Genomic DNA, 72,089 nt, shown 5'->3' on the forward strand with positions numbered 1-72,089 from the left:
AGTAAAGAGTATTGGGGAGCACCTATCATCACTGCAGGAGAAGGGGTTGGCTTGGCAACAGTGGGTAAATAGAATCATAAATTCATTGCTGCAGCGAGCTTAGAGCTGCACTTACTTATTAACTCTTTCAGTACCTGGAGGGGTTTATACTGTGGGTGAAGGGGTTGGTTCGGAATGGTTGGGAAACGGAACCTACTTCTGCTACCGCCACAATAAATCTAAGAGTCGCACCTACTGTAGATAGTGCCTCTTTCAGTCTAAACGCAGCAGTCTGCTATGATATTCATATTTTAGAAGTTATATGCTGCGGTAATATCAAATGAAATGTATAACATGCCATGCATGGTGGATTACCATTGTCTATGTATATAAGGCTGATATCAGAACACAACAACACGCCACCATATTATTTTGTGGGATTGTTCGGCATATATATTGCTGCAGAGATTTGTTTTAAACCCACTATCCCGTGGCCTCCCTGTACCTAATGTATTTTTAATGGTGTTAATCTGGACTTCTTTCTTAATGATATTTATTAAAAGTTATGTTTTAACACATGTTGTGGGGTAGACATAGGACTGTGTTTTTGGACTAAGAGGGATGGGAAGGTGCAAAGCAATAGGTCAATTCTTTTCTATATTCGTGTCATGAGAAACACTGGGCTTTCTTCCATTTCTCCTTCCTGGGCCTTAAACAAGCCTCATCCGCAGGGGACCACATGGACAACAGACACTCCAGATGGTCTAGGTTCCCCATAACTCCAGTACATCAGGGGGAAACTCATTATCACAGGTTGGAGCTCCCCTACTGATTTCTTGCACTGTGAGCTCCAATGGATTCCCAGGGGTTCAATTTATCATGTCTGTTCAGCTTCTGGCAAACTTACTGTAAGCCCTTCAGGACCCTACTCTTTGCTATTTAAAGAAAAACAAAACCCTAAAATGAATGTGGCTAAAAATGGCCTATTTTATATAGTGAACTTATTGCCCGAGGCTAAAGTTTGAGCTTGTCAATAGCAGCAATGATCCAGGACTTCAAACTTGTCACAGGGGGTCACCATCTTGGAAAGTGTCTGTGACACTCACATGCTCAGTGGGCTCTGATTGGCTGTTGAGAAGCTAAGCTTAGGGCTCGTCACTAATTATCCAGCAGAAAATGAGCTTCCCTGGCTGTAATATAAGATGATGCTACAGGTTTGCTGATTATTCAATTCTGATGCTAATTGCACTGGTTTCTGTGCTGCCATGTAGTAATTATGTGTATTAATGACTAATCAGCCTTATATTGTGACATTTCTATTCTATGTGTACTGTATATTGTGAGTGGCTCCCTAAGCTCAGTAAGTGACAGCAGCACAGAGCATGTGAATCAGTGAATCAGCAGAAAAGAAGATGGGGAGCTACTGGGGCATCTTTGGAGACACAGATCTTTTCTGCTAAAGGGCTGTGGTTGCCTTGGGCTGGTACAGAACCACAAAACATAAAGTACAACATTTCTACCTACTTCTTTAGTTAGGCTTTAGTTCTCCTTTAACAGGAAGTAGAGTAAAAACATGGACAAAATGAAACCACAACAATTAAAACAAACCTCAGTTTACAATAACTGATAATAAAAGATCCTTATCCATTTGCTTTGCTTGCTGTTGCTTTATTATTATTAATATTATTATTAACACTTATTTATAAAGTGCCAACCTATGGCGTAGAGCTATATACATTGAACATACTGATTTACAAAAACAACCAATAATTGATACAAGAGGTAAAGACAGCCCTGTCCTAAAGAGCTTACAATCTAAAGATGTATTCTGCAACCAGCCTCTTAGTAAGCCAAACATCTGGGCTGTGATGTTCTTCTGATCATTTTCATTTAACATTAAAGGGATTCTGTCATGATTTTTATGATGTAGTTTTTTATTTCTAAATGACACTGTTTACACTGCAAATAATTAGTGATGGGCGAATTCGCAAAACGGCTCCGGCGTTTAGTTTTTGACGCCGGTGCCCGTTTTTTTTTTTTTTTACGCAGGCAAATTTTCGCAGGCACTTTGCAAATTTATTTGCTGGCGGCGAATTGCGCAAATTCGCCGCAAATTTGCCCCTGGCGAATAAATTCGCCCATCACTACAAATAATTGACTGTACAATATAAAATGTCATTCCTGAAGCAGCAAGTGTATTTAGTTGTAATATTGGTGTGTAGGTGCATCTCAGCTCATTTTGCCTGGTCATGTGATTTCAGAAAGAGCCAGCACGTTAGGATGGAACTGCTTTCTGGCAGCCTGTTGTTTCTCCTACTCAATGTAACTGAATGTGTCTCAGTGGGACCTGGATTTTACTAGTGAGTGTTGTTCTTAGATCTACCAGGCAGCTGTTATCTTGTGTTAGGGAGCTGCTATCTGGTTACCTTCCCATTGTTCTGTTGTTAGGCTGCTGGGGGAAGGGAGGGGGTGATATCAGTCCAACTTGCAGTACAGCAGTAAAGAGTGACTGAAGTTTATCAGAGCACAAGTCACATGACTGGGGGCAGCTGGGAAACTGACAATATGTCTGATTTCAAAATTAAATAAAAAAAAATCTGTTTGCTCTTTTTAAAAACGGATTTCAGTGCAGAATTCTGCTGGAGCAGCACTATTAACTGAAAATAAAACATGTTTTCCCATGACAGTATCCCTTTAAAGCAGTGATCCCTAACCAGTAGCTCGCGAGCAACATGTTGCTCTCCAACCACTTGGATGTTGCTCCCAGTGGCCTCAAAGCAGGAGCTTATTTTTGAATTCCAGGCTTGGAGGCAAGTTTTGGTTGTATAAAAAACAGGTGTACTGCCAAATAGAACCTCAATGTAGGTTGACAATCCAAATAGGGGCTACCAAATGGCCAATTACAGCACTCATGTGGCACCCCAAGAACATTTTTCATGCTAGTGTTGCTCCCCGACTCCTTTTACTTCTGAATGTTGCTCACAGGTTCAAAAGGTTGGGGATCCCTGCTTTAAAGGGTTCTGGGGGTTGTTTTTTTTATATCCCTGGTGTAGGGGAGCCATCTGCCAATAATGATCCAATCTCAGTCCTGGAAAATGACCTGTGATATTGCATTAAAAAATAACCCAAATAGGTTCTCTTTAGATCCGCTTGTTATCATGCTGTGATGTTTTATGATCATACGTGTGACAGACTCTATACTCCCCATCAACTAAGGCTGCTCTTGCTAAAACCCTAACTTTAAATAATAGCCCAAAAATGATATATACAATGGATACACAAAGCTAATTACTGCCTCCCTGCACTGGCTGCACCCACTAATTGGCATAACACTGATTAATGTACTAACGCAGTATAAGAAATAGTCTCACATTGGTATCACACAGCAACAACATGACTTGCCATTTGCACAATAAGGAGTAAACAGTGTGACTTTAACTACAAATGATATAATCCAGGATTTCCATTGGTCTTTTCATGTGTCACTTCTTTTATTGTTTCTGGCACTGATACTTGCCATTTTCACCAGAGAGGTAGAAACGGTATTTTAAACTGGAGTCTGACTTGGCAACATCCAACAGAACCAGCTTTTTCTCACAGATCCATCTATTGTTGAGATATTTTTTCACATATTGTTGTCTCCCGCTGCTGATTTTAACACAATTATCTCCCCAGCACCTGAAAATGAATATAGATGAGAAGATCAGTTGGGTTCTGAATGTGATAGAGAAGCACCTACATGTGCCACGGGGCAGACAAGAGAGGGGGAACCAGGCTGTGGCGCTGCCATTGTACTAAAGGAAATCAGGGACTTCAGTCAATGTCTATAGATCGAAGGAACAGAAATCTAGGGCATAATAGTCAGTATTGGGGTGTCATTTGTCCCAAATACATTATGGGGCACATTTACTAAGGGTCGAGGTGGTTTTTCAAATTTCAAAAACTTCGAATTTCGAAGTAATTTTTATACACTTCGACCATCGAATAGGCCAAATTCGACTTTGACTTCAATTCGAAGTGAAAAACTTCGAGTTCAAAAATCGAAGTACTGTCTCTTTAAAAAAAGTTTACACTTCGACACTACACCATCTTAAACCTGCCAAAGTCCTGTTTAGCCTATGGGGGAGAAGTCAAAGGATTTTTGGTAAAATCGGACGATCGTACGATTAAATTGTTCGAATCGAATGATTCGAACGGTTTAAACGTATGATTGTGCGATTTTAAAAATTCTTTGACTTTGAATGTCTAACTGCCCTATTCGATGGTCGAATTTTGATTTTTTTGTACTTCGAAATTCGACCCTTAGTAAATGTGCCCCTATGTATACAAAAAATATCCCTAGTACACAGAATGAATATCTCACATGGTCCATAATTATTTGTGGCCAAATACACAGATAAAAAAAAATATACAATATACTTATTTCTATTAAAGAAAAAAAACAAAATCAGTTTTGTGCACAAAATATCTCCATTCTTTAGACTTTAACAAGCAATCTGTCTCACAAATGTATGTGACAGACACACTTATGTGTAAAGTTACTTACAGAATGAGTTATATAAAAAATACACAATGGTGTAACTAACTAGTGCAAGCCAAGCTAGATTTGAATGACAAAATAGATGTTTGTGACAGAAACAACAAAAAGAAAACTCAGTTTCACAAAACAGTTAATATATACATTCTGTGAAATAAGACTGTCAGTCATGTCACTGAATCAATAAGAACAAAGCCTATTGCCCCATAACAAACACAATGAAAAGTTGCCAGCTTTTTTTTTTTTTTATCCCACCTATTATTATTTTGCAGCCTAAACGCATCATTATAATTGGTCTAATATTCCATTCCAAACAAACAGGTGGAGGATCAACAGTTACTTGGCCCTGATCCCCAGAACAAACAGCATCCTGGGTAATGATCAGTCTCACCTATTCCCTAACTCTGTTTGGCACTAACATCAGATCATAATCTTTCCCATCTGAAATCTCATGATGACACCACTGGAGTTACCTCTGCCCCTCCCCCAAGATAAACTCAAATAGATAAATTAGATTTTTACATTTGTTTTTTTTGTTTTTATTTTATTTTTTTAGGGTTAACCTCTCCAAGCCTTAATGAAAATCCACCTATGCCCCCACAGCTGAACTTAAAAGTCAGAGCAGATAAAGTCAGATGGAGTCTTTTGTTAATGCCTTTATATCCAACAGTCAATATACTTCAATGAACAAAACAAAAGTTTTTCTGTCCATATCAGCTTTTATCTTGGCGCATTCAATGGGGCACATTTACTTAGGTCTGATTTTTTGCTTTGGAAATCTTGGCCATACTTCACGCAAATATGTCAGACGTTATGTTGCTATGACTGTGACTATTCATTACAATGCGTATATTCGTATCAGCAAACAAACACTGGCGTTTATTCACTAGCGAAAATTTGTCAGTGCGAAAGTTTATTAGTGAATTTTCTCTAGCGCACTTTCTTCCAATTAAATCTTCATTTTAAATATGGCGAGTACATATAGGCTTTTTCTGCTAGTGAATTGTACTCTGCGCCTTTTAGTAAATTGGTGAATTCGATGAATTCGATGCCATTGGCGATTTTTTTGCCCAAAAATCATAATTCACTCTTAGAAAATGTGCTCCAATGTCGTGTCAGATGCAAATCAGTCGAGTTATATTTTGAAGAAATTGTTGTATTTGTTATACTCAAGCTTATGATAATCTTTGCCACAGTATAAACCGCCCGTAAGGGCTTTAAGAGACAAAAGTTTGTGAAGTTTTCCTTTCATTTCTGATTATAACAAATAGGATCCCAAAGTGAAACAAATCAGACAGTGTAAAGATAAATGTAGAACAAATATGCCCAAACCTTACTCTGGAAATTCATTTGAATTTTTCCATGTAAATCTGTTGTTCCAAACAATTTCATTCCCAACCCAGTAGTCTCCCTCTTTGCTGGATAAGAACTCCTGAAAAATAACATACAAATATCAAAATTAAGGTTAATAGATGTTACCAATACTTGGAGTAAGGTTCTTAGTGGGGTCCCTCAGGGCTCAGTATTGGGGCCACTTTTATTTAACTTGTTCATTAATGACTTAGGGGAGGGTATTGTAAGTAATGTATCAGTGTTTGCAGATGACACAAAACTATCAGCCCAATTAATTCCATCCAGGATGTGACACTTGCAACAGGATCTTGACTAACTGGCAATCTGGGCAGCTAAGTGGCAAATGAGATTCAATGTTGATAAATGTAAAGTCCTGCACCTGGGATGTAACAATATCCACTTATAATACACAAAAGCCATGAATATCTTGTAAATTATATCCTTATAAACGGTGAGTTCTGATGTCATCAGTTATAAACGGTGAGTTCTGATGTCATTTCTGTCACATGACTCACTGAAATGTGTGTATTATAATAAATAAAGTACCCCCAGTTGTAAAATATGAGGATATTAGAAGTTACCTTGGAGTTCCATGACCTGTATAAAAACACTCGGCCTTCGGCCTCGTGTTTTTATATGGTCATGAAACTCCTCGGTAACTTATAATATCCTTATATTTTACAATAGGGGGTACTTTATTCACTATATACCCTTAATGGGACTGCACTAGGCAAATCCATAATGGAGACGGAGCTTGGAGTCCTTGTAGATAATAAACTTGTCTGTAGCAAGTAATGCCAGTCAGCAGCATCAAGGGCAAATAAGCTCTTGACTTGTATTAAATGGGGCAGAGAGTCACGGGAGGAGGGGGTCCCACTGTATAGAGCACTGGTAAGGCCCCATCTAGAATATGCCCTACAGTTTTGTCTCCATCACTCAAACAGGACATTATTGTATTAGAGAGGGGACAGAGAAGGGCAACTAAGCTGGTAAAGGGAAAATCTTAGCTATGAGGAAAGACTGGCCAAATTGGGGATGTTCACTCTGGAGAAGAGGCGCTTAAGGGGTGATATGATAACTATGTATAAATATATAAGGGGATCATATAATAATCTCTCTAATGATTTATTTACCAGTAGGTCTTTCCAGCTGACACAAGATCACCCATTCCGATTAGAAGAAAAGAGGTTCCAGCTAAATATTGGGAAGGGGTTTGTTACAGTGAGAGCTGTGAAGATGTGGAATTGTCTCCCTGAATCAGTGGTACAGGCTGATACATTAGATAGGTACAAGGAAGGGTCGGATGCTTTATTCACCAGTAGCTCCTCCCAGCAGACAGGAGGGAGCCAATGAGATTAGAGGAGGGAAAGGGGTGTTACAGGGAGAGCTGGGAAGTGAATCAGTGGTACAGGCTGATACATTAGATAGGTACAAGGAAGGGTCGGATGCTTTATTCACCAGTAGCTCCTCCCAGCAGACAGGAGGCAGCCAATGAGATTAGAGGAGGGAAAGGGGTGTTACAGGGAGAGCTGGGAAGTGAATCAGGGGTACAGGCTGATACATTAGATAGGTACAAGGAAGGGTCGGATGCTTTATTCACCAGTAGCTCCTCCCAGCAGACAGGAGGGAGCCAATGAGATTAGAGGAGGGAAAGGGGTGTTACAGGGAGAGCTGGGAAGTGAACCAGGGGTACAGGCTGATACATTAGATAGGTATAAGAAGGGGTTGGATGGTGTTTAGCAAATGAGGGAATACAGGGATATGGGAGAGAGCTCATAGTACAAGTTGATCCAGGGACTGGTCCCATTGCCATTTTGGAGTCAGGAAGGAATTTTTCCCCCTCTGAGGCAAATTGGAGAGACTTCAGATGGGTTTTTTGCCTTCCTCTGGATCAACTGACAGTTAGGTAGGTTAAAAAAAGTTCAAAGGCTGAACTTGATGGACGTGTGTCTTTTTTCAACCTTACTTACTATGTTACAATGTTAACTGCCACTGCTACTGGGAAACTGATTTGTAGGGGGTTGAACTCTAGACAAAGGAGCCTAAACCATAAAAAACACATATCTGCTTCTAGGTAATAGCAGTAAGTAGCCCAGGCAGGTAAGTTAGCAGGAAAGTAGGTGTTTGCCCTCTTTTAGTTTTTATATTGGTTATTGGTGGTTTTTGTATGTTCTCCTGAAACTTTAATGTATACACTCATTTATTGTACAATGCTGCAAAATATGTTGGTGTATTATTATTATTATTATTAATAATAATAATAATAATAAAGATAATAATAATAATAATACATGAGATGAGCTGAATGGGTAGTGACTGTTGGCATGGAGAGTAGTAGTAACATGTTGCTAAATTTCAATGTTGACTGAATTCCATTGGTTGTTTGGCTGTATCTGTGACCTCTCATGGGCATAAAGTAGAGGTACGACAAGCCCAGTTTGCGCCAACTAGGTTTCCTTCCCCTTTAATGGTACCCACACTGGATTTCATTTAGCCGTGGGCACTTTGTTTCTGTGGCCAAACAACTGCATTGGGATAGTGGTACCAAAACGAATTTGTAAATACCTGCAGTTCATTGTCATTGTCTCTGAGGATCAGGAGAGTTGACATTTCCTTCTGACAGTTTAATTTGCTCGTCTCCCAATTTTCTTTCTTTTCAGAGAAGAACAAACATCTCATTCCAAAGCGAATCCATTGTGAGGGGCAATACGCTGTAAGACACAGAAATATCAGTGAACTTTCCTAGAATGAGTTTGAATCTTTACCAATTATACCAGCAGATTATTATTTAGTACAACAATAAAACAGGCTGAGATTTCCAATAAGCCACTTGTTGTTTCTCATCTCATTTGATAATCCCATCAACGCTGCTTATCCCTCCTTGCACTGGGGGGCTGAGAGGTACCAAATAAATATTTCATGTAGGGGGTGCGGATTTTGTCCTTTTATTCTTCATAAGTAGTGATGAGCGAATCCTCATTCACAAAACTCATTGAACGAGCGACAAATTATTACACACATTATTATTACATTTTTTCTCACTACAAATGCATTAAAGTCAGTGTGCGTTTTTTCTTATGTCGACAATTTCACTGTACAATATAAAATGTCATTCCTGAAGCAGCAAGTGTATTTAGTTGTAATATTGGTGTGTAGGTGCATCTCAGCTCATTTTGCCTGGTCATGTGATTTCAGAAAGAGCCTGCACTTTAGGATGGAAATGCTTTCTGGCAGGCTGTTGTTTCTCCTACTCAATGTAACTGAATGGGTCTCAGTGGGACCTGGATTTTACTATTGAGTGCTGTTCTTAGATCTACCAGGCAGCTGTTATCTTGTGTTAGGGAGCTGCTATCTGGTTACCTTCCCATTGTTCTTTTGTTTGGCTGCTGTGGGGGAAAGGGAGGGGGTGATATCAGTCCAACTTGCAGTACAGCAGTAAAGACTGATTGAAGTTTATCAGAGCACAAGTCACATGACTGGGGGCAGCTGGGAAACTGACAATATGTCCAACCCCATGTCAGATTTCAAAATTGAATATAAAAAATTCTGTTTGATCTTTTGAGAAATGGATTTCAGTGCAGAATTCTGCTGGAATTCCACTATTAAGTGATGTTTTTTAAAAAAGCATGTTTTCCCATGACAGTATCCCTTTAAAGATTAACATTGAAGTGACATCACCCCCTTCCTCCAAGCCAAAAACCACACTCATGTATGTATCACTGGGTGTACCTACCTGTGACATGTACATAGGTGAGCTTTGTTTTTGGCTTATATGTTTTTTATTTTACCAATTACACAATAATTCCCCTGACCCATTGGTCACTTACTATCTCCTTTTGCAGGGGCCCCATGCAGAGGAACTTTCAGCCCCCCTCCAAGGAACGTTCTGTGCATAAGTTAACTCCTAGGTGCTGAATTAAATGATTTAACCTGACTGACATTCAGTTAAGAGAGACACTCCTAATAAAGATGATTTAGACTGACTAAACTTCTGGTAGAATAAGACGTAATGATCCTATGTAGGAACAGGTAACAGGAGAAGTCATCAAGGAAGTCCCTGTGGTCCACACAATATATCCCTACCTATGTCCAGTATTATGTCAATGGCCTTAAAAATGTGGATGACCACACCCACATTTTGTGGCCACACCCCCTAATTACCATGCTCGTTTTACAAAATTTGTCAGCTTATGGAAGTTTGAAGATAAAGATGATGAGAACTCCGTATCCACTCGTAGATTAAAAGTAATGAACTTTATTTCATCTTGTTAAAACCATCAAATATCCTGACGCGTTTCATATCAAACGATACCTAGTGATAGGCAATGCACTCGAATTTAAATTCATTACCGGACATGACATCATTAATTACAATGTTACAAACTGGGTAATTAACCCCAATGCTACTAGCCATGAGTCCTAACAAGCGAAATTCGCTAAATGACATACACATTGTTCATTTAATTACATTTAAAAATGGGAATTCTAAAATTCATTCACACACATATATATATATATATATATAACAAGGCAGTTTGGCTTAACCATTTTTATACATAATAAAGACCTTCATAAGTTATGTTCTCTTTAGTATAAAACTAGGGATGCACTGAATCCACTATTTTGGATTCGGGCGAACCCCCGAATCCTTGGCGAAGGATTCAGCCGAATACCGAACCGAATCCGAACCCTAATTTGCATATGTAAATTAGGGGTGGGAAGGGGAAAACATTTTTAACTTCCTTGTTTTGTGACAAAAAGTCACCCAATTTCCCTCTCCGCCCCTAATTTGCATATGTAAATTAGGGTTCAGATTCGGTTCGGCCAGGCAGAAGGATTCGGCCGAATCCGAATCCTGCTGAAAAAGGCCGAATCCTGGTCGAATCCCGAACCTAAACCTGGATTCGGTGCATCCCTATATAAAACCAATCTTGCTTTGGGATAAGAATAATTCAGGATGAGGATTTAATTTGTTGTAAATATAAATATATCAAGACAAGGCATCAGTATCTCTCCTGCGCTTCATTATGGTGAATAAAGTCACGGTCAGTGAGACCAGATGTAAGTCATGTGACATTATGTAGAATATGTTTAATTATTAGATCGTTCATTTTCTACTCATTTTCATTAAATAAATAAATATATAATTAAACCAATGACAACTCTCCACCAACGTGTGAGATAAAATGTAATTGATGAATATATAAAACTGAATTGTACACACATTAGAGCCAACCCACATGTTCATTTTGACTTAAATGGTAGGAGGACAAGGGGATAGGGAAGGGGCAAAAAGAATGTGGATGAAATAAAGTTCATTACTTTTAATCTACGAGTGGATACAAAGTGCTCGTTATCTTTATCTTCTGATTACAGCTCATCTCTAGCTACGGGTTTGGGGTGATGCACCCGAGCCATTCGTCTTATCTGGTGAGTCCCCTCTGTTACACAACGTTTGTAAACCCAAGTGCGTTTGGACACCCGGGTCATCATGAAATCCAGGTGAGCGATTGATATTAGATGCCAAGTGCTGTAGAATGAACCACTTTGTTAGACTTAATACTGTGTAGCAAGGCTTTATTTAGAGACAGAGTGCATTAGCAGCAGTCCCTTATTAAAAGGAACCAAATTGAGCATGTTCTATATTATTTTATATTATTTTGAGGTTATGAAAGTTTGAACATATTTCTGTTTTTTTCCCCAGTGATTACAGTTTTGCTAATGAAGGTGAACTGCCCTTTAAACTGTGAGTCTAAATTCTCCCAAGAGACCTGTTTATCTAAATTGTTACAATTACTTATTTGCTTATCTCAAAATTGTTACAAAAGCCAATTAAGTTAGAAACTTTGTATCTTTTTCTGGCTGTTCAGTGCGAAGAAAGTCTGGACTTTTTAATACAAATTCGGGACTGCGGGTTGAGCTGTGAAAAGCAGGACTGTCCCACTGAAAACGGGACAGTTGGGAGTTAGACAGTTAGAGAGGACTGGTGCGTCGCATGCGTGGCGTGTCAGCATTCGATTGGGTGACACATGTTATTTTAGGTCCCCTCAGATCCTGGCAGCATTGGTGGGGCCCCTCAGGACTCGGGCCCCCCTGAATTGCAGGGTTTGCGGGGACCTTATTTATGCCACTGTCACTGGGGCCACTAACAGTGAGTATCATGGGATGGTGGAAGCCCTGATTCATATACAGAATTGCTGGGAACAGTAAGGGCTGTACAGTTTTGTGGCAAATGTTTCAGTTTCACCAGTAGCACATTGTCTAGAATTTTGTCACACAATCTAATTCATTGTCATTTCTTGTTGTGTCAAGAAATAAAACAGATGTTAGAATTCCACCCTATTTCCTTTACAGTTTGTCAGTGGATGTGGCCACTCTTTGCTTTGAGGAACAGGTGAATCACAGTGGGAAGGGGGGTAAAGTATATGCTGGAGTTATTGTGCCATGAAAAGCTTTGGGTTTCTGTGCGGTGAAATGATGGGGCCCTTGTGCCAAGAACATTGTCACTATACCATGAAATACTGGGGCCACAGAGAGAGGCGCAGGACTATCCCATGTTGGGGCTGGTGCAGTAACTTAACCCTTTATGTCTTATTCTGGAAGTCACTGTAAATGTGCAGACAGTAGAAATCATGAATGGAACTTTATCTCATGAGTTACATGTGGTCTTTACTTTAGCTGTGGCCGTCCAAATTTGCTGTGGTCTAGTAAATGCATGGCAAGACGAATCATTACTCCACATTCCAACCGTAAAAGGGATACTGTCATGGGAAATTTTTTTTTTTTTTCAAAATGAATCAGTTAATAGTGCTGATCCAGCAGAATTCTGCACTGAAATCCATTTCTCAAAAGAGCAAACAGATTTTTTTATATTCAATTTTGAAATCTGACATTGGGCTAGACATATTGTCAGTTTCCCAGCTGCCCCCGGTCATGTGACTTGTGCTCTGATAAACTTCAGTCACTCTTTACTGCTGTACTGCAAGTTGGAGTGATATCACCCCCTCCCTTTCCCCCCAGCAGCCAAACAAAAGAACAAAGGGAAGGTAACCAGATAGCAGCTCCCTAACACAAGATAACAGCTGCCTGGTAGATCTAAGAACAGCACTCAATAGTAAAAACCCATGTCCCACTGAGACACATTCAGTTACATTGAGAAGGAAAAACAGCAGCCTGCCAGAAAGCATTTCTCTCCTAAAGTGCAGGCACAAGTCACATAACCAGGGGCAGCTGGGAAATTGACTAAATGTCTAGCCCCATGTCAGATTTCAAAATTGAATATAAAAAAATCAGTTTGTTCTTTTGAGAAATGGATTTCTGCTGGAGTAGCACTATTAACTGATGTGTTTTGAAAAAAACATGTTTTCCCATGACAGTATCCCTTTAAACCTTTGAGTCACCATTTACTCAGGGTACTAAACTGCAGCTGTTGTTTAATAATAACAAATAGGAATTCCACTCAAGTATAAAGAGCTCTATCTAACCTTTTGTAGGTAGAGTACTAGACAGTGAAAAAACCTATTGCCGCAGGTCAGACAAGATCCAAAATTTCAATGTAAACTGTAGCACACCCCAACTTCAGAATCAGTACGTTAAAGGTGCTTTAATGGCTCCAGTAGTAGATACATACAAGGCAACATTTCGGAAATGCTCCACCTTGAGCTGTAGGTCTGGGGAATGTCACCCAGACCCCATGTAATACTGATGAGATTATAAACATAGTGGTCTTACATTGGGAAGTTCTTTATTTTTCACTTGTGCTACAATGTACTTTGAAACTTTAAACAGACAGCAATTGGCCAAATCCAAACCTTACAGAAAGTGTGAATTACGATTAATTCAGTACCCCGAGATACAAATAAAACCTACCCATATTGGCATTTTGGAGCTGCATTTCTGTTTCCTTGAGGTTCTTTTCCGTTTTTTCTTTTTCCTCCATTGTTTTGTGATACAGTTCTTGTATCCGGAGCAAGTTCTCTCTGGTATCCTTTTGGGTTCCATTACAGAACTGCAGGGATCTATTCAGGTTCTTCAGCTCCTGCACCAGTTGCTTGAACTCAGTTTGTAAGTTGGAGAGTCGCATGTGGGTGAGTGTTAGTTTCTCCTCCTTACTCTGAATTTCCCAGGAGAGGCTGCTGTTCAGTTCCATGTGAGATGTGGATAATTCCTCTAACTCTCTGGAGACCTGAAGATCTGGAGAAGACAAGTAGAGCTGAAAGCCCCATAGGCTGAAGCCACCACAATCCATTTGCTTTAGGGGAATCAGCCGCACTCCCACTAACCCTCCCTACACTATTGACACTGTCATCTCTACATGTGGGGTCATCAAAACAATAGGGTTAATTTATAAAGACTGGGGAATTGAATGCTCAGGACCTGGGGTTTTCCAGATAACGGATCTTTCAGTAATTTGGATCTTCATACATTAAGGGGGCTGATTCACTAAGGGTCGAATATCGAGGGTTAATTAACCCTCGATATTCGACTAGGAATTAAAATCCTTCGACTTCGAATATCGAAGTCGAAGGATTTAGCGCAAATAATGCGATCGTACGATCGAAGGATTATTCCTTCGATCGAACGATTAAATCCTTCGAATCGAACAATTCGAAGGATTTAAATCCAACGATCGAAGGAATATCCTTCGATCAAAAAAACTTAGGAAAGCCTATGAGGACCTTCCCCATAGGCTAACATTGACTTCGGTAGCTTTTAGATGGCGAACTAGGGGGTCGAAGTTTTTTTTAAAGAGACAGTACTTCGACTATCGAATGGTCGAATAGTCGAACGATTTTTAGTTCGAATCCTTCGATTCAAAGTCGTAGTCGAAGGTCGAAGTAGCCCATTCGATGGTCAAAGTAGCCCAAAAAATACTTCGAAATTCGAAGTTTTTTCACTTCGAATCCTTCACTCGAATTTAGTGAATCGGCCCCTAAGTCTACTAGAAAATCATCTAAACATTAAATAAAGCCAATAGGCTGGTTTTGCTTCCAATAAGGATTAATTATATCCTTATATTAAGCTACTGTTTTATTATTACACAGAAATTTTAAAAATGTGGATTATTTCGATAAAATGAAGCCTATGGGTGATGGCCTTTCCGTAATTCTGAGCTTTCTGGATAATGGATCCTATACCTGTATATTTTTGTGGTTGAAATATTCACATTTTTGTTCCGCTGTGTTTGGGCTTAGAATTTATACTGCTGTCTGGTTCCACACAAACTAAATAATGCTGACCAACTGAATAGTTGCTTAGAATAGGTCCATAAATAATATGCTAAAAATTATTTAGAAGCTGAACTTTCCCTGTAATGTAGAACTTGATATAATCTTCACATTTTTACATATACGCGTATTAAAAGAAAGGGTTAAAAAGAACCTCACTGTTAAAAATTGTTTAACTTCCTTGTTTGTGTAATGAAAAGTCACATGAGCTATTTGATTCGAATTCAATTCGGACATGCTCTTGGATTTAGCTGAATCCAAATCCTGCTGAAAAAGGCACAATCCTGGCTGAATCCTGAACGGAATCCTGAACTGAATCCTGAATTCAGTGTATTGCTAAAACCTAGAGATGAAGATTTTTTCGATATGAGCTGTGTGTCGAGTATAAATCTTTGTTTCATTTTATTTTTAATGTACAGGTATGGGATCCATTATCAGGAAACCCGTTATCCAGAATGTTCCAAATTATGGAAAGGCCGTCTCCCATAGACTCCATTATAATCAAATAATCCAAATAATTAAAACTGATTTCCTTTTTCTGTGTAATAATAAAACAGTCGCTTGTACTTGATCCCAACTAAGATATAATTAATCCTTATTGAGGCAAAACCAGCCTATTGGCTTTATTTCATGTTTATATGATTTTCTAGTAGACTTAAGGTATGAAGATCCGAATTACAGAAAGATCCATTATCTGGAAAACCCCAGGTCCCGAGCATTCTGGATAACAGGTCCCTTACCTGTATTCTGTAATTAGTTTTTCCTGATTATAATCAGAGAAGGAGAAGACAGAGGAGTAAAACATATATTGCCTAATGAGTAAATATAATCTGTATGCCATGTTGTCTGTATAAATTCTTGTTTTTTTCTTATTATTTATGCAAATATATATGAAATTGTAACAGATTCTGAAATTGTAACAGATAAATAAAACGTATAAATTGGACATGGATATGATGTATCCTTACATTAAGGGGCATATTTATCACGGATCGAATTTCGAATTGAAAAAACTTCAAAATTTGAATTCAAAAAGACCAACCGAAATTAAGTTGAAGGGTTTTTTTTTTGGGTCGAATATGTCTGTTTTAGATTGAATAGGTCTGCGTTCGATCGAATTTGATTCAAAGTTTTTCCCAAAAAAAACTTTGATTGACCAATTGACTCCAAATAGATTCTAGAAGGTCCCCCATCGGCTAAAACAGCAATTCAGCAGGTTTTAGATGACACATTTTTAAAGAGACAGTACATGATAAATTTGGAATTGAATTTGGACTATTCCCTAGTAGAAGTACACAAAAAATAGCTCGAAATTCTAATTTTTTTCATTAAAAAATTCACTTTGACCTTTTATTAAATCTGCCCCTAGGTGGTGCTGCTTTGGGGTGAGATAAAAGGAGGTTACATGCACTTTATTGTGTTCTTGATGTCAAATAAAGGTTTTTTAGCTTTTAATGTAGCTCTACCATAAACATTTTTGTATGATCTTGCCATCCAAGCTTGATATACATATGAAATGAGTGTCACATTGGCTTATTTCTGTCTCTTTATTAGAGGGATACTGCAGAGGGAAAACATGTTTTTTTTTCAAAACACATTAAAATTCTACACTGAGATCTGCTTTTCAAAAGAGCAAACTTTTTTTAAAATTTTTTGAAAATTTTGAAATCTGACATGGGGCTAGACATATTGTCAGTTTCCCAGCTGCCCCCAGTCATGTGACTTGTGCTCTGATAAACTTCAGTCACTCTTTACTGCTGTACTGCAAGTTGGACTGATATCACCCCCTCCCTTCCCCCCCCCAGCAGCCAAACAACAGAACAATAGGAAGGTAACCAGATAGCAGCTCCCTAACACAAGATAACAGCTGCCTGGTAGATTTAAGAACAACACTCAATAGTAAAATCCAGGTCCCACTGAGACACATTCAGTTACATTGAGTAGGAGAAACAACAGGCTGCCAGAAAGCAGTTCCATCCTAAAGTGCAGGCTCTTTCTGAAATCACATGACCAGGCAAAATGACCTGAGATGCACCTACACACCAATATTACAACTAAATACACTTGCTGCTTCAGGAATGACATTTTATATTGTACAGTGAATTATTTGCAGTGTAAATAGTGTCATTTAGAAATAAAAACTACACCATAAAACTCATGTCAGAATCCCTTTATTTGGCCAATGACGTTCAGAACTCACATTTGATGACAATTCCAACCAAAGCAGAGAAAGATCCGAGGCAGAGGAGGAGGAGCAGGAGTAGGAATTTATACTCTTGTTTCTGGAGTCCTGTGCATGAAATTGAGAGAAATAATTAATACTAATCATGGTTATTGCAATTATGACAACACTGAGATCCCTTTCCTCTAGTAGCTATACTAACTATTACAAGGGACACTCTCGTTTACCCAGCAGCCAATAGTGATCTGTAACTTGTACCTGGGGTAATATTAATCTCTTTCTTTATTGTCCTTCTCTTCCAGGGCAGTTAGAAGACATTGTCATTGTTCTAAAGGCTAAAGTGTAAAGTAGTTCAGAGATGAGGAAAACTGACACTGTCCTTTTAACTTTGGGACTCGTATGTTTTGATGAGAAGAACAAAAGATTGGCACCGTAGCATCTAAATGGGTTGCTAATCGGCCCATATACTACTGGGAGTAGGGATTACATAGAGCAGTTGTCTCACACGAGTGGTTTATATATTCCCTACCAGACTGCTGAATAATGAACTTTCAGGACTATCATTTCTCACTAGTTTCATTGTCTGTGTCCATAAATCAGTAACCACAATATTTAACATTTTACCTCCAGGGGGTTGAGCTCGGCCTCTGTTGTCTGGGGCTGAAGTTTCCACTTTCATTACTGGGACATTTAGACTTTTTACATTCTCATATGTGGCCCCTGGATCCTCCTCTTCATCACTTTTGAAGACTTTTAAAGTAAGAGATGAATAAATATTATTTACAGGAATGTTGGATTTATGTTGGATACAATACTTATCTATTTGGCTAATATTCAGGTGAGTGTAACCCACTCTCAGGTATGGCCCACAATTATACCAATGGGAATAATCCTGCACCCCTGAAATCACACTGAATAAACACTGATAGGATGTAGCCTAAACCAATGGTTATTATTCCAAAGTCAGGTAACATTTCAGCAATAACAACTAATATAACATTTGTTGAAAGGGATATGCCTTAAAGGAGAACAAAGTCTGTTAGAACTTTGGGTGCCAAATGTTAAACACCCCCAAGTGATTGTATTGACTTACCTGAAAACCCGGGCTGGTGCTCCTATCAGCACAAAACTGCACTGGCCTGGGGTTATACCAGTGAGCACCATTCACTAGCGTAGCTCATTTTCGTTAATTCGCTGATTCGCTAACGGACGCTGGCGTAAATTCGCTAGTGTTACTTCGCACCCTTACGCCTGGCGAATTTGCGCAGTGGACGTAACTACGCAAATTCACGAATTTTTCTGAACGCTACCTTTTACGCCAGACTTCCTTCACCACCTCAGACCAGGCGAAGCGCAATACAGTTGATAGGGATTGCTTCAAAAAAAGTTTTTGGCGTTTTTTCTTTTTTTATGGGTGATAGGCTGAAAAAGATCAAAAAACATTTCCTGACTCATGGCACCTTAACTATACAGTGGGCACATGTGTAGGGCAAAATAAACATTTTATTTGCTGTTTTGAAGGTTTCCCAGGCTTGTGTAGTAATGATACATATTCCTCCATTGTAACTTCATTTGGCGCCGTATGCAAATTAACCATCGCTATCGTAACTTCGCTTTGCCTGGCGAATTAACGATAGTGCAACTTCACAACCTTTTGTTTCCCCTGAGCGCAACTTCGGATTTTATTGAATTTGCGTAGTGCTGGCGAAAATACGCCTGGCGAAGTGCGGCGAAGCGGATGCTGGCGCAACTACAAATCTTAGTGAATTTGCCCCATAGTAGGGTGCTATATAGAGATCAGGGGCTATTTGTTGCACATACTGATATATTTGGATAAGATTCATTTGGATAATGATGTTGCATATTCTCATATTCCCAAACACCATTTGAAATGTATTTTCATAACAGTGTAATGAGTGGAAAAACAAATCTTTCCAAGAATATTATAGAAGAATATGAGCAGATAGAGTCCAAGCAGAATCTTCACATCTATGTTATCATTCCTCCCACCAATGAGTAACACAGAGCATTACACAAGGGACGACAAATACCCCATTAATGGAGGGGTTACATAATGTCTGCCATTAGGATAACTCTGCTACAACACAAGAAACAGATCCACATTGACAGTGATTTGTCACTTCTATAATCATTGGAATTAAGGATTTATTTTGGCAACTTCTCGTCCCACACCAATGGCCCAATCTGTTCCCTTTGCCAAAGATTGAGAGTTCCAAAGGGGCAAGTTCTGGTATCAGCGCAATTACCACAATATAAAATATAATGCAAACTCTACCATACTTGTATAATTAATTCCTCTGAAGCTGCTGGGGCTGTTGGTAGGTAGATAGGCCCCATACTAATACATTAGCAGGTTACAACTCTAAGGGATCCAAGTTCTTTCCCAATAGGTGATTGGTCCTGCCAACAAGACAAATGGCTCTGATCCAACCCGGCCACTCCCCAATATTATTCAATAACTCTACTCATAAACCACCCATGTCCTCCTCCAACCCCTATCATGGAATTGCTGGATGATATAATATTAAGTACAGGGCCTGCTATACACATACATATAAGAGGAACACTTACCTTCTCTCATGTGTACTTGGGTATAATTAACCTTTTCATGCAAAAGCATTCAGTTACTAATGACTTTCAGACCCTCCCCCAGTGTTCTCAAGTCACCCCATTGGCCCAATAGTTCATGCCTCATTAATTTGATTCCCAACTACACTAAGTATGTGGCGGGATATCAGGAAGGTTGTTGCTAAATAGGGAACAATGGATTTCCCGTTCAAGTCTGAAACTGCAAACTGTGCCAATTTCACGTTCATCGAAATGAGGGAAAATAAGTATTTACTCATCCCCATTAGTATTTCCATAGGAGAATATGACAAATGATGGTTTAGTGGCCCTTTAGTTCATAATATGAGATTTAGCTGCTACTTTATCTGCTGATATTTGGGGCCCTATCAGCTGTTACAGTAACAGTTACTCCCATTCCCCAGTTATGCAGTGAGTATCTATGGGAAGTGTTTCATTCTCACACCCCCGCGCCTGGGATTTCTGTGTATTGTGGAGGTGGCAGGAGCCAGCCGATTGGTCGGCACTAACCCCGGGTTCATAAAGGGGGTTTCTTACTTATTCCATTCACTCACCCCCCCCTCACACAGTCACATGTAGATTTCATTTCTGGAATATATATAATATATCATATAATAATACTTATATAATTACAACCCAGAGACACTGCAGCTGCTGAAAGTTCTTATACGGGTGTTTCAAATTGCACTTTATATAATGCAGGAGTGGTCTGAGACAATTTGCAATTGGTCTTATTTTTGTGTGTAACAGCTGTGTGACAGCCCCACATGTACATAACAAGACAGACGCAAGAACGTATCATCTGTGGCACCCCCACACTGGTACTTCTGGGTCCTCTCCAGTCTATTATCTGCAGTATCCCCCCCCCTCTATCAGCCCCCCAGTAACTGTCACCCCCCCCCCCAGCATCTATCAGCCCCTCACCTGATTCCTTCAGGGATGAGTTGACAAACTGCAGGTCAGCGTAAGTGACGGCTTCATTCATTCCTGAGCAGTGAGTGTGAGTGTCAGCTCCTAGTGATGTGAGTGTGTTACACTGAGTGATGTGAGTGTGTTACACTGAGTGATGTGAGTGTCAGCTCCTAGTAATGTGAATGTCAGCTCCTAGTGATGTGAATGTCAGCTCCTAGTGATGTGAGTGTGAGTGTCAGCTCCTAGTGATGTGAGTGTCAGCTCCTAGTGATGTGAGTGTCAGCTCCTAGTGATGTGAGTGTCAGCTCCTAGTGATGTGAGTGTCAGCTCCTAGTAATGTGAATGTCAGCTCCTAGTGATGTGAATGTCAGCTCCTAGTGATGTGAGTGTGAGTGTCAGCTCCTAGTGATGTGAGTGTCAGCTCCTAGTGATGTGAGTGTCAGCTCCTAGTGATGTGAGTGTCAGCTCCTAGTGATGTGAGTGTCAGCTCCTAGTGATGTGAGTGTCAGCTCCTAGTGATGTGAGTGTGTTACACATAAGAGAAGAGGAAGGAATTAATTAAGTCATGTGATGTTCAGAGAAAGAGGAAACCCCTGACAGATGGAGTCAGTGAGGCAGAACCCCCCACCCCCCAAAACAACTCACTCGTAACATTGTGACTAATCATCATCATTATTTATATAGCGCCGACAAGATACGCAGTGCTTTACCTTAGTTATAACAAACAAGGAATAAATGGTGGATAACAAACAAGGGTTACAGATACAATAGGATTAGAGGGGTCTACAGATTGAAGTTTACAAACTAAAGGTTAGGGTACAATTGAGACTTAAGGATTTTAGAAACAATTTTGTGATTTATGATACAGCAATGATTAATTAAGGTACATCGAATAGGCCTCTTTAAACAGGTGAGTCTTTAAGGAGCGCTTGAAAGTTTGGAAAGAAGGAGAAAGTCTGAGCTTGTGGCAGAGAGTTCCAGAGAAAAGCAGAAGCCTGAGAGAAGTCTTGTAGATGAGAATGGGCAGAAGTGATGAGAGAGAAGTTTTGTAGATCAGAATGGGTAGAAGTATAGAGAGAAGTCTTGTAGGTGAGAATGGGCAGAAGTGATCAGAGGAGAAGTGAGGGAAGATCAGAAGCAGAGAGAAGGTTTCGTGAAGGAGAGTATTTGGAGATTAGAGATGAAATATAGGGAGGGGTTTCATTATTAAGGGCCTTGAATGTGAGTGTAAGTAATTTGAATTTGATTCTAGAAGAGATTGGGAGCCAGTGAAGGGACATACATATGGGAGCAGCTGATGTTGAGTGGTGAGATAGATGAATGAGTCTAGCGGCCGCGTTTAGATCAGATTGGAGTTGTGAAAGGTGACTTGTTGGAATACCTGTGAGGAGTAAGTTGCAGTAATCAATGCGGGAGATGATGAGAGACTGAATCAGTGTTTTAGTTGATTCTGAACTGAGATAGGGTCGTATTCGAGCAATGTTGCGCAGTTGAATACGACAAGATTTTGCAAGTGTTTGAATGTGTGGTGAAAAAGACAGATGTGAGTCTAAGATAACTCCTAGGCAGCCTGTGTGGTGGAATGAAAGGTGGTGTTGTTTACGGTGAGTGATATCTGAGGGACAGGGGAAGATATGAAATATAATGAGTTCTGTTTTAGAAAGGTTCAGTTTCAGGTGAGACATCCAGGAGGAGACAGCAGAGAGACAGTCAGTGACTTGGGAAAGGACAGAATTAGAAAGATCAGGAGTAGACAAGTAGAGTTGGGTGTCATCAGCATAAAGGTGATACTGAAGTCCAAATGACTGAATGTGTTTTCCTAGTGAAGTTGTATAGAGCGAGAACAGCAGGGGGCCTAGAACAGAGCCTTGAGGAACTCCAACAGAGAGTGGGAAAGTAGTAGAAGTAGAGTTAGAGAAGGAAACTTTAAAGGAACGGTCAGACAGATACGATGTAAACCATGAAAGAGCAGTGTCACATTTCCGGGCTCCTTGGGCTGCGCCAACCACAAGCCCCACCACACAGATCCGCCCTCCACCACACAGTAAAATAAAGAAAAAGAATATTGGTGGCTAGGGTTCCCACATGTTATAAAAAAAATAAAAAGATATTGGTGGTCAGGGCCCCCCATAAAAAAAACATTTGTGGCCAGGGCTCTCCCATTAAAAAATAATGGTGGCTAAGACCCCACATGAGAAAATAAATTGGTGGCCAGGCCCCCCCCCCCACATTATAAGAAAATTGGTGGCCAGGGCCCCTTAAACGTCCAAGCCTTCCCGAAGTCAGCAGCTCTCAGAAAGATGGGGGGCCCAGCTAATCAAGTAAGTGTGGCATGGCTGGGGTCCCCCTTACTCTCGGGGCCCCCTACAACTCTCCCCCCTGTCCCCCCCTGATGGCTGCCCTGCTGAGTATAGAATATAGTGTGTGGTCAACTGTGTCAAAGGCTGCAGAGAGATCTAGAAGGATTAGAATGGAATAATGACCTTTAGACTTTGCCAGTAGAAGATCATTGGTTACTTTGGTGAGTGCAGTTTCAGTCGAGTGTGATGGGCGGAAGCCAGATTGCAAGGGGTCGAGGAGGGAGTTGTGAGTGAGATGCTGGATCAGGCGTTTGTAAACAAGCCATTCTAGTAATTTGGATGCGAATGGAAGAAGGGGAAGTTTAGTTAGTTTGGTTAGTTTGCCCTTTAAGCTGTGAATCTCAGTTCCCCCAAGAGACTTGTTTTTCTTATTAGTTACAATTGTATCTCAGTGCAGGGGCTGAGTATTCTGTCCTCTCTGTCAAAAGCCTCTTATTTAATCAACTGTCAGAAACTTTCATTAGTTACAATTGTATCTCAGTGGCTGAGTATCCTGGAAATGAAGAGAACTTGGTGGTTTTCTCTCCCCATGGTTTATGGGGGTTTATGTAAGAGATGGGAAAGTTGAAGGTTCCTGGGTATAAATTGACACATGACAATGTGATAGGTTGATAGCTCTAGTGAGGGAAGTGCTTGGTTCTTCCTATACTTTTTCAAGTAATTGGTCATTATCTAATAGACAAAGGGCAATGTTGTTAACAGCCTTTGTTTGACATGGATTGGAAAGTCCTCTTCTGATGCGTCAATTTGACTAATATGGAAATAAAGAGGACTTGGTAGGTTTAATTTTCCTATGGTTTATGGGGGAAGGTTGAAAGGCCAAGTAATGTAAGAGAAGGTTTATTTTTGAAGGTTGCTGGGTATAGATTGATACATGACAATGTGATGGACTGATAGATATATTGATGTAAGTGTTTGGTTCTTCCTATACTTTTCATGTAAGTGGGCAATCTCTAATAGTCAAATAGGCAAGGCAAAGGGTTATGTTGTTGACAGCCTTTGTTTGACATGGATTGGAAAGTCCTCTTGTTATTGGTCAATTTGACTAATATGGAAATGAAGAGGATTTGGTTTGTCTTCTCTTCCTATGGTTTATGGGAGAAAGTTGAAAGGCCAAGTAATATAAGAGATGGGAAAGTTACCCTACCAGTGGGACACCTGGAAAAAAATCAGTGGGCCCTGGCTATCATGGGCCCCACCAACCCAGACCCTCCCCCTTCACAGCAAATCATCTTCCTGCCTCTGGTCACGGGAAAAACACAATATGTGCACACGTGCAAGATTGGGCTAAATTAGGGTTGTGGCAGGGGCCATGAGGGTGCCCTGAAACATCAGCCCCAGTGGGCCCCGGTCCAACCCTGTATGCGTTATCTGGCCCCTTTGGTTATTATAAGGAATAAATATTCTTACTTACAGTAGTGTAACTAGATGTTACTGGGCCCCCCATCAAATTAATTTTAGGGCCCCCAACATATCTTTTTTTTACCAATATATGTTGAAATTGGTCATTAATTATGGCCTCATGGGGCCCCTATACCGCGTGGGCCCTCCTGCAGCTGCAGGGTCTGCTTCCTCTGTAGTTACACCCCTGATTACTTACAGTGTCCTGTTACTGATGATTTTGCTACAGAATCTCTTCTCAGATTTCTTTTTATTCCCTGGAAAAATGTTACAACAAATGAAAAATTTTGACAGTTTTACAGCAACTCTTAGTTTTTGTTCACATTCAGTCAGAAACAATTTGCATTTCTGCAAATCATTTATTATTTATTCCACTTCTCGGGATTTTCCAGTTCATATTAAAATATTTCCTTTAATGTGCCACAAAGTCTGTTTCTCACCCAGAGATACTGGTTCTGGGGTTGGGTTGTTATTGGGGTTCCCAGCTTTTGGCTGTTTGAGGAATAATTACTGTATTTCTCAGTTCAGAGTCTTTTCCCCTCAAATTTACGGCCTTTTTAGAAACAACAATGTCCCCTTTGCTTCCCCTTGGCCCCATAGGAGGTTCTGCTTTAGGGTTTGTGGCGCAATATTTCTCTGCAGGGACTTCCTTTTTTGAGTCCGTAATGATCTGAAAGAGACAAGTTTAATATTAAAGGAAAAAGCTTCTTTTCTCTATTCATATTACTAATAATCTGGGATACCCTGATAACTCATTTGGGACTACTCTTGAGTCATTTGAATGGGGTTCCCCTGTTTCCTAAGGAGGGCATAGTACAAAAACAAGGTCCCTGCCTCATTTGGAACATGGATCCAGATGGTACAGAACCCTAGTACTTCCTTGGATAGATATAAAAATATAAATAAGGGGTGTGCATTGGTTTAATGGACTAATGTGCTGCTGTTACAGACCCAGCAAGCAGAACCTTGTGAGAATGGGGCTCTTCCAATGGCTGCTCCCAACTGGTGCCACTGACATGAATTAGGAAACATTTTGTTTAGGTTTCTAATTTTATTCCTAAGCAGGAAAACATCAGAGCAGCCTCTTTCTTTCTCCTGACAACTTCCTTGACTACTTGCTGGTCAGACTGGTGGGAAACTGACCAGCAGGTGGCGCTGTAACAAAATGAATTCATATCATCATCATTTATTTATATAGCACTGTTAAGATACGCAGTCCTGTTAATTCATATTAACAGTACATCTATCCTTTAATATGTTGAAATTAAAAATAAATAAATGTACATTGCAAAAGTGCTTAGAATAGCCCCTTATTAATTTTCTTCATTTCACCATTACATACTGTGCATTCTAATTCCTGCACAGACAGTATAGATAATAGATAAATGACTCTTACAGTTCAGTCTCAGTCGCACCAACACAATAAAGAAAATGAGGAGAGTGACTGTCAGACCAAAAACAATGCAGGCAGTCTTCTTGGTCCATGGTACTGGAGATGGTACTGGTGATAGTATTGGAGATGGTACTGGAGATGGTACTGGTGATAGTATTGGAGATGGTACTGGAGATGGTATTGGAGATGGTACTGGAGATGGTACTGGAGATGGTACTGGTGATAGTATTGGAGATGGTACTGGAGATGGTACCAGAGATAGTACTGGAGATGGTACTGGAGATGGTTCTACAGATAGTACTGGAGATGGTACTGGAGATGGTCCTACAGATAGTACTGGAGATGGTACTGGAGATGGTCCTACAGATAGTACTGGAGATGGTACTGGAGATGGTACTGGAGATGGTACTGGAGATGGTACTGGAGATGGTCCTGTAGATAGTACTGGAGATGGTACTGGAGATGGTACTGGAAATGGTACTGGAGATGGTCCTGGAGATGGTACTGGAAATGGTACTGGAGATGGTCCTGGAGATGGTACTAGACATGGTACTGGAGATAGTACAGCAGATGGTACCAGAGATGGTTCTGAAGACAGAGAAGAGACAAAACAGGCAATGATGTATTTTGCAGAAAGTAAGCTCCTACCCACAAATTATCCCACTTTAAATCAGTTATGACCTGTAGGTCCCACAAGTACAAGACTGAGTAGAACTTGTTACACAGGTGGGCGCAACAGCCCAAATGTAAGTGTTAGTCTGTCCCATAACAGTAAAAGATCTGCTTAGAAATGAGGTTCCTAAACTGCCTCATCCCAAAGTTTCTGCCTCTTTTTACTTAAACCATAAAACAAATTTGCGGTTTTTATGTGAAAATTAGGGTCTGTATTCATGTACATTTGAGTTCAGTTTGGTTCCGTTTTGAAAAAATGCACAGAATGACTTTTCATAGAAATTACAATAAATTCTGATATTTTGGGGTTGTTTCTCTGAAGAAATGGAGCGCCTGAGGGTTCATGATTAACTCTTTTTTTGCAAGGATTGTTACTTGGTAATAAATTAGAGATGGGATGTATAGGGACATGATAGTTATGTATAAGGATCCTAGTGAATTCTCTTCCATTCCCTTTATCAGCTTAGTGGCTCTTCTTTGTACTTTCTCTATTTCATTACTGCCCCCCTTATATATTTATATATAGTGATCATATCCCCCTTATATATTTATATATAGTGATCATATCCCCCTTATATATTTATATATAGTGATCATATCCCCCTTATATATTTATATATAGTGATCATATCCCCCTTATATATTTATATATAGTGATCATATCCCTTATATATTTATATATAGTGATCATATCCCCTTATATATTTATATATAGTGATCATATCCCCCTTATATATTTATATATAGTGATCATATCCCCCTTATATATTTATATATAGTGATCATATCCCCTTATATATTTATATATAGTGATCATATCCTCCTTATATATTTATATATAGTGATCATATCCCCCTTATATATTTATATATAGTGATCATATCCCCTTATATATTTATATATAGTGATCATATTCCCTTATATATTTATATATAGTGATCATATCCCCCTTATATATTTATATATAGTGATCATATCCCCTTATATATTTATATATAGTGATCATATTCCCTTATATATTTATATATAGTGATCATATCCCCTTATATATTTATATATAGTGATCATATCCCCTTATATATTTATATATAGTGATCATATTCCCTTATATATTTATATATAGTGATCATATCCCCCTTATATATTTATATATAGTGATCATATCCCCTTATATATTTATATATAGTGATCATATCCCCTTATATATTTATATATAGTGATCATATCCCCTTATATATTTATATATAGTGATCATATCCCCTTATATATTTATACATAGTTATCATATCCCCCCTTAAGCGCCTCTTCTCCAGAGTGAACATCCCCAATTTGGCCAGTCTTTCCTCATAGCTAAGATTTTCCCTTTACCAGCTTAGTTGCCCTTCTCTGTCCCCTCTCTAATACAATAATGTCCTGTTTGAGTGATGGAGACCAAAACTGTAGGGCATATTCTAGATGGGGCCTTACCAGTGCTCTATACAGTGGGACCCCCTCCTCCCGTGACTCTCTGCCCCATTTAATACAAGTCAAGACCTTATTTGCCCTTGATGCTGCTGACTGGCATTACTTGCTACAGACAAGTTTATTATCTACAAGGACTCCAAGCTCCGTCTCCATTATGGATTTGCCTAGTGCAGTCCCATTAAGGGTATAAGTGGATATTGTTACATTGTGTTACACAGAGTGAATCGTGGGATGTGTCACTGGGGTTTCTATAGATTTAGTGGAAGGAGAGAGATATCAGTTGAGTGGTGTCCATGTTGGTTATTAGGGATGAGAGGACATGAGTCGAGAGGCTGCTGGTGAATTTAGTGGAAGGGATAAATGTGATAAAGTTGTAGCTATGGGTCTGAGCTGATGTACATTAAGGGGCACATTTACTTTGCTCGAGTGAAGGAATAGAATAAAAAAAACTTTGAATGTTTTTTTTGGCTACTTCGAACATCGAATTGGCTACTTTGACTACGACTTCGACTTCGAATCGAATGATTCAAACTAAAAATCGTTCGAATATTCAACCATTCGATAGTCGAAGTACTGTCTCTTTAAAAAAAAAACGTCGACCCCCTACTTCACCACCTAAAACCTACCGAACCTCAAAGTTAGGCTATGGGTAAGGTCCCCATAGGCTTTCTAAGGTTTTTTTGGTCGTAGAAAAATCGTTCGATCGATTAAAATCCTTCAAATGGTTCGAATTGTTCGGATTTTTCGTTCAATCGTACTAATTGCAGAAAATCCTTCGACTTCGATATTCAAAGTCGAAGGATTTGCCTTCGGCAGTCGAATATCGAGGGTTAATTAACCCTCGATATTCGACCATATTTAAATCTGCCCCTAAGTGTGAGTGGATTTCCATTAAGGCTGGAGGAGGATAAGTCCAAGTCTAACTGACAATAATTAGGGGCAGATTCACTAAGCTCGAGTGAAGGAATCGAATGAAAAATACTTCGAATTTCGAAGTATTTTTTGGGTACTTCGACCATCGAATGGGCTACTTCGACCTTCGACTACAACCTTCGACTTCGATTCGAACGTTTCGAACGAAAAATCGTTCGACTATTCGACCATTCGATAGTCGAAGTACTTTCCCTTTAAAAAAAAACTTCGACCCCCTAGTTCGGCAGATAAAACCTACCGAAGTCAATGTTAGCCTATGGGGAAGGTCCACATAGGCTTGCTAAACTTTTTTTGATCGAAGGATTTTCCTTCGATTCTTGGATTAAAATCCTTCAAATCGTTCGATTCGAAGGATTTAATCGTTCGATCGAACGAAAAATACTTCGATCGATCGAACGAACGTTTAGCACTAAATCCTTCGACTTCGATATTCGAAGTCGAAGGATTTCAATTCGAGGGTCGAATTTCGAAGTATTTTTTACTTCGAAATTCGACCCTTAGTGAATCTGCCCCTAAAAGAACAAGAAGAAGCTTCACTGATTGTTTTTCCCTTCAAGTTGTAAGTCCCGGTCCTGCCACAAGAGGATTGGTTGGACTTAGAGGAAGAAATGAGACACTTCCTGGAGACTAACCAATCCCCTATTAACACTTTACACTGTGAAGGGAAAAAGCACAAGTAGTTCCTGTTCCCAAGTTATTTGCAGCAGGACAAGGATCCTGGATGTTTCATTCCCACTAGAGCAGAAATATAGACGATGAGGAGGCACCAAACATATAAGAGAGCAGAATAAGGGAAAATGTAAATATCTCTGTTGTTGTTTATCTGCAGGCGCATGTTTTAACTGAAGCAAAAATGGTGCAACTATGTGCAATAAATTCATTACAGGGAACTACTTATTGTGTATATTCCCCTGTGTATTAAACAATGTCTTGTGTATAATGTCCCCCGCCTTTCACTGCTTATTATTAGTATTATTATGATGATGATGGTTATTATTATTATTCTTATTATTATCATTTTTGTATTATTATTATTATTATTATTATTATTGGTATTATTACTGTTGTTATAATTTTTATTATTATTAACATTATTGTTGTTATTATTTTATTATTATTAACATAATTTTATTATTATTATTGGTATTATTATTGTTGTTTTTATTATTATTATTATCATTATTTTATTATTATTGGTATTATTATTGTTGCTATTATTTTTATTATTATTATCATTATTTTATTATTATTATTGGTATTATTAGGGGCAGATTCACTAAGGGTCGAATTTCGAAGTAAAAAATACTTCGAAATTCGACCCTCGAATTGAAATCCTTCGACTTCGAATATCGAAGTCGAAGGATTTAGCGCTAAACATTCGTTTGATCGATCGAAGGATTTTTCGTTCGATCGGACGATTAAATCCTTCGAACCGAACGATTCGAAGGATTTTAATCCAACGATCGAAGGAAAATCCTTCGATCAAAAAAAGTTTAGCAAGCCTATGGGGACCTTCCCCATAGGCTAACATTGACTTCGGTAGGTTTTATCTGCCGAAGTAGGGGGTCGAATTTTTTTTTAAAGGGAAAGTACTTCGACTATCGAATGGTCGAATAGTCGAACGATTTTTCGTTCGAATCGAAGTCGAAGGTCGAAGGTCGAAGTAGCCCATTTGATGGTCGAAGTACCCAAAAAATACTTCGAAATTCGAAGTATTTTTTTTCATTCGAATCCTTCACTCGAGCTTAGTGAATCGGCCCCTTAGTGTTGTTATTGTTTTTATTATTATTAACATTATTTTATTATTATTGGTATTATTATTATTGGTATTATTATTATTATTATTATTTTTATTATTATTATTATCATTATTATTATCATTATTATTATCATTATTATTATTATTGTTGTTATGTGCCTGTGTTTTGCGTTTCTTCAGTCAGCAGCTGCTGCTTGTGGTGCCAGTGTATCCAGTGATTTTTGTTGAATAATGTGTGTAACCCCTTTTTGGCTCCTTTGCTAAGTGAAACGTACTGGGAAAACTCCTCTCTGGCAGTGCCTCCACCTAATGGGATCCGGGAATACACCTGCGGTGGCCCCATAAGTACGGTGTAACAAATAACTTTATACAAGATAAATGCAGATTTAAAGGGTAAGTAGCACGATCACATTACAATTATGCATTTACATAGCATAACGCACTACCCTGGGACTCCTGCGCCAGTCCCATCCTGGTAATTCCAGTCCCACACTACTCCATTGGAAGAATCAGAGTCTCAGTCCCTTATCCCCAATGAGTAGTGATGGTCGAATTTGCGCGATTCGCTGCCGGTGAATAAATTCGTGAAACGTCAGCGAAAATTCGCTGGAGAAAATTCCCCTGCACTGTTTTGCGAATTCTTTGCGGTTTCGCGAATCCTCTCTTTTTCTATACTATGAAACCCATAACAAGCATGGACATTTTAAGTAGAAGGACAAGCTTACCACTTTCCATAATGGGTCGAGAGGGGTGCTCATGCCTCAAACCCTCAGCAAAGGGGAGCTACATACAAACATCTTGAATAAAGAGTTGGCACCATTCCGGAACACCAAAAAAGCTGATTAAGTTAGTCAAATCCAGGAGTCCAACATTTTTTATGAAGTAATACAAAAATCTTTATTTACATCATGTATCAAAAATAAAATGTATAAAAATAGGGGTGTGGAAGCACTCTAAAGGCTAAGTAATAGTATATTTAAGTATAATGGAAGTGCTAGTTTTAATGCACATTCCCTGGGCCCCTGTCTCAAAAGTAAGTTTACAAAACAGGGGTTTTTAGTTACAAAGTTATGATCATAAAGTTGAAAAGCCACCATACCACGTCAAGGTAAACCCCACATGGCGGTCCCTAACTTGTTTGCCTTTCGGCCATAGTATAAAAAGTCTTACTGCATAGTAGCATTCAGTGTAATCAGTGTCTGTTGAACCTTGGTTTCAGTGAGAAGGATCTACCCTCCCCCGCCAGTGTGCGGCTTTTAAGGGAGAGGCATTGTCCAACCAACGCCCATTTTTAAAAGTATAGGGCCCCATTAGTTTAAGGGGGGGTATGGAGTGCTATTAAAAACCACATGAAGCTCAGCCACAGCTTCTGGCAACAATACAATGTATAAAAATAGGGGTGTGGAAGCACTCTAAAGGCTAAGTAATAGTATATTTAAGTATAAAGGACGCCAGTATGCCTCTCCCTTAAAAGCCGCATACTGGCGGGGGAGGATAGATCCTTTTCACTGAAACCAAGGTTCAACAGACACTGATTACACTGAATGCTACTATGCAGTAAGACTTTTTATACTATGGCCGAAAGGCAAACAAGTTAGGGACCGCCATGTGGGGTTTACCTTGACGTGGTATGGTGGCTTTTCAACTTTATGATCATAACTTTGTAACTAAAAACCCCTGTTTTGTAAACTTACTTTTGAGACAGGGGCCCAGGGAATGTGCATTAAAACTAGCACTTCCTTTATACTTAAATATACTATTACTTAGCCTTTAGAGTGCTTCCACACCCCTATTTTTATACATTGTATCAAAAATAAAAGTCTGACGCGTTTCGTGTCCCCACTGGACACTTAATCATAGGCTGTGCTATTGTATTGTATTACTTCATAAAACATTTTTGGACTCCTGGATTCTACTACCTTGATCAACTTTTTTGGTGTTCTGGAATGGTGCCAGCTCGTTATTCAAGATGTTTGCATGGCTCTCTTTTTTTTACCCTCCCCTGGCATCACTCACCCTGGGGATTCCCTCAGACTGGTAGGCTCACCCAGAGCTGGAGCAGCATCCACAGCGATGAATCCATTCCATGAATATATACAGCTTGTGTTATCGCCAGACATAGCTCCCAGCACTGTCTATAGCGCGAGCCCGTAAGATTTCCATTGCTGAACTACAACTCTCAACACTCTCCATAGTGTGAGCACACAAACCAGCATTTCCAAACTCGAAATCTGCATGGTTGAGCTTCCAGGCATTGGAGGATCCTACCTCACCCTTGGCATGCCTATCGAACTTCACTTTAGCCTACATTTTGCCGGTTTAGATTCACTTTCTCCTCAGTGAAATAACAGTCAGCAGTAAGACCAAATCTTAATGAATAATGACTGCCTGAGCACATGGCTCTCCCTTTTATAGTAAAGTGGTGCAGCAGCGACACCTTGTGGTATCCTCCGGTATCTGCCATGCTGCACTAGCACAAGAGCTCTGGCCCCTGGTCCAGCCCCTGGAAAACCCCATAGCTCAGCCAACAGGGGATTTTCAGACATGTGGCTCTGTAGGGAATTAACCCTACAGGTCCCTACATGTGCTAGAAATTGGCTCATTACTATTACTGGCTACTAGCAGAGGCTCATCATAAAAACTAAAACAGCTTGAAGTTGTCACTCACCTAACTTCCACACATATTATATTCTAGGGCATTCACTCTCAGGGACCTAACTGCCAGCTCAGGAATGGCTCTTTCTTCTATGACATGTCCTGTGTATAAGAGAGAGCTATGCTCAAAGTGTCTGGGTAAGTAAGAGTTTAAGTAGCCTCCCCAAACACAAAAAACACCCTCTGCCCATGACATTAAGGGTAAAGTGCACTACCCCAAAAGCAGATCTGAGCAAGATTTGTCATTTATTTTTTATTGATAAGTGAAGAGGAAACAACTGAAACATTTCCAATTCCTTTTTGTACAAATGAATCACCAAGTGGTTTCTCTTGTGTCTTTCCCCTGCTGGGATGTGAGTGTGTGCGGTTGGACTGGGGTGAGACTCTTGTGACCACACAAATAACTTCTATATCTGGATGGAAATGTACAAGATCACAGGTATTTGTATCAGTGAAAGCATGAATGCAGATTAGACATACAGTATCTTTATATTAGTGATGTGCGGGCCGGCCTGATACCCACGGGAGCCACGGGTCGGGCAGGTCTGGGCCGACCTCTCAATTTCTTTTGCAGGTGGTGGACAGGTCCGGGTAGAGCTCCCCAACAGCCACCTTACCCTGCCAGCTTCTGACTTCCGGCTTTCTTTTTTATAGTCGCCTGCCTGCTCACCCCTCCCCTTTTGTGACATCATTGGAGGGGCGGGGAGGGGCGGGGAGGCACGTTTCTATTGATGGAAGAAGGAAATCCGATGGGTTCGGGTGGAGGGAGGGTTAGGGTCAGGTGTGGGGTGGGGGCGGGTCTCTCTTGTTTCCCCCCAGACATCAGTACAGATAATGGCAAGGTTTGAATTCCAGTTGAAAACTGTTCTTCCTAGACCCAATCTGTCAGTTTGCACAGGATTTTGCTCCCCCCAACCATGACTTGTTCACCCTCATCAGCAGTCTCCCAGAACTCCCAGTCTCTCCCAGTACTTGCAGAATGGTTCAACCCTAAAGTCTCTTGACCACTTCTCATTCTCCAACTCTCCCTTCTTTCCCTCTCTGTCTACTGTCGCCTGGGACAGTCGCTATCGAAAATTTGCCAGAAATCACATCCGTAGGGACATCGCCAATTCACTAACAGGTGTAGAGGACAAGTCGCTAGTGATGAGACTGTTGCTAGCGTTCCTTCGCTCTCTATCGCCAGACGACTTTCCACTCTGTCGAATGGTCGTTACTCTGCAAATTCACTAAAGTGCGAATCTTACTGAACGTTACCTGTTTTACCAGAGTTTACGTCTCCACCTCAGACCAGGCGACTGATAAAATGAAACTACATCTTCCTCAATCTTATGTCAGTGACATCATATCCTATATGTCGAAAACGCATTAAATTTGAGGGGCATGCCACATTTATATAAGGGTGGGCTCATGTCTAGGACATTAAAAGGATCTCTTCTGTCTTTATTAATGTTCATTAGACATTTGTTTTAAAAAAAAGCATTTGCAGCAACACTACTAATAAAGATGTCCATACGTAAGAGTGCAAGCGAAGTTTTGTTGAGGAGAAATGAACAATAGTGAAAATTTGCTATGAAATGCTCGTTCTGCTGCTGTAATGCTAGTGAAAATGTGGTAACGAATTTGTGCCTGGTCGAGTGTGGCGAGGCGGTCACTGGTGAAAATTCACCATTAGAGAATTTGCCCCATTGTATTAATAACACGGGCACTAGATGTCTACCAGGTGCCATGTATTTAAATCTGGCCAAAGCCATGGATGGATCAACCCAAAACAAAAGGTGTAGGATAGAATCAGAAGAACACAAGGCATGTGCTGGGCTTATTGTGAGTAGCGCGTCCATATCAACTGCAATTCCCATTCAACTGAGAATAACAATACTGTGCCAGATACATTAGATAACAGAGGCAATAACCCAGCAGATTTAATAGTAACAATTATTAACTACCCACAAAGGACACAGGTAACCCAGCAGATATATAGTAATAAAACTGGAAATAACCCAGGAGTACTGATGGGCGAATTTGTCCCATTTCGCTTCGCGAAAAATTTGCAAAACTCAAATTTTGACGCAGGCGAATTTTCGCAGCAGTTATAGCTACAGACGTAATAATTGCAATAACCCAGGAGACATCAGTCATCAAGAAGATATTTGGCAATAACCTAGCAGAGAAATGTTTCAGCTGTTTGGATTCTGTAAGATTCATACAAACACATTAAAGACCCCTGAAAACGTATTTACCTGACTGTCTGGAAGGGGTAAGAGGGATCATGTCACAGGGTGGAATCTCGACTATCCTGGGAGTATCAGGTCCGTCCATATCTCAGCTCTGATCTCTGTAACAAACTGTCTCTTTAGATACACGTTGCCCACTGGCTCTATCTCCACGGAAGTGGCCATTACTCACAGCTTTGTGTGGTTTTCCTGTGTATCAGCCACATTGTGTTCTACTGATAATGTTCCTTCTCTTTGCACAAATTAAAGTTCTATCTAGCACTGGCATTGCTGGACATTAATACACACAGGTCCATTTCTGGGGCTTCTTGGAATAAAATGTGCATTCTCCTACGTTGGGCTGCATGCAAGGCCGGATTTAAATTGGGGGCGCCCCTAGGCCCACTGCCGTTCGTCACCCTTGTGCCCTTCCCTTTATTCGTGCAAATTTTCATCATCTGGCCCAGAGCAATGGGGATTGGCACATGGGAAATTTACCCCTAGTCTGGCCAATCTTACACTTGCTCACTTCTTGTCTGGTCAGTCCTACACTCACTCACCCCTAGTCTGGTCAGTCTTACACTCACTCACCCCTAGTCTGGTCAGTCAGTCCTACACTCACTCACCCCTAGTCTGGTCAGTCCTACACTCACTCACCCCTAGTCTGGTCAGTCCTACACTCACTCACCCCTAGTCTGGTCAGTCCTACACTCACTCACCCCTAGTCTGGTCAGTCTTACACTCACTCACCCCTAGTCTGGTCAGTCTTACACTCACTCACCCCTAGTCTGGTCAGTCCTACACTCACTCACCCCTAGTCTGGTCAGTCCTACACTCACTCACCCCTAGTCTGGTCAGTCCTACACTCACTCACCCCTAGTCTGGTCAGTCTTACACTCACTCACCCCTAGTCTGGTCAGTCCTACACTCACTCACCCCTAGTCTGGTCAGTCTTACACTCACTCACCCCTAGTCTGGTCAGTCTTACACTCACTCACCCCTAGTCTGGTCAGTCCTACACTCACTCACCCCTAGTCTGGTCAGTCTTACACTCACTTACCCCTGGTCTGGTCAGTCCTACACTCACTCACCCCTAGTCTGGTCAGTCCTACACTCACTCACCCCTAGTCTGGTCAGTCCTACACTCACTCACCCCTAGTCTGGTCAGTCCTACACTCACTCACCCCTAGTCTGGTCAGTCTTACACTCACTCACCCCTAGTCTGGTCAGTCCTACACTCACTCACCCCTAGTCTGGTCAGTCCTACACTCACTCACCCCTAGTCTGGTCAGTCCTACACTCACTCACCCCTAGTCTGGTCAGTCCTACACTCACTCACCCCTAGTCTGGTCAGTCCTACACTCACTCACCCCTAGTCTGGTCAGTCTTACACTCACTCACCCCTAGTCTGGTCAGTCTTACACTCACTCACCCCTAGTCTGGTCAGTCTTACACTCACTTACCCCTGGTATGGTCAGTCTTACACTCACTTACCCTTAGTCTGGTCAGTCTTACATTCACTCACCCCTGGTCTGGCCATTCCTACACGCACTCACCTAGTTCCACACTGACTTAAACCTGATTCATAATGAATTCTACTATTTGATTATACAATTTTCAAGTTTTAGCTTCAACTTGTTTGCTTTCAAGGTTAAAACTCCCAAAGGGTTGCTCTTTTCATTGGCCACCATTAAGATCACCTGAGTGTAGATGGAAAGGCTGGGAGCTACAACATGGAGCCACCGCTATGGTATAAACTAAAGGAAAAAAGTTTTGCTATGTTTTACCGGCAACTTGCTTTCAATGTCAATGCATAAAATGTCTTAATATCCTTAATATATTGATAATTGGTGAGGACCACTTGTATTTGTCTATGTGAATTTTGTGGTCACTAGGGCTGCCAACTAAAACAACCAAGCAATAGGGCGGGATGATGACATCAGGGGCGGAGCAGTAACATATGGGGTGGGGTTATAACATTTGGGGGCATGTGTGTGCATTGTGTGGGCAGTGGTTAGACATCAGAGGTGGTTTTTGACCAGATTATTGTTTGGGTTTCACAAGGCTAAAACCTGAACAGATAGTTGTGACCCAAATAGCCCTAAGAAAAACTGAACTCTTTAGTTGAAAGTGAATGGGTGGCAACCCTAGTAGTCACACCAGATCCGGACTGAGAATTAAAATAGGCCCTGGCATTTCAGGTACACAGAGGTCCAATCAGCCCCCACAGAGGCCCAAACAGCCCCCACCAGCCCACTAAATACTGACTTTCTATGGGACCTTATAGCAGCCCCTCTGGCATTTGCCACAACCCACAGATTGCCAGTCCGGGCCTGAGTCACACCCTCATTGCACAAGTTTCTCTTGGTTCTTGCAACAACTACTGTACATGGGTGCAATACACAAAGGAAACCCTGTACTTAATGACTGGCCAGGACTAGGTGCAACATTTAGAGCACCCTTGTGTCTTGTACCCCATTCACAATAATATGGGCAGCAACGTCATGAAGACTATGCCAGCCAGATAAATGCAACAGTGGCCACCCTGTGACTGTATAAGGGTTTATTAATATAAGTATGGGCCTCTCTATAATGATAAGAATGAGACCTTTCTATAAATATAAGTTTGGGGCCTCTCTATAAGTAACTTTCCCTATTTGCAAAGTACCGACTGCAAAAGGTTTGTTTCATCCTGACTTGACTCCACACAACTTTCACTGTTGGTCCCTTATGTTGCCCAAAGTTCCTCTTTAATCAAAGCAGCAGTGATATTTGGTCTCCAGCTCCGACCTCAAAATCCCATTATTTCCTTTGGAAGGAGGAGGTAGACGTTCTGTTGGGCAAAATGAGGAGAAATCCGGAAGATTGTAGTAACCATCACTAATTCTGCTCACTAACAATTTGCTAGTTGTACTTCTTTGCCGTTTGTTCCTCCAAGATCCTTCTGATGTAGATGGAAAGGTATTTATTGATACCTCTGCAGTCTGCTCCATAGAGAGCACTGGAATATATTGCCTGAAATACTAAAGGTCCCATCATATACATTATTTGGATCAAGGACAAGGCACTTTTCTTCCTTGTTTTAAATAATGGCCCTACCTGGTTAGTTAAAACTATGCCTATTTCTCATTAAAGGATAAGTAAACCTTTAAAATAAGTGAATGTAAAACTGATGAGGGGGCTAGTCTAAGCACTTTTGTCATTTACATTCATTATTTATTTTCTTTTTATTCCAAGATATTAAGGGATACATGTACTGTTAATATGAATGAATTGTGTTACAACAGCGCCACCTGCTGGTCAGTTTCCCACCAGTCTGACCAGCAAGTAGTCAAGGAAGTTGTCAGGAGAAAGAAAGAGGCTGATGTTCTTCTGCTTAGGAAAGACATGAGAAAGGTTTTTAATTTAATTTTCTAACTCTTCATAGAGACCAGTAGATTATAAGGGATGGTGGACATCACTAAGATCATCATTTATTTATAAAGCGCCACAAAGTTACACAGCACTTTACAATAATGTAATAAACTGAATAAAAATGGGACCGGGGGCCCTAATCCTGCCCTACTGGTAAACTCCAATGTAATCGGTGTGATAACAGTAAATATTTAGGGAGACAGAAACAGATTCATACATTCAAGGCAGAAATTTAAACATTATGAGTTTTTTTTTTTATCTCTGTCAACTACTATTTTACTACTTAATTAAATTTCCCTTAATAGCACCAGTACTGACTATTTGGGGGCTTATACATTTAATTCTATAACACGCAAGAGTAATTTCCCTTTTGCAGAACAATTCTGAATGTGACAGGGCTGAGCCGCCTATAGATCTTTCCTTTTCCTGTCATTAAATTTGGTTCCAGCACGGACGCCCTGTAACTTGCCCCTGCACCCCATCCCCCACCAATGCTCACAAGTTGTTCCACTGAATATGAGGAGGGGTCTGGTTACAGAGACCCTGACAGGGAAAGGATCAAGACGAGGATTCTCTCTAGGGTGAAGATGACAAACCAAAGTTCTACCTGCTGAAGTTAGGAACATGATATATATATATATATATATATCTATATATATATATATATATATATATATATATATATATATATATATATATATATATATATATATATATATATATCATAGAGCTGCATCTTTTTTACTGGAAATGCCCCCTTTCTTCCCAGCTCTTCTCCTACTAACCTGTGTGTCGTTCTACAACCCCCCTTAAAGACAAACAGCTTTGTGAGTTCCCTGTAAGGTTCCATCCTATGCAGCTTAACTCACATATAAGGAAGTTAACAGGAATAAAGAGAAAAAACTTTTAAAAGTGGTGTAAAGCAACAACCCAGAAGGCAAAAATAGAAAATGGGGAGCTGATTGCTTCATATGCAAAGACTAAATCCCAAAAAGATGCAGATTGGGACTCCATTAAAATAATTTCGTATATAGAAGAATCTGGAAAAGCAAATATGCTTAATAGTATGCTTAATTCATTCTGATTTAATTAAAGCTATATAAGTAAAGAAACACACACACAGACATGGACTAAAGTAATATAAAAATAAAATGCATAAGAATTAGTTGCAGTCACTAAAATGTATCTCTCCACCTCTTTCTGTAACATGAGCTCTTTATATAAGCTCTATAATATGGTTCATGTGCTTTGAGATGCTGATTGGTGGATATATGGGCTTCCAGGGACACTCTCACATAAGCAAGTGTACTCAATAACAAACAAGGGAAAGTTGTGCTCACTATTCATTTAGAAAACCATTAGGTGGGGGTGCAATGAGGTTGATTGTGTCCTGATCCGTTTGTGGTACAAGGGCACACTGTAAGCCATAGATTAATACAGCCTAGGCTTGTGCCAGGGGGCTAATGAGACCTCCACTACTTCATTCATTAATATATTTGCGCATAAGAACTTGACTCATTGACTCAGGGGAATGTGTGTTTTTGAATATGGATATCTGTCCCAAAAATGTATTTTCTACATTGCGATATTATAATAGTCGTACATTTTCTGAAAATTGGAGAGATCAAGAATTGAGTCCTGTATCTTGAAACTCTATGAAAAAGTTGTAAGTGTAAAATCAATTTCTTTTTGTCCAAAGTATAAGCAACAAAACATTGATATCCTTCATTATTTGGGGATGTGCCCCGAAGTTCTGTTGATGTGGTTGAAAATATTTTTATCTGTCTTCACCAAAAATAATATTAATTCTATTTGCACAATTTGTGATCTTAGTTACAGGTACAGGACGTGTTATCCAGAATGCTCTGGACCTGGGGTTTTCCAGATAATGGATCTTTCCATAATTTGGGAGATGGCCTTTCTGTAATTTGGATCTTCATACCTTAAGTCTACTAGAAAATCATATAAACATGAAATAAACCCAATAGGCTGGTTTTGCCTCCAATAAGGATTAATTATATCTTAGTTGGGATCAAGTACAAGATACTGATTTATTATTACACAGAAAAAGGAAATCCTTTTTATAAATTCAGATTATTTGGATAAAATGGAGCCTATGGGAGACGGCTATTCCGGTATTCTGAGCTTTCTGGATAACGGGTGTCCGGACAACAGATCCAATACCTGTGCTAGAAAATCATATAAACATGAAATAAAGCCAATAGGCTGGTTTTGCCTCCAATAAGGATTAATTATATCTTAGTTGGGATCAAGTACAAGCGACTGTTTTATTATTACACAGAAAAAGGAAATTAATTTAAAATTTTGGTAAAATGGAGTCTATGGGAGACGGCCATTCTGTAATACAAAGCTTTCTGTATAATGGGTTTCCGAATAACGGATCTCATACCTGTACCATTCTAATTTAAAATGACTGAAGAGAGCCGCGAATTTGTCAAAGGAAAAGGAGAATTACCTTGTTGTGGTTATGGCCTCGGCCTGTAAATCACTATTTCAGCACTGGATTGAAGAAAAAGTTTCTTCCTTTTTGTAAATTATATCCTTATAAACAGTGAGTTCTGATGTCATCAGTTATAAACGGTGAGTTCTGATGTCATCAGTTATAAATGGTGAGTTCTGATGTCATTTCTGTCACATGACTCACTGAAATTTGTGTATTATAATAAATAAAGTACCCCCAGTTGTAAAATATGAGGATATTAGAAGTTACCTCGGAGTTCCATGACCTGTACTTTGGCCTCGTACTTATAAATGGTCATATAACTCCTCGTTAACGTATAATATCCTTATAATTTACAAGAGGGGGTACTTTATTCTCTATATATATATATACTTACAAGAGGTGATTAGATATAGAACTGGGACACGAAAAATTAGAAACAATTTTACAAAGAATTGGGTCTTTTATTTCAATTTAGGAAGGAAAAGTCGACTAATACATAGATTCATGGGTAAAAGTGTGGGATAGAGATGGTATTTCTGTATAATATTTACCTTATGTTCACGTTTCATGTCAGATCATTTTATTAATTATTTTTTTTAGTTCAGCAGAGAGAATTTAATATTGTAGCTGACGTTTATTTATCCTGCTCATTTCGAAGATTTATATGAATTATTATTTTTCTAAACTTCTAATTCCAGGTCTACTTTGCATATTTGTCAAAATGATACTTAAAGGGGCACATTTACTTAGCTCGAGTGAAGGATTAGAATAAAAAATACTTTGAATTTCGAAGTATCTTTTTGGCTACTTCGACCATTGAATTGGCTACTTCGACCTTCGACTACGACTTTGAATCGAACGATTTGAACTAAAAATCGTTTGACTATTCGACCATTCGATAGTCGAAGTACTGTCTCTTTAAAAAAAAACTTTGACCACCTACTTCGCCACCTAAAACCTACTGAGCACCAATGTTAGCCTATGGGGAAGGTCCCCATAGGCTTTCTAGGCTTTTTCTGATCGAAGGAAAATCGTTCGATCGATGGATTAAAATCCTTCGAATCCTTCGATCGAACGAATTGCAGTAAATCCTTCGACTTCGAAGTTCGAAATCGAAGGATTTAACTTCGATGGTCGAATATCGAGTGTTAATTAACCCTCGATATTCAACCCTTAGTAAATGTGCCCCATAATGTCAGCATTAAATATTTTGTTTGTTTCTTTTGAAATTAATACAAATAAAAATACAGGAAAAAGAAAGAAAAGGGAGGAATGGAGGCCAGGGGGCTCATTTATGTCCCTGTGAGGAAACCCATAAAAACACACAGGGAGAACATACAGACTCCTCCTGCCGTGATCAGAATAAAACCAAATTCTCCCCACACAGAACATACAGACTCCATGCAGCTACTGACCCTCTCTCCACATACAGACAAAACAGATATTGCCCTGGGGCAGAATGAACTCAAGATCTCACAGGGAGAAAATACAGAGAAGGTCCTGGCCAGAATGGAAACCAAAATGACATATTTATAATAAAGTCACAGGTATATATACTATGTTATTTCATTGTCTGTCCCATGTTCCAATGCTCCGTGTTGCTTGGGTTCTCAGTAATTGACTAGGGACGGTTCCGCTTCCCAAATACCCCCAGTTTCTCCCCAAAGCACTTTAAGAGTTCCATCTTGTTATGACATTGCTCTGTTTTCTTCTGGCAAATCCAAGGCAAGAGCCTCAAGCACATTTCTGCCTTCAGTTGAGGAGAGGCCATGGCACAGAATTGATTTGCTGAGCTCTCTAGGATTCTGAAATGAAATGAGAGATTTTAGGATCCAGAGCTGAGACCCAGTAGAGTGACAGAGAGAGATCAGCTACAAACCCTGGGTACTCGCTACTGCTCCAAAGCCCATAATTTGCACCTTGAGCTTCAGAGGAGTCACAGCAGGGGGTTCTGTATAAGGAATAGTTTTTGGGCTTCAGATACATGAATACAAAATAGAAATAATGGCTCTGAAATAAATTATTGGTTTCTCATTTCTTATTAGAGATCCATTACCAGTTGTTTCTGTTTAAATGATCAGTTAAATGAATAAATATCACTGGACTGTCCCACCAGGACAACAAGAGATCTCCTGGAAGCTGAGGTGCCACCCGATCTTCTGCTTCACCCACAGGACAACCTTTCTTCTCTCCTTCTGCCATTACTGTCATCTCATTTGGGACAAATGTAAGTGTTACAGGACAGCAGAGAAAATATGTAGAACTGATGGACATTGGTGGGGAAAAGGTGCAAAAATGAAGACAAATGGAGAAAAGAAATAGAAGGGGTGGCAGAAATAATAAAGGGGTAGAAAAAACAGACAGATGAAATGAGAATAGAGAAGAATCAGAAGGAAAGGAGGGAGAATAAGAAGAAAAGAGCCTATGACACAATGATCAGTAAAAGAAGGGGAAATTTATTTTTCCATATTTGCCCCATGTCTAAAATGCTTTTGGGGCCCTAGTACCCCAAACACACATTTATAGCAAGTCACTTACTGTTTGGAATTATCACTCCAATGGAAGAGATTTGAGTGTTCAACCTTCTTCAGCCCAATCCAGTAAGAACGAGAAGACTTTGTTATCATTTCCTATAGAGAATAATGGAAGCTCAGATCAACAAATTCACCCTCTATTATAAAGCTAGAGCTATTGGTGTGCATAATGTATTATTATTATTTTATTATTAACATGTATTTATATAGCGCCAACATATTGCGTAGCACTGTAAAGTAAATGTGATTATACGACTTAGTCACATGAATTATATACATAGAACATATGGAGTAACAAACATCACAATCAATACAGGTACAAAAGGTGAGGAAGGCCCTATACAGAAAGAGCTTACACTCTAAAGGGAAGGGAGTAATACACAAGGTGTGGGAGTGGGCAAGATCGAATTAAGTGGGTGAGAAATGTGGTATTGTATGTGGTGTTGCGTTTGGTAGTTAAGCAGAGTGAGGGGAGGCTTCTCGAAAGAAGTGCGTTTTCAGAGATTTCTTGAAAGCAGAAAGATTGGGAGAAAGTGGGACAGACCGTGGGAGAGAGTTCCAGAGGAGGGGTGCAGCCCTTGTAAAGTCTTGAATGTGAGCATGTGAGGAGGTAATGAGAGAAGAGTTGAGTAGCAGGTCAGTAGAGGAGCGTAGTAAGCGGTTGGGTGAGTATATAGAGATGAGTTCAGAGATGTAGGGTGGGGCAGAGTTATGAAGTGCTTTGAAAGTCAGTGTCATTAATTTGAATTTGATTCTGAAAGGTAACGGAAGCCAGTGCAGGGATTGACAGAATGGCGAGGCAGAGGAGGAGCGGTTGCTGAGGTGTATGAGCCTCGCAGCAGTGTTCATTATGGACTGGAGAGGTGACAGTCTCTGGAGGGGAAGGCCAATTAAAAGAGAGTTACAGTAGTCTAGACGCGATATGATGAGAGAGTGAATAATAATTTTGGCAGCATCTTGGGTGATAAATGATGGTATTTTGGAGATGTTCCTTAGGTGGGAGTGACATGATTTAATAAGTGACTGGATATGAGGAGTGAATGACAGGGCAGAATCTAGGATGAGAGATAGATCTGAGTATCGTCAGCATAGAGGTGGTAGTGCAAACCATACGAGTTGATTAATTTGCCGAGGGAGGAAGTATAGAGGGAGAATAGTAATGGTCCCAGGACAGAGCCTTGAAGAACCCCAACAGAAAGAGGTAGGGGAGAAGATGCTACTCCATTGTAGGGGACACTGAAGGAACGATTGGTGATGTAAGAAGAGAACCAGGACAGGGCTGTGTCACGAAGGCCAAGCGACTGGAGGGACTGGAGGAGGAGAGGGTGATCTACAGTGTCAAATGTGGCTGAGAGGTCAAGCAGTATTAGTAGTGAGAAATGATTGTTGGCTTTAGCGGTTAAAAGGTCATTAGTTAGTCGAGTCAGGGCAGTTTCAGTGGAGTGTTGTGGCTTAAAACCAGATTGTAGGGGGTCCAGCAGGTTATTGTCAGAGAGGAATGAGGTAAGTCGGTTGTAGACTAGGCGCTCAAGTAGTTTAGAGATGAAAGGTAGCAGAGAGATAGGTCGGAGGTTGTCAAGATTGGAGGGATCAAGAGAGGGGTTTTTCAGAATGGGGGTGACAAGAGCATGTTTTAGTTGAGAAGGAAACAGTCCATGTATAAATTGGGAGTACACTGACACCACTAAGGGATGGGATGTTTCAGCTCACCTTGTACACCTAGTGGTCTGAATTCCCTTAAGTGAAACTGAGGGAATAGTAATAAGCTGTGTCCCTTTTCTTACTGTTATCCCATCACCTTTAGGTAGAGAATCACCTGGGAGTTCCTTAGCCAGTAGGGAAGCTCCAAATCCTAATGGTCCCCATGTTTATATTTCAGAACCACTGGCACCCATCAAGTGTTTGAGCAGAGAGAAGTCACATATCACATGACTACTAAAACACACCCTATTAGGGCCCAACATTAGACCCCCCCTCAAGATCCTCCCTCTCATTTTAAATATTCCGCCTGTTTTGTACAATTTCCTTCTGCAACACCCCAGTATTCATAACACTTCATGAAACTGGATCTGTGCCATCATTTTTGTTGTCTGTACCTTTAGAATGTCATCACTTTCTTCTATTTTGGCCAACACGGCCCCGGTGCCCCTGCAGAAGATTTCACTAGCTAGTCTGTACTTGGATTCATTAGAGAAGTAGTAGCACTGGTCTCCAATCTGCTGCCAGACGTCTGGGCAGTAATTGAAAGGATCTGTGGAGAGAGAAACCCTCCATTTGTGTTACCTTGCCATTGGGCAGAAAGGCTAACGATCTACTCTATGTTCCTCCTACATTATTTATGTTCCTGGCTAAAATGGGCACCAAGCTAAACGAAATTATTTTTTTATTGACTGCATCCAAATACCATCCCATCCTTAGAGGAGAAGAAATACAATAACTAGACATCATACTATCTCCTCATTGCCTAAAAACCTAAAATCTGCCCTGTCTCTCTCTATATCCCACCAATATAGATCTTCTGCACAAGGCCAAGGACAGGGTGAACTTACAAAACGTGTTTTTATGAGCACACTTGCCAGTGCAATTAATTACACTCTCATTAACAAAGGCGTGTGCCCCAATACATTCTCCTAGCAACGCATAGCAACTAGCGCAGACCCCCAATGCACCCGTTCAACCTGCTCTAATCATCTGCATGGAACTGCACCAATAGGCAACCCTAGAACCCCTGCAATTAGTGTGATCTCAAGGTTCCCTAACGGGTTTCATCTATTCATTTAACAGGCTTGTGTAAAGCGAATGGGGCTAATGCCGTTACTGATGCCACATCCATTGACTCTTACCATTGTAGGGTCCAATCTCTGCATTACTGGGGTTCTTACCTGTGAAAAGAAGGAATGTTGTTTATTTGCAGCGGAACTGTTATTTCCATTCTCTCCATGTCTGTGTATAGGTGAAGTCCCTTATTGTTTCCTACGTGTAACCCAATGACATACTCAATAGACCCTGCTCTGTGTCTACATTCCACAGTAGCAACAATCAGCAGCTCTGAGAGTTTCAACATGGTGGACAGGGGGTTCACTTCACTCTACTCCAAGAGCAACTTTTGCACTAGGGGTGTAACTACAGAGGAAACAGACCCCGTTGTTAGCAATTAGCAATTTAAGTCTTGGTAGAACAGGTCGACTTATCAATGGTTTGAATCTAGTTATGTCCCTGTTTTGCACATTGTGTCCCCTGTGAGATTCAAGTAAACACGAGAGTCCATGTACAATGCAGAATGCAGGGAGCAAAGTCCAAAAAAGTCTGCAATCTGACATTTGTTTTGCACTTTGTACACTGCATTAGTTGCGATTGTGTGATGGGGTGGCATGAGGGTGCCCTCTTTTCTGCTTCCTACCTGTCCCCTAACATACGCATCATGGCCGACCCCATTGCTATACAGCAGCTTATTAATATAAACTATAGTAGTACTTATCTGTTATCTACTGTGTATCCTGTGCTTGAATGGCTGCCCCCATGGCTACACAGCAGCTTGTTTATATAAACTATAGTAGTACTTATCTGTTATCTACTGTGTATCCTGTGCTTGAATGGCTGCCCCCATGTCTACACAGCAGCTTGTTTATATAAACTATAGTAGTACTTATCTGTTATCTACTGTGTATCCTGTGCTTGAATGGCTGCCCCCATGGCTACACAGCAGCTTGTTTATATAAACTATAGTAGTACTTATCTGTTATCTACTGTGTATCCTGTGCTTGAATGGCTGCCCCCATGGAGACACAGCAGCTTGTTTATATAAACTATAGTAGTACCTATCTATTATCTACTGTGTATCCTGTGCTTGAATGGCTGCCCCCATGGCTACACAGCAGCTTGTTTATATAAACTATAGTAGTACTTATCTGTTATCTACTGTGTATCCTGTGCTTGAATGGCTGCCCCCATGGCTACACTGCAGTTTGTTTATATAAACTATAGTAATACTTATCTGTTATCTACTGTGTATCCTGTGCTTGAATGGCTGCCCCCATGGCTACACAGCAGCTTGTTTATATAAACTATAGTAGTACTTATCTGTTATCTACTGTGTATCCTGTGCTTGAATGGCTGCCCCCATGGCTACACATCAGCTTGTTTATATAAACTATAGTAGTACTTATCTGTTATCTGCTGTGTATCCTGTGCTTGAATGGCTGCCCCCATGGCTACACAGCAGCTTGTTTATATAAACTATAGTAGTACTTATCTGTTATCTACTGTGTATTCTGTGCTTGAATGGCTGCCCCCATGTCTACACAGCAGCTTGTTTATATAAACTATAGTAGTACTTATCTGTTATCTACTGTGTATCCTGTGCTTGAATGGCTGCCCCCATGGCTACACAGCAACTTGTTTATATAAACTATAGTAGTACTTATCTGTTATCTACTGTGTATCCTGTGCTTGAATGGCTGCCCCCATGGCTACACATCAGCTTGTTTATATAAACTATAGTAGTACTTATCTGTTATCTGCTGTGTATCCTGTGCTTGAATGGCTGCCCCCATGGCTACACAGCAGCTTGTTTACATAAACTATAGTAGTACTTATCTGTTATCTACTGTGTATTCTGTGCTTGAATGGCTGCCCCCATGGCTACACAGCAGCTTGTTTATATAAACTATAGTAGTACTTATCTGTTATCTACTGTGTATCCTGTGCTTGAATGGCTGCCCCCATGGCTACACAGCAGCTTGTTTATATCAACTATAGTAGAGTTTCTGAAGCAAACAAAGGACTTTTATGTTGTATTTTAATTACTCTAAAACACTTGTATTTTTTGATGTTACTGTTCCTCTTAATGGCCATTGCAACGATACTAGAATAGTGGTAAATAAATAGGAAAACCATGTAAATTTGTACAAAGAGTGGCCCCTATTGTGGCCGTGGCGGTGACACTCACAGGAGACAGAGACGCATTGCTGAACTTCACTCCACTGTTGCTGCAGAGCCAAAAGATTCTTCCCTTTCTGTGCGTCACTTCTCCTGATTTCGTCAAGATTTCTCTCCGTCTCTTTCAAGTTGTTCTTCACATTCTGTAATTCCCATTGTGCCTTGGCCAAGTTTCCCTGTGCCGTATTCAGCTGTTTGCTTTTGTCAGCAACGGAGCTTTGCGACTGTCTGTAATGATTATTTATTGTTCCTTGGTCCCATCTGCAGGAGTTCAGCTCATTCTGACAACTGCAAATCAAACAGTTATGGCTCAATAAAAGGCAGAACATGACAGGGCCCAGAGCTGCTCTAATATATATATATAATATATCTAAATATTTGGATGTAAGGACAAATAAAAGCCCCCAAACCAGTTAGATTGCAGCACAGTCTCCATGACCTGCTGAGGGCTCAGTGTGACACAATATAGAGTTGTACCTTGTTCTCTGGCCGCTCGTCTCTCCCAGTTCCACCATTTTTCTCTGCAAATCCATTTGGCAGTCACGGAGATCAGACTGGAGCTGGTTCCTCTGTCTGACTGTTGCCTCCAGTCTTTGGTTCATGTCAGTGTTACTCCCCCTACTGGTTCCCAGAAGGTTCTGTGTCTTTTCCAATTCTGCCCTCGTCTTTATCAGCATCTCCTCTTTCCCTTGCAGGTCCTGCTCTTTCTGTAGGATGGTGTCCAACAGGGTTGCATTAAGGGCCCTATGATCCTCCTGCAGCTTCTCAAACTGGCCAGCAATTTCCTCATGGAGGTGAGACATCTGGGACACTGCCAATGTTAATATATCACATCATCTTTAGATTATAAGCTCTGAAGACAAGGGTTTCTTGTTATTTTATGCCACTATTTGTAAAGGAATCAGTTTCTTTGTGAACTTTTCCCTGAACTTGTCCCTACCACCAAAATAACCCTAATGGGCAAGTCAGCAGGACACTAGGGTTGGGCTTTGGTGAGACTGGACAGTGACATCATGGAGTGTGCTGGGTGATGCCGGGGGCAGAGATTGTGATCTCATGGTTGGGCTCATTGATGTTGGGGGGTGGAGTTGGTATTGAACACTGACATGTATTGGCCAAACCAGGGAAAGCTATGGGTCATGCTTTAACCCAAGAAATGGAGTCTAGCTCTGGTATAACTAAGGCACTCTTTAATGGCCAAAATTTAGGGGATGGCAATATAAATGGGGAATACATATATCAGTCCCGTACACATGTATTGGCTTTATTGGCTCCGGTGAGATATTGACATTTTTAGATTTTTAGTTCCAGGATGTTGGCTCAATTGATGGTCAGCAACCCAAGGGTTAACTGATTACAGGAAGTGCAGAAGCTGAATAGAGGAAGTGCATAGACAGCGCAATTGGCCTTCAAAAAGACATTGAGTGGGAGCCTGCCTATTAAATCTGCTTAAATCTCAACTAATTTTTGGGGTTGAGATCCCGTTAACAAACAGCCTTTATATTCCGAGAGAAGAGCAGTAAGCCCCACCTACTATTCAGCTCTACCTTATAACTCCCTCTCATTTTAATTAAACAAGATGGAGACAATAGTATAAGTTGGTGACAGTAGAGCAAGATGTAGACAGTGGTGGCAAGATGGAGAAGGACAAGATTCAGAAAGTAGGGCAAGTAGAAGACAATTGGACAAAATGGAGACAGTAGGACAAAATGGAGACAGTAGGGTAGGATGATGACAGTAGAGAAATATGGAGACAGTAGGACAAGATGGAGACAGTAGGACAAGATGGAGACAGTAGGGCAAGATGGAAACAGTATGACAAGAAAGAGACAGTAGGGCAAGAGGGCGACAGTAGGACAAGATGGAAACAGTATGACAAGAAAGAGACAGTAGGGCAAGATGGCGACAGTAGGGCAAGATGGAGACAGTAGGACAATATGGAGACAGTAGGATAAGATGGAGACAGTAGGGCAAGATTGAGACAGTAGGGTAGGATGATGACAGTAGGACAATATGGAGACAGTAGGGTAGGATGATGACAGTATGACAAGAAAGAGACAGTAGGGCAAGATGGCGACAGTAGGGTAGGATGATGACAGTAGGACAATATGGAGACAGTAGGATAAGATGGAGACAGTAGGGTAGGATGATGACAGTATGACAAGAAAGAGACAGTAGGGCAAGATGGCGACAGTAGGGTAGGATGATGACAGTAGGACAATATGGAGACAGTAGGACAAGATGGCGACAGTAGGGTAGGATGATGACAGTAGGACAATATGGAGACAGTAGGATAAGATGGAGACAGTAGGGCAGGATGATGACAGTAGAGCAAGATGGAAACAGTATGACAAGAAAGAGACAGTAGGGCAAGATGGTGACATTAGGGTTGGATGATGACAGTAGGCCAATATGGAGACAGTAGGACAAGATGGAGACAGTAGGGTAGGATGATGACAGTAGGACAATATGGAGACTTATAGGAAGATGGTGATAGTAGTGCAAGATGGTGACCCTAGGGTAATATGGTTACAGAAAATAAAGATAGTAATAGCAAAACAACAGAACCACTTTAGGTATATCTTCAGTCTTCAGCTGTTGTTAAATTATTTAAAACAGTTCATGTACTCTAATTATTTTAGGCCACACCCCACAACTGTGTATATGACTCTGTTTTTCTGCCTGGGTAGGCCTTGATATAGAAATTGTGGGAAATGGAAAAGACACAGACTTTGTATTGGTGCCGAGTTCCCATATGACCTGGTTATACTCACAGTCCACAGACAGTCTGATAGTCGCCCCCAGTAGGACGAGACAGATGGGCATCAGGCAGACAGTGACGTAAGGAGAGTGAACAGCCGAAAATCCTGTGGCACAAACTGAGATTACTGATGTACCCGGGGGGAGAGAGGCAAATATATCAATACAAACAGGGCACCACATTGTATGAAAGACTCTTGGGCTACATTGATACTGAAGATATTTTCAGACTAATGGGCAGAGAAATACTGGGCAGAGGGCAGAAGTAGACTTGGCTCAGGTCTGGGCTCAGGACAAGCAATGGATCATTACTGTGCAGCCAACGGCGTAGGACTGGGGTGCTGGAATCTTCCCTCCTTTCTCCTTGTTCTCTCAGAGGCTTCACATTCTCATATGTGACTTCCCACTCGCCATATATCTGGGACAGGTCTGGAAATGAAGGAAATGCTGGTTATTTACTGGGAACAATGTGATTTGTCAGTCTTGATGGCTCAGTAAGTAGCACTGCAAGGACATTGTCTGTTCCCCCTGCAACTGTGCCGGTTACCCCCATGTACTCAGGTTTCTTCCTACACTCCAAATACATACAGGCAAGTTAACTGGCTCATCACAAAATTCTTAATGGTATGTGTGTGTGTGATATGCATCTTAGATTGTACACTCACTGGGCAGTGACTGATGGGAATGTGATAGAGATAGATTGTAAGCTCACTGGGGCAGGGACTGATGGGAATGTGATAGAGATAGATTGTAAACTCACTGGGGCAGGGACTGATGGGAATGTGATAGAGATAGATTGTAAGCTCACTGGGGCAGGGACTGATGGGAATGTGATAGAGATAGATTGTAAGCTCACTGGGGCAGGGACTGATGGGAATGTGATAGAGATAGATTGTAAGCTCACTGGGGCAGGGACTGATGGGAATGTGATAGAGATAGATTGTAAACTCACTGGGGCAGTGACTGATGGGAATGTGATAGAGATAGATTGTAAGCTCACTGGGGCAGGGACTGATGGGAATGTGATAGAGATAGATTGTAAGCTCACTGGGGCAGGGACTGATGGGAATGTGATAGAGATAGATTGTAAGCTCACTGGGGCAGGGACTGATGGGAATGTGATAGGGACCTTAGATTGTAAGATCACTGGAGCAGGGACTGATGGGAATGTGATAGAGACATTAGATTGTAAGCTCACTGGGGCAGGGACTGATGTTAATGTGATAGGGACATTAGCATGCAATCTCCAATTGTTGGGGAATATGTCAGCACCATATAGAAATAGTGAATAATAAAGCCTAATTAATTTGCAGTACCGTTATTACAATTCTATATAATACATATATGACTACATTTCCCTTAAAATAATACACTCTGTGTAGAGACTGAGTGGAAAGTCTTTTTTTAATTAAACTTATTGACCCAATTGATCCCGGCCCTCTGATGTGACCCTCAGTGCCAAGTCTGACCTGCCTGAGACAATGAGACCCCTGATGCCCAGGCGCTTGGGAAATGGAGTTTCATCCCAACATGAGATTCTGGGAGTCCAATACATCAGAGCTGCTTATAGTGGGTTACAGTTCTGCACATACACTGTCAAGCCGATATATATATATATATATAATAATGTTTTTGCAGTCAAGGGGACAGTTTAGGTGCAATTCACCTATTTTACAAATAGAGGTGACTTTCCATACACCCAATGTGAGGTACAGTTATCTGTGCACCCCAATAAATACACAGCTACAGTCTCCTGCACGAAATGAATCTGCATCAAACAGGAGACATTTGGGATAAATACAAAGACTATTTAAGCAAATTAAACCATAATGAGACATTTTATTGACAGAAGGAAAATGAGAAACTGGATCTTTTCTAGGGCTAAACACTTTCTGCTGAGGGTTCCAGTGCCCCCCTGGTTCTGGCAGATATGGGTGGTCCCTACAGACACCAGTCTAGTCACTGATATAGGAAACCCCTGTAGGGCCCCAGCTGGGCCCTCTTCTCGCTCAGAGCATCTGACCTATGAAATAAATACAGATTTACCCGTTGTAGGTGGTTCCTGTGCCGGAGACCGTGCAAACCTCAAGTCCGCATACACCACAGCCATGGTGGGCGATATCACATAATAACCGGGTGCTGCTCTGCTGGGTGACAAGAGAGGAACTAATCTCAGTGGGTGTGAAAAACAGATGCAACATTCCACCAGGAAATGAAAGTAGCGAGAGTATGAATTTACATTGAATTTTCCATCACTTTGTCCCACCTGCTGCTCAACTCTGGTTAATTAGTGTAATTAGTGTGTAATTAGTGTCGCACCAGCACAAGACACATTATGTGACCTCTTCTTGTACTTGAACTCATTCAGAGTTTTGGGTCATTTTCCTTATCTGTAAGTAAAAGACTTGAAGGGGAAAAGGAAAGAAAGAAAAGGGGCAAAGAGATACAAAAGTGGCCCAAAATAATAAGAATATAAATGTAGCACACATTGTAGTTATGTCACCCCCCCCAATGGAAAACAAGTGTTCCCCAGGTAGCCCCCTATCTCTGATAGTAAGGATTTTGTAAACATGGATCATCATCCTGCACCCAAGGAGTGGCACCAAGGAGACATAACATGCCCATGTGGAAGAGTCTGGATTTAGATTGGCAAATTATTACAATACTGATACTTTTATTATATTTCAATCAATACTGAAAGTTCAATGAGACACTCTGGGGTCAACAAGCTTTGACGAGCAGTTGGACAAACTTACAAATACAGATTCATGTTCATGTCTCGAAGGAGAATGGGGGCTGAGGAAAGTCAGGGGGTGGACAGAGGGCTTTATATGTTACAAACATTATCATGAGATGATACAGTCGCAGCTGAGCAGTGATTGGATAATGGAAAAATTACCAAAATCACTATAATCACTTCCCATACTGGAGATCCAATGAAATGACTGCACATATTAGTGGAGAGCCAATGAAATGACTGTACATAGATTAAAGGCACAATAAATATCTAATGTTACAACAAAGGTAAAGAATTATTTCCTAAATTGGCAAAGCGGGTCAATGGAACCCATCAAAACCAGCATGGTGGTCAGGCTTCCTTGCACCTAATTCACATGACATTCACAACTGGCAAATTGCCCCCTAGTTAGGGTAAAGGAATACATGTGGGGTAGATTTGGTTGCCTAGTGATCTTAAATTTACAATTTTTTTCCTATTTTCTGTTTACAAAGTGTAGCATTACCTCTGCCTAGAAACCGAGAGCAGCAGCAACTACCCACAATCCACTGTACAGGACAGGAAAGCAATACATTGATTGGCCGCACAAAGCCACCAAGAGATTTTCAGCTTCCATTTAAAGTGACAAAAATAAAATATTTGTTAATAAAATCTGTTTTTATTGAGGGGTAGTAAAACATATGCAAATTAGTTCAGTGAGTGCTCAGCTCTTACTGCCAGACTGTAAATGCTCCAAACTTATATGAGTGTTGTACAGCCAAAGCCAAAGTGGGAGCAGAGCTGGCAGAGAGCAGACAGAGAGCAGACACGGAGCAGACACGGAGCAGACAGGGAGCAGACAGGGAGCAGACATGGAGAAGACGGAGCAGACAGGGAGCAGACAGGGAGAAGACAGGGAGCAGACAGGGAGAAGACAGGGAGCAGACAGGGAGAAGACAGGGAGCAGACAGGGAGAAGACAGGGAGCAGACACAGAGCAGACAGGGAGCAGACATGGAGAAGACGGAGCAGACACGGAGCAGACACGGAGAAGACAGGGAGCAGACAGGGAGAAGACAGGGAGCAGACAGGGAGAAGACAGGGAGCAGACAGGGAGCAGACACGGAGCAGACACGGAGCAGACATGGAGCAGACATGGAGAAGACAGAGCAGACAGGGAGCAGACAGGGAGCAGACAGGGAGCAGACACGGAGCAGACATGGAGCAGACATGAAGCAGACATGGAGAAGACGGAGCAGACAGGGAGCAGACAGGGAGCAGTCTTTAGAAAGTACCTGTACCACTGCCACATTGAGTTTGGCTGTACAACACTGTATGGAGGGGTCTCAAATGAAAAACAAAGTAATAAAGTAGAAATGTGGGGAATTCAGTTAAAGCAGAAAGTAGGGTGAATGTAAGAGGGACAGTAGTAGAGATGGACTTAGGGTTGGGAGTAAAAGCTGAAGAGGACACTGGGGAAGCTTTAAGTTTGTTACCAAAAGCTTATGTGTAATGATGAGGGGAAACACAGTGGAAATATTGAGGGGATACAGTAGGAAGAATGCTAGGATACAGTGGGAATATTGAGGGGTTACAGTAGGAATGATAAGGGGAATCAGAGTGAATAGTGAGGGGATACAGTAGGAAAAATGATAGGATACAGTAGGAAGAATGATGGGATACAGTGGGAATATTGATGGGATACAGTAGGAAGAATGATGGGATACAGTGGGAATATTAAAGGGATACAGTAGGAATGATAAGGGAAATCAGAGTGAATAGTGAAGGGTACAGTAGAAATGATGAGGGAATTGAGTGGGAATAATGACTCCTGAAGGTTGGACATGCTTCTCTATAAACCGAGGCCTGTATAGTTTCTTTGTATGACACCATCATCTAAATATAATCTTTTCCTAGGACATATACAGGACTGAATCATATCCGTGGACCCAGGAGCGATCCTGGCCATTTTGCTGCAATTGCACTCTCTGCACTAGAAGAGCTGAATTTCTGGGTTGAAAAAACGGAAATCCGGCTCTTAAAGTTACCAGGAGCAACATTTTTCTCAACTCACCTCATTGGCGGAGAGCCCCCGATTGGGCCCTAATTTGGAAAGGACAGTTCTAGATAATGCATTATAACAAATACTGGAGAAAACTGGAAGTAAAGTAATGGAAGAAATATTAAGAAGCAATAAATGAATAGAAGGATACACTTTCTATCAGAAATATAGTCCAAAGAAGTCAAGGGAAAGGCTCTTATGTTGGAGTTGGCTGCAGGACACTTGCAATAGGAGGAGCAACATGATAATATCTGGAATCTTTTCTTCATGAGTCTTGGAGTCTTGATTTGGGCCACCAGATGACCACAGCCATTGCCATAGGTAGCGCTGTTCTATGGTGCAGGTATCACTACTGGCCCATGGCACTTCCCACACAATTCCAGGTGGATCGACACTTCCCATTCACAAATCCCATGTAGATCCTTAAAGCAGTTCTCAAGCTGAAGGTGTTTCTCCAGCTTTGCACAGGAGCCTTCATTGCCGAGAATCCCCCAAATCAACACAGACATTCCTTGTACTGGAGAAAAGCCGAGGTTCTGTTATTTGTATTCCTATGTGTAGAAATATACGCACTACCTAAAAGCTTCACATAGACATGTAATGGTTATTTTATAAATCAGGCACATAACCAGGTGCAGTTTGGGTCTGTAGTTGAAAGACAATGACCAAGTACTGGGGATGGGGGACATACGTGTGTAGTTAGAATAAGCCACATCTCCCATTTATCCTGTTCCCCTGAGCCAATCACAGCTGATGCAACTTGTTATTACTTACTTGTTAATTGGGTATAAAATCAATCATTGTTGCTTATGAACAATATGACATTTCCAAGGGTTTCTGTTGGGGAGTAAAACAATGGAGCCATCTGAGTAAAACTCTAAACAAATATATAGTCACCAGAGGTCACCACTTTACTGGAGTCTAGGATGAAGACAAGATGTTTTCTTCTTCTTAGGAACAATATATAGAACAATGTATCTTCTCCCCATCCATTGTGGTCCAGATGTCAGTACAGGGTCCCAATGTGGGTCTCAAAGTAGTACAGCCCTAGTCCCAGCCCTAGTATATGTATTGTAGATCTTACACTAAATGCTCAGACATCAGCACTAAATAGCACCTTCTTTATACCCTATCCTACCCAATTCTATTCTCTTCTAACCTACCCTAACCTATCTTTTCCAATCCTAACGTTCCATATTGTAATCTACCCTACCCTAACCTATCCTGTCTTATCCATTAACAAGTCTTAGATGTCCCTTCTACTCTGTAGTGTTTGTTACAATGTCTGGAAGTCGTATGTGCAGTGTAACTAACCCAAGATTTCTCATTAGTCGGGCACAGACAGTGTCAGTTTATACTCATATCTATCCATAATCCATTGACCCTACATTCCTGGAAACAACACAATGTTATCTTTATATGGAAATTACTTTTTTTCTGTTAATTTTGGTGTCAACTAATTTATTGAAATTAGAGAAACAACTCTGCAATTGTTGATATTTCCAGAAAAGGAAGTGAATGTAGTTTCGGGTGTATAGTTAGAACAGAGGCATAAATCAGAGCCTTACCCCACCCAGTCTCATGTCGCTAAACACAATCTCACTTTCTCAAAAAATAGAAGAGTCTCGGAGAAACCTGATATTTCCGTTGGCTAAAACCCATTAAAGGGAGACCTTTACTGCAGACGCTGAGTTCTGATTGGCTGTCAGACTGTTTGTCCACTATCATTTAGGATCAACATCTGATCATTCATGTAGATATATTTCCACCATTATAAAGAGAGAAATTGATCTTGACCGCTGCTGTCTTTCGATTTGTTGGTACTGATATAAAATGCCATTGAATGAGAAAATTCCCCTTGAACTTCACTATCTTCCCGAAATCTACCAAAGATACAATAAGATAGGCTCCTCCCACAGACATTTACATAATAGTTTCTCAATGAAACGAGACATATAATCAGTGGTTCCATCATTACATTTGCCCATTTATACTGGTTCAACTGGGGGTTCCAGTCACTGTCGGCTTTTATTAGTCCGACCCAATATTCCTGGGAATGTTCATGATATTCTGTGAGGGAAGGACGTAACATTGGATCAGTTTGGTGTTGTAGGAAACAGTATATGATGTAGTTGAAGCTCTGTACCAACACTGGGGGTCTCATAATAATAAAAAGGGTTATGATACATGTGTATATCTCTGAATCAAGTCTCAGATTTTTGTTTTTAAAGGACACTGGGGGTGTTGAGTTGTTAGGTACCCCAAGTGATGTAAGTAGTTTACCTGTCTCCCCAGGCTGGTTCTCCTCTTCTTCAGAAAACACACCAGCCCAGAGTAGTTCTTTCTTCTCCCAGGCTCCCCTTTCTGCACAATCTCTGCACATTCACCCAAATAAGAAGAAGGGGCAGAAGATGTTGGCGTAGAGATCAGCAAACAGAACCCCAGGAGAAAAAAAGATCAAGTCTGGGGTGACAGGTTCTGTATGTGACTAGAATCACTGGGGTGCATAAGTATTGGGCACCCCCCAGTAACCTTACCATTTCTTGTCCTTTAATAAAGTCAGGCTAAAACTGTGAATCTCCTTAATAACGAGTATGAAGACATAACAGTGAGTGGAGTGTTAGCTCTGTTGCCAGACTGGATGACACATTGGACACAGCTTTGCCCCCCATTGCTTCCATTACAGCCAGGGGATGGGGTTGGGATGGAATAACTGAAACAAAGTTCACTCCACTAAACCATCACAGCCAATTAGATATTTGCTTCCAACTGGCAGATCAGTATTTGCCTCCTGCTGACTGGCGCTGACAGTTTTACTAATAAACTGTTACAATCTGTCATTTAACATGGTGGCCCATCTCCACTGTCCCACAGCAAAATGGGTCACATTGGCCCATCACTAGTGAAAATGAAACATGAAGGTACCAGTGTCAGTGTAAGCCACAGGCTGATGTTTGTGCAGGTACATACCAGTAACATACCAGTAACATGCCTGTAACATACCAGTATCATACCTGTAACATGCCTGTAACATACCAGTAACATACCAGTAACATGCCTGTAACATACCAGTATCATACCAGTAACATACCAGTATCATACCAGTAAAATACCAGTAACATACCAGTAACATACCTGTAACATACCAGTAACATACCAGTAACATACCAGTATCATACCAGTAACATACCAGCATCATACCTGTAACATACCAGTAACATACCTGTAACATACCAGTAACATACCAGTATCATACCAGTTACATACCAGTAACATACCAGTAACATACCAGTAACATACCAGTATCATACCAATAACATACCAGTAACATACCTGTAACATACCAGTAACATACCTGTATAATACCAATAACATAACAGTAACATACCAGTAACATACCAGTAACATACCAGTATCATACCAGTAACATACCAGTAACATACCTGTAACATACCAGTAACATACCAGTATCATACCAGTAACATACCAGTAACATACCTGTAACATACCAGTAACATACCAGTATCATACCAGTAACATACCAGTAACATACCTGTAACATACCTGTAACATACCAGTAACATACCAGTATCATACCAGTAACATACCAGTAACATACCTGTAACATACCAGTAACATACCAGTAACATACCAGTATCATACCAGTAACATACCAGTAACATACCTGTAACATACCAGTAACATACCAATAACATACCTGTAACATACCAGTAACATACCAGTAACATACCAGTAACATACACCACTGCAGTTCTCTTTACTAGATTTTCTACTTGTCTTTTCTTTAGAGAAATAATAGAATTTGTTATTCACAAACTCCCAGTCTGAAGGTCACAGTCCGGAAAGTTCTGTAAAACATTTAAATGTCAAATAAATAAGAGAAAGTGCAAAGATGTGACTCCGTCTGATGTACCTGGAAACACACATGTCCTTATTGTGATCATATCAACCTTTGTTCTTTGGTTTATTTCAATCCAATCAATCATATTTTCTATGGGGAGTTTTATATTGGTTACATGGAGTTTTGATGAATACAGGTATTATGCTTGAGACTTGGGATTTTCTGGATAATGGATCTTTATGTAATTTGGATCTTCATACCTTAAGTCTACTAGAAAATCATCTAAATATTAAATAAACTCAATAGGCTGGTTTTGCTTCCCATAAGGATTAATTATATCTTAGTTGGGATCAAGTACAAGCGACTGTTTTATTATTACACAGAAAAAGGAAATCATTTTTTTTTTTTAAATAGGGATTATTTGATTGTAACGGAATTTATTCTGTAATTCGGAGCTTTCTGGATAATGGGTTTCCGCATAGCAAATCCCATACCTGTAATTAATATCAGTTGAACAGAGTGAAGGTCATTGTATTGAAGGTAACACTAATGGGAGATTATGACTAATAATGACATATTAAAGGATAAGTAAACCTTTAAAATAAGTGAATGTAAAACTGACGAGGGGGGTATTCTAAGCACTTTTGTAATTTACATTCATTATTTATTTTGTTTTAATTCCAAGATATTAAGGGATACATGTACTGTTAATATGAATGAATTTTGTTACAACAGCGCCACCTGCTGGTCAGTTTCCCACCAGTCTGACCAGCAAGTAGTCAAGGAAGTTGTCAGGAGAAAGAAAGAGGCTGATGTTCTTCTGCTTAGGAAAGATGTGAGAAAGGTTTCTAATTTTATTCCTAAGCAGAAGAACATCAGAGCAGCATATGGGTCCAAAGTCCATCCATTCTGAATGTCAAATGAAAACGGGGTCACTAATTACCCTTGCTAACGAGTGGGTGACGGGGCAGTTCCTAAATTTCTACTCATAAGAACTGGTGTGGGGGGGGGATACAATGGGACTGGAGCATTAGTTCATCCTGTTTTTGTTCCTCAATCCTAAACTAACACTCTGGCTGGTGCTCCTATCAGAAGAAAATGGCACCGGTCTGGGGTTATTCAGGGAGCACCACGGAGCAATCGTCTTCCTTCTTCTTCTTTCTTCATATTTCCCGGGGCAGACGCATGCGCAGTAGAACAAAGTATCAGCTTTTTCGTTCAAGTTTGGCTTTTCACTCTGTTGTGTATGTGAAGCTGCGAGAAGAAAGAAGAAGCTGGAAGAGGATGGTATCATGGTGGTCCATGGAAGAACCCTGAGCTGGTGCAGGTTTGATAGGACTTCTCTTGAGTTTTCATAGGAAACACCAAGAGAAACGTTTTTCTCCTTGAATTGAAGCTGAGCCAGTATGTGACAGATCTAGGGTTAAATAATAGGTAATGTCCAGCTAAATCAGTAGAGCAAGGGTTACACTTGACTCTGACATGCAGGAATGAGCCTTCGCTACATGGAAGGTATGAAAGAAAGGTGTAGTGGAACTGCAACTCACTTAGGCTCCTTTGCTTAACATAAAAATAAGAAGCAAAAAACAGATTTATCATCAAAGACAATGATCCACAGAGCTAAATCCTCACAAAATAAAGTAGTGCAAGATGGTAAATGGCAGGGCAATCAAACAGATGAACTACACTGAGATACCATGTGGCTACAGCTAGGGACGTTTAAAGGATAAGTAAACTTTTAAAATAAGTGAATGTACAGAGCATTTGTTTTTTTAAATGGGGTCAGTGACCCCAGTTTGTCATCTCAGCTGATGGCAGCAGCGCGTGTGATCCACAGAATTGTATTTAGTACAATAAAGGCAGAACTATAAATGTTATTCCCCCCTCCCAGTAGCAAAGCAAGAAGATTTGGGCCTATTCCCTCTTACAAGTTGATCCCTAATGACCTGCTGATCATTTTACCCCCATCAGCACAAATTTCCCTCTGTGGATGAAACATATTCCCAGCCCCCAATTGCCAATAAAGTGACTGAGCCCTAACTGTCACCTGAGACCCTGTGAAGTGGCTGTAGTTTTGGGAGTGTGACCCCTCATTACCTGATGAAGAGACTGGGGGGTGTTGGGCCCAAACATTGTTTCACTTCTTGAGCCAATAAACACCAGGGACTTGGTCACTTTGCAGCTTGACTTCTGATTCGTCACTTCTTCTTGCCCAACTCTTTATCCCATTCCCTTTGGAACCAGTCAACTAAATGCCCCCCTTCAGCCTCATGGATTTGTACAGGTGAGGGGCACAGACCTGGGGCAATTGCACATGGGGGAGGGCAGGAAAAGGCGCATTATGACTCCTCCTTCCTTACACTGCCCCCTTTATGAATCCCCCTGAAGCCAATGGCTTGTGGGAAAGGATGGTGGGAGGAGCTTGTTGTGACACTGGGAGGGGCTTGCCTCATACAATTTTGTCTATTGGGGGTTGTCCCTGCTGCTGCTGCATCACCCTATTAAGCCCTTCCTGCTGCCCCCTCTAATATTGGCCCCACTAATTCCCCTCCCCTCTTTTTTCTCCCCTCTTAGTTCTCTCTTTATTTAACCCCCTTTCCTGTAGGCCCAGCCCCAGACTCCTGTTCCCTGATTTGCCCTTATCAACCTATCAACGAAGTGGATGGGAGTGGGTGACTCGTTGGAGTGGGTGGGAGTGGGTGACTGGGTGGGAGTGGGTGGGAGTGGGTGGGAGTGGGTGGGAGTGAGTGAGTGAGTGAGTGAGTGGGTGGGAGTGGGTGATTGGGTGGGAGAGTGCAAAGAGGTAGACTAAGAGCAGGAGACACAGTGAAGGTTGATATAACATATAATATTATATAAGTGTGTAGGGGGGATTTTCTGCGGCATGTTTGGGGGAGCCTTTTATAGAGCTGCACACACATTATAGCTCACACTTACACCAATGAGTAGAAGGAGCTTTAGGGTTAGGGCCCTTCTCTAGCTCCCAAGTGAGGGTGTCAGTTGTGTGAGTGTGTGTGTTATAATATGTGTCATCTCTAATCCTCACCTCTGACAATTCAACATACTGCCTGTGTGCTGCCTGGCCTTCATCCCTGCCATTGGTCATTTTGTTTTTGGACCATTGGCCTTGACTGGTCACATGCTCTTTCCTAATACCCTGAGCATGGTTGGGAGGGGAGAGTAGGGAAGCAGGGGAGGTTGCACATATGGAGGGATAGATACAATGATGGATAAAAGATCATTTGCTCATTGGACTCCCCATCTCATTTTAGTCATGTTCTATGGCTTTGACTGGTTCCCATTGCCTGTCTGCCTTATCCCAATACTATAACTCCCAGCATCCCCTAAATCATATGATGTATAGTGCTGCAAACAGCAAGGGGCCCAGGCTAAGGATCCCAGATGCACATACAGATACATGGTGTGTGTGGGGCTTCATCTTGTTGACTTGTTCAACCGTTTCTTTTCCATGTTTCCAGTACTGACTCCCAACTGTTATTTGGCTTCATTTGCATATCTCTAACCTTGCAGCCAATCACAGCTCAGTAGGAAGCAAGCGTGTGATGCTACGAGCTATGTATTATGACATCAATCCCAGGCTAGCTCTGATTGGCCGAAGCATTACAGGATAACAATGAGGCGCTATTGTGACATCATCAGCAGAGTTGACTTGGTCGGTTGGGCACAAACACAGATTGGCCAGTTTATTTCTGCTGTCAGAGGTAAGTGGAGCACGGACACATATTTATGCAAAATGAACAGAAATTCTCATCTAAATCAAATAGAAATCTTATCAAATTGTTCACTTACATTTCTTACAACATTTTGTTGGGTTTTACAGGAGAAATGTCTTGTTTCCATGATCTTTGATGCCTCAAATGCTATGGCTACCGCCCAGGCTTTGATCTTCAGCGGTTAAGCCATTGACTACTACTGTAATTTGAAATTGGGGAACACCATCATCCATTCCAAGTCAATTTCTTTGGGATGGTCCCCTAATTTCCCTAATTCCCAATGTAACCCTACACTTTGGACTAGGGGTTGGATTGAGCAGATTTCTTTCCCGGCACAATCAGTTTTTATTAACTAAAGCTTCTATTGAGTGTTCTTGACCTTAAAGGCCCTACTGATGGCTGGTTATTTATGGGAACATGCAGGTCACCCCAATATATAGTGATGTGAATGGCAGGGAGGGCCTGGCTCATGAGAGCTCACAATCTCTTCTTTCTTTCTCCCCATACAGTGAACTTGCCTCCGAGAGATATCAAGCGATTATATAGTTATTTATCTGAGATTATACTGAGAGCAATAAGATCTGCTAATAACATCATTTCATATTTTGTGACGTCTAAAACCCCATCTGCTGACGTGACTAAAGAGCCCCGAGGTTTAGGCGCAATGCCTTTGTGGGACATCTTCCGACAGGTAAGAACACAGGCTCCCTATGGCTACAGAGCAGGAAAACCCAGTTTGCTCCAATATCCAGGTGTCTCCTCACATGAAGGGGGGGCTCATGTGTAACACTGAGTGTGTTGTACCATTGATATATTATGATGAAGCACAGGAGCCAAGCCTTGCACAGCTGAAATCCCCCTCCAGTCTATGCCCATCCCCTGCTGCTCCCATTGTGTTACTGGGCCACTCTTGTCTCATGTTCTTTTAACCTTAGAAGATTTTTCTCTTTTCTTTCAGGGGAAGAAAGCCAAGACCCTGTCCCAGCTTTATAAGGTGAGCAGAAAAGGTCAACAGTAGGGGCTTCTAGATGGGAGGGAATGTTTTTGCTACCCCACCCCCACCTAGCTATAAGAACCTCCAAGCCTTGCAATTCCTTCCTATCATAGCACCTCTCTATTTCTCACCCTCCTCAAAAGCCCCTCTAACCTTCCCCTCCTGGAAATATGCAATTACTAATTGACTGATAGAAGTTCTAACCACCCCCTGTTTTCTTTTTCAGCCTCCTGAGGGTCATGTCTCCAAAGGAGAGCACCTGGGCAAGGGAGGCTCCGGTGATGTTTTTAAGGTAAGGGACCAACCAAATAGCTAGAGATTGGGGGGAGGATGGTACAACATGGGGGGCTGTCACTGTCCCTGCTCTGCACCTGATTCCCTCCCAACATAATATCCTGCTTGTTCTTTGCACTAAAGGAAAACAACTGCCTTTTATTTCATACACTAAACACTCTTGGCCTACACCTCATTTACACATTTCAGGGACTGGTCTCCAATAGAAGGAACTTGCTGGGCCCCCAAGAACCAAACTAGATTGAAGGGGAAGATGTTTCTGGGCACTTTAAAGGGGATCAGAACCCAAAAATGAATTCATGGGAACTTACTCAGGGTGTTTCTCTGAGCCCTTTTCCAGTTTATATTCATTTCTGTTTTAAGCTGAGTGATATTTGCATGTTTAGACCGCTAATACCAGACTTTTGACTCAGTAAGTACAGGGTGGAATTAGATTCCCTTTATTGAGCCAAATGGCCTTTGTTAAGAGGGAGCAGTCATTGTAATCTTATATTGAATTACTGAGAAGCCCCAACAAACCTTTGTGTCTGTATTACAGGGTCACCACCATCGAAGAGGCGAAGTGGCGGTCAAAGTGGTTAACATCTCGCTGGTAACGTATCTCTCTAGTTCCTCTCTCCCTCTCTTTCCCTTGTGTGGGACTTATGGGAGCTGAACTCTTTTCTCTTATTCTCCCTCAGGACGAAGAGTCCGTATGGAGTGAACTCCATTTCCTCCAGAAATACGCCACACATAAGAACTTTGCCTCATTCTATGGCGCATATTACAGAGCCCCGCCCACAGAGATGTCATGTGAGCTGCTTGAGGTAAGAACTTGTTGTACAGCAGTAAGTGCTCAGGTACCATAGAGATCTACAAGGAGATATTATATCCATTCTGGGTGCCACCTGCTTCTTTATTTCCTAAAGCTTTTCTTTCTATTGCAGATAGTCCTGCAGTACTGTGGGGGTGGCTCCTTGCAGAGCCTCATTGAGAACACCGAGGGCCAATCCCTACCTGAGAACTGGATTGGTTACATCTGCAAGGAGACCCTGAAGGTAAGTCCAGCTTAACCCACTCTGAGCCCCGCTAGGATCGGACTTTTCTCTTATTGGCTAAATGTCTTCCTTTGGTTGGTTCTATTCTTATGAACGTTCCCTTCTCCATCTCCCCAGGGCCTCAAGCATCTACATGAGAACAGGGTCATACACCGGGATATAAAGAGTATGAACATTATGCTGAGCTCCAAAGCCAAAGTCAAACTGAGTAAGTGTCAATATGGACTGAGAGGGATTCATAGTTCAGTCCGTTGCTTCATACAAATGAATTCTCCATCGTTTTATTTGATCCTATTGGGAAACTGAATTTGTCCCTCATGTGGATAATCTGTCATTTCAGTTGATTTCGGTCTGTGCCACCAACTAGACGGAATAACGGGCATGTGCAGAGAGTGTGATGGCACGCCCCATTGGATGGCGCCCGAGGTCACGAGTATCAAGCGGAGCCCAGTGGCATATGACACCAAAGTGAGTCTTTTCTCGACTTCATTTATTGCCATTGGGAGAGCACGGGCACTGCCTGTCAATCATCCGCTAACACTGCTCCTATTGGTTTGTTTTGCAGAGCGACATCTGGTCACTGGGCATAACCGCAATAGAAATGGCCGAGGGAGAACCACGTAAGTAAGCGCTACTTCCAGCTCTGCCGTAGGAGTGTTTGCCAGGGCAGTGATTGGGCAAGCTGTACTAAGCGGCAATCAGTAAAACACTCATATGAATCTGTGTATAATGAGCAGTTTGCAGGTCCTGATGTCTCTTTTCCCTTTTAGCTCACCCCAATGTGGACTGTCCATCAGAGCTCATACGAAAAAGCCCTGCGCCGGCACTTAAACCCAAGGCTTGGTGAGTTATTTCCCAGCTCACTATCACTGGGCATCATTTAACTGTCAGCTACAAGTAACTCACCTATTCTCCAGCCACACAGCATGGGCTTTTTATACGTATCCAGATTTAAAGGCCACATACTACCAATACTTTATCTACATGTTAAATGCCATAGTCATCCAGACACATTTCTGTATATACATCACCAATGCTATCAATGGAAAAGACTGTTCCTTAAACAGTAGCTCTGAGGCAACTGGCCCTCTCCCCTAGCCATTCCTTACTCTGATGGTTGCCCATACTCACTGATGGTTGCCCGTAGTCACATTGGCACCCTGTATAGTGACCCGAAACTTGTATTTGCAGCAGAAGCCATACATTGGGTGGGAAGTTGTGTGTAGTTTGGGGGAAAGTGATTCAGGGTACACAATGGGTGGGGCCTTTCTATATGGGTCTCTGTGTATTTTGGCTGTTGGAAATGAAGGTTCCAAGATCCCATTGAGGAAATCACTTCTTTATTAATCTGAGCTAAGAGTCACTTTTCTGCTTTTCCAGGTCAGAACATTTCCAGTCCTTTATTACATGTTGCCTCCAAAAGAACCCCAAAGCCAGGTGGAGTGCTGCAGAGCTACTGAAACACCCATTTATTACTGGGCTGCCCTCTAACAAGAGCATCAGGGCCCAGATTAAAAAGCATCTGCGGGAAATGGAGAACCAACCTGCTAAGGAAGGTGAGGGGCCCTTTATTTTACTTAGAACTTCCCTGGTTTTACATTCATTTATTCTACTGTAAATGGACAAGCTGGGATAGTCACTATTAATATTAATCATGTGATATTGGAATAGCTCATTTGTTATCTCCCCTTATATTTTATATTCATATAGAAAATATTTATGTGAAAACTCATAATATACAGGGTATATTCATTATAATATAGAAATATATAAGATCCTACATCCAGTTTATGTAACCAATAGTCACCTGGGAATGAGGTTTAGTCTCAGTTTTTATATGAAGCCTTAAATAAAACATGTGTAGTCAGCCACTAGCCCAACTGGTCGGATCAGATCATAATAAAGAAATTGACTGTGGGTACCATAGCATGCTTAGGTAGTATGGCAGCTCCCAATTAGTCACACACACACAAATATAATGAGATGGTATGGGCCATGGGAAATGTGCTTGTGTTGCTATGGATATACTCAAAATGTCGACTAAAATGGTTATTCCCCGGGTAAATTCATTCTATATCAGTGATAATTAGGGGACTAAACCCATTATTCCCATGTACTGGATAACACATAAACATGTTAGTGAGACTATTGGAAGTTCCATGTGGGTTCATTCTGTGCTGTGATTGGTTTATCCATACAGAACTGTGCTCTCCAGAGAAGGAAGCGGCTGTGGGTGCCCAGACACCAGCACCCGGGCAAGAACCTCAACCCAACCTGCCCACTCCTTCTCCTCGTACTGGGCGTCTCTATCGCTGCATCAAAAAGCACCTGAAGCATGCGAAGAAGATCTGGGACGACCCAGGGACGAGCCAGTTCTTTCCATCTGGCCCGAAATGGCTCCGTGTGTTAGAGAGGCTCATAACATCTGAAGTCCAGGCCCCGGATGAGTCTCCTGCCCAACATCACAGGAGATAGAAACATCCTCAACCTCAAAAAAGGTACCGTCTCTATGACTTGTCTCTATATACTGTCCCTACAGAGCCAATCAGTTTGTCAATACACAGTCACTTGTGAGCCAAAATAAACAGGGAGTCAGTGTTACACTTGTGATCAGACAGTGGAGCTGCTGCTTAGGGTTCACTCCATGTATTTAGAAGGGAACAGCTGTAATACTCCCTATATTCAAGGGACAATCACTATGGTGCTACTGTGGGCTACACTTGTTATTAGGTAGCCAAGCACTGCATAAACATTGGAACCATGGGGCTGTGACCACCTTCCCCCTGGGACTCACAGTACAAAATCCTGACCATCTTTATGGCTTCTCCAGGTCTGGACTTTGGGCATCCCATGTCCCTGTGGAACTATAACTATCAGCAGCAAGGCCAAGGCACAGCCAACAGCTGAGATCACTAGGGGTTTCTTGGAAACAACAGCTCTGTCATATTTCATCATAATTATACAAAAAGCTAATTCTTAACAAATGTTTCTTCTCAACAGCAATGCAGTAACTGCCACTACCACCTGCAGCTCCACAAGCGGAAACATTTTCTGCTACGATTTTCTACCCCCACCAATGATTAAGTCTCCAGCTTCACCATCATGCCTGTCAGTCCAACTCAATGACACACATCTCCACCATCTCTTCCTATTAAGTCTCCAGCTTCACCATCATGCCTGTCAGTCCGACTCAATGACAAACATCTCCACCATCTCTTCCTATTAAGTCTCCAGCTTCACCATCATGTCTGTCAGTCAGACTCAATGACAAACATCTCCACCATCTCTTCCTATTAAGTCTCCAGCTTCACCATCATGTCTGTCAGTCAGACTCAATGACAAACATCTCCACCATCTCTTCCTATTAAGTCTCCAGCTTCACCATCATGCCTGTCAGTCAGACTCAATGACAAAGATCTCCACCATCTCTACTATTAAGTCTCCAGCGTCACCATCATGCCTGTCAGTCCAACTCAATGACAAACATCTCCACCATCTCTTCCTATTAAGTCTCCAGCTTCACCATCATGTCTGTCAGTCAGACTCAATGACAAAAATCTCCACCATCTCTTCCTATTAAGTCTCCAGCTTCACCATCATGTCTGTCAGTCAGACTCAATGACAAACATCTCCACCATCTCTTCCTATTAAGTCTCCAGCTTCACCATCATGTCTGTCAGTCAGACTCAATGACAAACATCTCCACCATCTCTTCCTATTAAGTCTCCAGCGTCACCATCATGCCTGTCAGTCAGACTTAATGACAAACATCTCCACCATCTCTTCCTATTAAGTCTCCAGCGTCACCATCATATCAGCCAGTTAGAGTCAATGATGAATACCTCCACCATGGTTTCATCTTTGTCATCTCCTGCAAATTCATCAGCAGCCTCCTCTCTTCATTCTAGAACAGCTTTGAACCAACAGACAACTAGACCTTTCACTGTACCATCTCTGCCCCAGTGATGCCTCTTTCACAAACCATCTGACACTTTGAACCTTCCTTGTTACCCCAGTCAGTCATGTCTGTATGTCACTGCCTCTACCTCTACATTGAACTGCCCCTGTGTCCCAGGTAGTAGAAGTCTGTCTTCTAATGTGTCCTCCTGCACTGGCACAGTCTGCTCTTCTCTCAATAGCCCCCTGCCCATAAGGAGGTACATGCCTGTCTGCCTCTTTCTCTTCCTCTTCTCTGTTCTTTGAATTTGTCCTTTACCACAGATAGTATGTCTGTCTTCTAATGGGTCCTCCTCCTGCTCCTGGCACTGCATGGTCCTGTCTAATATTCTTCAAATGGCTCCCTGCCCCAGAGGTACATGCCTGTATGGCTCCTCCTCTTCCTCCATGCTCCTCATTGAATTGTCCCTATGCCCCAGGTAGTTGAAGCCTGTGTTCAATGGTCCCTCCTGCTCCTGGCACTGTCTGCTCCACTCTCCTCTTCTTTGAAAAGCCCCCCACCCCTCAGGAGGTACATGCCTGTATGGCTCTGACTCCTTCTTCTTTTTACTCATTAACTAGCCCCCTGCCCCAGAGGTACATGCCTGTATGGCACCGCCTCTTCCTCCATTATCTTGTTTGAATTGCCCCTGTGCCCCAGATAGTACTGACTTTAAATGGCCCCTCCTGCCCCTGGCACTGGCTGCTCCCACCTGTTCTTCAAATTGCCCCCTGTCCTCAGAAGGTACATGTCTGTATGGCTCCACCTCCTTCTTTCTTTTATTCTTTGAATAGCCCCGCCCCTCAAGAGGTACATGCCTGTATGGCTCCACCCCTGGCACTGGCTTCTCCCACCTGTTCTTCTTCAAATCACTTCCTGCCCCTCAGGAGGTCCATGTCTATCTGGCTCCTCCTCCTCCTTCTTCTTTTTATTCTTTGAATAGCCCCGCCCTAAGGAGGTAAATGCCTGTATGGCTCTGCCTCTTCCTCCATTCTCCTCTTTTAATTGCCCTTGTGCCCCAGGTAGTTGAGGCCTGTGTTCAATGGCCCCTCCTACTTCTGACATCACATGGTCCACTCTCCATTTCCTTGAATTGCCCCCTGCCCCTCAAGAGGTACATGCCTGTATGGCTCCCCCTCTTTCTTCTTTTTATACTTGGAATTGCCCCTTGTGCCCCAAATAGCACTGACTTCAAATGACCCCTCCTGCCCCTGCACTGGCTGCTCCCACCTGTTCTTCCAATGGCCCCCGCCCCAGAGGTACATGCCTGTATGGCTCCGCCTCCTTCTTCCTTTCATTCTTTGAATAGCCTCCACCCCTAAGGAGGTAAATGCCTGTAAGGCTCCGCCTCCTTCTTCCTTTTAGTCTTTCAATAACCCCACCCCTAAGGAGGTACATGCCTGTATGGCTCCGCCTCTTCCTCTATCTCTTTCTTGGAATTGCCCCTGTGCCCCAAATAGCACTGACTTCTAATGCCCCTCCTGCCCCTGCACTGGCTGCTCCCACCTGTTCTTCTTCAAATCACTCCCTGCCCCTCAGGATGTAAATGCCTGTATGGCTCAACCTCCTTCTTCTTTTTATTCTTTGAATAGCCCCGCCCCTAAGGATGTAAATGCCTGTATGGCTCCACCTCCTTCTTTTTATTCTTTGAATAGCCCCCGCCCCTAAGGAGGTACATGTCTGTATGGCTCCACCTT

General features: G+C 41.4%; 3 protein-coding genes across 5 annotated transcripts; all 3 read right to left on the minus strand.

The window, feature by feature from the left end:
- Positions 1-2,949: 2,949 nt before the first annotated feature.
- LOC108705002 (B-cell differentiation antigen CD72) lies at positions 2,950-21,389 on the minus strand. 2 transcript variants are annotated; one of them, XM_041580712.1, is made up of 7 exons: positions 20,810-21,387; positions 17,903-18,028; positions 17,297-17,386; positions 13,739-14,062; positions 8,435-8,580; positions 5,854-5,948; positions 2,950-3,657 (listed from the first exon to the last, which is right to left on the minus strand). In XM_041580712.1, exons 1-7 carry the CDS (start codon positions 20,868-20,870, stop codon positions 3,471-3,473), a joined length of 1,029 nt encoding a protein of 342 aa, XP_041436646.1. In that variant the 5' UTR covers positions 20,871-21,387; the 3' UTR covers positions 2,950-3,470. The 2 variants fall into 2 exon arrangements, with proteins under 2 accessions (XP_041436646.1, XP_041436647.1); XM_041580713.1 differs by having other exon boundaries at positions 3,572-3,657; positions 5,849-5,948; positions 20,810-21,389.
- Positions 21,390-24,798: 3,409 nt separating this feature from the next.
- LOC121399560 (tetra-peptide repeat homeobox protein 1-like) lies at positions 24,799-35,859 on the minus strand. 2 transcript variants are annotated; one of them, XM_041580714.1, is made up of 3 exons: positions 35,675-35,859; positions 25,955-26,539; positions 24,799-25,228 (listed from the first exon to the last, which is right to left on the minus strand). In XM_041580714.1, exons 1-3 carry the CDS (start codon positions 35,751-35,753, stop codon positions 25,170-25,172), a joined length of 723 nt encoding a protein of 240 aa, XP_041436648.1. In that variant the 5' UTR covers positions 35,754-35,859; the 3' UTR covers positions 24,799-25,169. The 2 variants fall into 2 exon arrangements, 1 of the variants encoding a protein (XP_041436648.1); XR_005965134.1 differs by lacking the exons at positions 24,799-25,228; positions 35,675-35,859 and adding an exon at positions 32,796-33,142 and having other exon boundaries at positions 26,402-26,539.
- A 6,894-nt stretch (positions 35,860-42,753) lies between these two features.
- LOC121399561 (CD209 antigen-like) lies at positions 42,754-53,931 on the minus strand. Its single transcript, XM_041580715.1, has 9 exons — positions 53,804-53,931; positions 52,070-52,186; positions 51,772-51,864; positions 49,475-49,808; positions 49,008-49,285; positions 46,903-46,941; positions 46,156-46,310; positions 44,064-44,155; positions 42,754-43,330 (listed from the first exon to the last, which is right to left on the minus strand). Exons 1-9 carry the CDS (start codon positions 53,865-53,867, stop codon positions 43,147-43,149), a joined length of 1,356 nt encoding a protein of 451 aa, XP_041436649.1. The 5' UTR covers positions 53,868-53,931; the 3' UTR covers positions 42,754-43,146.
- Between the last annotated feature and the right edge of the window lie 18,158 nt (positions 53,932-72,089).

Source organism: Xenopus laevis, chromosome 1S, assembly GCF_017654675.1.
Source record: "Xenopus laevis strain J_2021 chromosome 1S, Xenopus_laevis_v10.1, whole genome shotgun sequence".
Lineage (NCBI taxonomy): Eukaryota > Metazoa > Chordata > Amphibia > Anura > Pipidae > Xenopus > Xenopus laevis.

What these genes read in the sequence shown, in the direction of transcription:
- LOC108705002 (XM_041580712.1), bottom strand. Translation starts at nt 20,870, where the DNA reads ATGAATGAAGCCGTCACTTACGCTGACCTGCAGTTTGTCAACTCATCC. An exon ending in CCGAGCTCAACCCCCTGGAG is followed by an intron (nt 17,387 to 17,902) that starts GTAAAATGTTAA and finishes TTTCATGCACAG; the next exon opens with GACTCCAGAAACAAGAGTAT. An exon ending in GGTTGGAATTGTCATCAAAT is followed by an intron (nt 14,063 to 17,296) that starts GTGAGTTCTGAA and finishes TGTCTTCTCCAG; the next exon opens with ATCTTCAGGTCTCCAGAGAG.
- LOC121399560 (XM_041580714.1), bottom strand. Translation starts at nt 35,753, where the DNA reads ATGGACGGACCTGATACTCCCAGGATAGTCGAGATTCCACCCTGTGAC. An exon ending in TACCCCTTCCAGACAGTCAG is followed by an intron (nt 26,540 to 35,674) that starts GTAAATACGTTT and finishes CTCTGTCTTCAG; the next exon opens with AACCATCTCTGGTACCATCT. An exon ending in GGTGCGACTGAGACTGAACT is followed by an intron (nt 25,229 to 25,954) that starts GTAAGAGTCATT and finishes TGTCTCTTTCAG; the next exon opens with ATCATTACGGACTCAAAAAA.
- LOC121399561 (XM_041580715.1), bottom strand. Translation starts at nt 53,867, where the DNA reads ATGGCTGTGGTGTATGCGGACTTGAGGTTTGCACGGTCTCCGGCACAG. An exon ending in CCTACGCCGTTGGCTGCACA is followed by an intron (nt 51,865 to 52,069) that starts GTAATGATCCAT and finishes TTTGTGCCACAG; the next exon opens with GATTTTCGGCTGTTCACTCT. An exon ending in TATCAGACTGTCTGTGGACT is followed by an intron (nt 49,809 to 51,771) that starts GTGAGTATAACC and finishes TAACATTGGCAG; the next exon opens with TGTCCCAGATGTCTCACCTC.